General features: G+C 53.6%; 4 protein-coding genes across 7 annotated transcripts; 3 read left to right on the top strand and 1 right to left on the bottom strand.

Annotated features, from left to right (window-relative positions):
• The first annotated feature begins 7,034 nt into the window (after positions 1 to 7,034).
• On the top strand, positions 7,035 to 9,893 carry CENPB (centromere protein B). The gene is made up of 2 exons (XM_019828060.3): positions 7,035 to 7,174; positions 7,227 to 9,893. The coding sequence occupies exon 2, from the start codon at positions 7,244 to 7,246 to the stop codon at positions 9,062 to 9,064; it is 1,821 nt and encodes a 606-aa protein (XP_019683619.2). The 5' UTR covers positions 7,035 to 7,174; positions 7,227 to 7,243; the 3' UTR covers positions 9,065 to 9,893.
• Positions 9,894 to 10,040: 147 nt separating this feature from the next.
• SPEF1 (sperm flagellar 1) lies at positions 10,041 to 16,050 on the top strand. Of its 2 annotated transcripts, XM_019826780.2 has the most exons (8): positions 10,041 to 12,499; positions 13,758 to 13,869; positions 14,165 to 14,321; positions 14,514 to 14,553; positions 14,709 to 14,769; positions 14,974 to 15,097; positions 15,213 to 15,316; positions 15,575 to 16,050. In XM_019826780.2, exons 1-8 carry the CDS (start codon positions 12,391 to 12,393, stop codon positions 15,897 to 15,899), a joined length of 1,032 nt encoding a protein of 343 aa, XP_019682339.2. In that variant the 5' UTR covers positions 10,041 to 12,390; the 3' UTR covers positions 15,900 to 16,050. The 2 variants fall into 2 exon arrangements, with proteins under 2 accessions (XP_019682339.2, XP_003983732.2); XM_003983683.6 differs by having other exon boundaries at positions 15,213 to 15,716.
• Positions 16,051 to 24,102: 8,052 nt separating this feature from the next.
• Positions 24,103 to 37,309, top strand: CA3H20orf27 (chromosome A3 C20orf27 homolog). Of its 3 annotated transcripts, none has more exons than XM_003983684.6 (6): positions 24,103 to 24,255; positions 31,170 to 31,285; positions 32,756 to 32,898; positions 35,283 to 35,421; positions 36,307 to 36,429; positions 36,661 to 37,309. In XM_003983684.6, the coding sequence occupies exons 2-6, from the start codon at positions 31,267 to 31,269 to the stop codon at positions 36,759 to 36,761; spliced, it is 525 nt and encodes a 174-aa protein (XP_003983733.2). In that variant the 5' UTR covers positions 24,103 to 24,255; positions 31,170 to 31,266; the 3' UTR covers positions 36,762 to 37,309. The 3 variants fall into 3 exon arrangements, with proteins under 3 accessions (XP_003983733.2, XP_023107185.2, XP_023107186.2); XM_023251417.2 differs by having other exon boundaries at positions 24,120 to 24,255; positions 31,116 to 31,285; XM_023251418.2 differs by lacking the exon at positions 24,103 to 24,255 and adding an exon at positions 24,675 to 24,693.
• Positions 37,310 to 38,301: 992 nt separating this feature from the next.
• On the bottom strand, positions 38,302 to 57,357 carry HSPA12B (heat shock protein family A (Hsp70) member 12B). Its single transcript, XM_023251416.2, has 13 exons — positions 57,202 to 57,357; positions 52,042 to 52,101; positions 50,112 to 50,209; positions 49,021 to 49,145; positions 45,347 to 45,533; positions 44,896 to 45,000; positions 44,496 to 44,612; positions 42,402 to 42,576; positions 41,403 to 41,489; positions 40,859 to 40,963; positions 40,492 to 40,750; positions 39,923 to 40,026; positions 38,302 to 39,303 (listed from the first exon to the last, which is right to left on the bottom strand). Exons 2-13 carry the CDS (start codon positions 52,082 to 52,084, stop codon positions 38,666 to 38,668), a joined length of 2,043 nt encoding a protein of 680 aa, XP_023107184.1. The 5' UTR covers positions 52,085 to 52,101; positions 57,202 to 57,357; the 3' UTR covers positions 38,302 to 38,665.
• Between the last annotated feature and the right edge of the window lie 1,929 nt (positions 57,358 to 59,286).

Below are 59,286 nucleotides of genomic sequence, written 5' to 3'. Positions count from 1 at the left end.
GGCCGAAGGGAGGGCCTGGCGGTAGGAGGTTGGGTGGCTAGGGGACTTGCGCAAGAAGGGGATGCAAAGACCCCCAGTCCTACCTGAGAGTGGTGAGGAGGAGGGTGGGGGTTCATGACTTTTCCTTTTCCCAACATTTTGCCCAGCTTCTGTGATGTCAGGCGCTATACTTAGTGCTGGACAGGGCTGAGGTTTCAGGTTCATCCGCCCTGGATCAAGGGTCCAGCTCCCAATCTCTAGCCACTACTCACAGTCCAGGCTGTGGCTGTCCCCAGGATGGGGGACTGGGGGAGGAGACAGTCTGTGAGGCCTCCCACTTCAAAGACCAGAAATAAAAATGAAGGGTTGCGTTTTCAAAATCAACCCAGCTGGTGTTATCCCCCCCCCAACACACACACACACACACACACGAATGTGCTTACAGGCTTCTACAGGGTGTGGGGAAGGTGTGTCTGTGTGTGGTCAACAAAAGGTGGGGGAGCGTGACACTCTTGAATCCTTTGAAATCTCACAGTCAGAGGTCACCTCTGGGCCAGTGAGGAGAGCCCAAGACCACAGAGGGGTCATTCCAGAGCATTCCTCCCATCAGCTCTGTGTATCTTCCCACATCTCCTTTTGCCAGTTAGATCACAGATTACGTGCCCAATTAAAAAAAAAAAGATAGTCAATAAAAATAAGCTAAAATAGATATTTGCAATCATTTTGTATGAGAAACAACTCCCCACATCCAGCCAGGTCCTGGTTACAATGACAGTTCTGGGCTTCAGAAAGCTCCACTTCCCATGAAAGGAACACCATGCCTCTAAACTGTACATATCAAGCTGTGGGCTCGCTTAAGGGGGTCTGGTGTGACCCCAGTACCTTGGCAGAAAAGAAGGAAAAATTATCACGTTTGCAAAATCCTTCTGCTTCTAAGCCTGTTCCCACACGGCATTTTTTTTAAATTTATTTTTTAAATTTATTTATTTTATTTTTTTTCAATATATGAAATTTATTGTCAAATTGGTTTCCATACAACACCCAGTGCTCATCCCAAAAGGTGCCCTCCTCAATACCCATCACCCACCCTGCCCTCCCTCCCACCCCCCATCAACCCTCAGTTTGTTCTCAGTTTTTTTTTTAAATTTTTTTTAACATTTATTCATTTTTGAGACAGAGAGAGACAGAGCATGAACGGGGGAAGGTCAGAGAGAGAGGGAGACACAGAATCCAAAACAGGCTCCAGGCTCTGAGCTGTCAGCACAGAGCCCGAAGCGGGGCTCAAACTCACAGACCGCGAGATCATGACCTGAGCCAAAGTCGGACATCCAACCGACTGAGCCACCCAGGTGCCCCGTTCTCAGTTTTTAAGAGTCTCTTATGCTTTGGCTCTCTCCCACTCTAACCTCTTTTTTTTTTTTCCTTCCCCTCCCCCATGGGTTTCTGTTAAGTTTCTCAGGATCCACATAAGAGTAAAAACATATGGTATCTGTCTTTCTCTGTGTGGCTTATTTCACTTAGCATAACACTCTCCAGTTCCATCCACGTTGCTACAAAGGGCCATATTTCATTCTTTCTCATTGCCACATAGTACTCCATCCACATGGCATCTTTATGGGATTCATTTTTCTAGTGCCTTTTCCGTCATGGCTTGTGACATGTTAAATGGTTTTTTAAAATTGGAACATGTTACTGGGGTGCCTGGGTGGCTCAGTCAGTTGAGTGTCGGGCTCTTGACTTTGGCTCAGGCATGATCTCACCATTTGTGGGTTCAAGCCTCGTGTAGGGCTACATGCTAACAGCACAAAGCCTGCTTTGGATTCTCTCTCCCTTTGCCCCTCCCCTCCTCGTGAGCTCTCTCTCTCTCTCTCTCTCTCTCTCCCAAAAACAAATAAATAAACTTAAAAAAATTGGTTCATGGTACCAAAAATTTGAACAAGGGAGAAAATTCAAATGATACAAAACAGCAGTGAAAAGTCAATCTTCCATCCCACACAAACATTCAGAACAGATGCAGTCACTATCATAAACTTGTTGCATATTCTGGAGATAGTCTATGACAGTCCTAGGCAATAGAAACATAATGGCAGGCACAAATATGAGCCATATACATAATTTAAAATCTTCTAGTAACCACATTAAAAAATATAAAAGAAACAGTTGAAATTTTAATATTTTATTTAATCTAATATATTCAAAATGTTATCATTTAAACATATTATCAATATAATAATTGTTAATTAGATATTTTATTTGAAAGTTTATTTATTTTGAGAGAGAGAGAGAGAGCACATGAGTGGAGGAGGATTGAGAGAGAGAGAGAGAGAAAATCCCAAGCTGGCTTCCAGCAGGTAACCCCAATGCGGGGCTTGAACCCACGCACGAGCTGTGAGATTAGGTGCTGCTAATTAGATATTTTAGATACTTTTTTTTGGTACCAAGTCTCAAAGTCCAATGTGCATCTTACACTCACAGCCCATCTCAGCTTGTACTCACCACATTTCCAGTGCTCAATAATCACATGCTATTAGTGGCTACCATAGTGGGCAGTGTAGGTCTATATGTGTACAAGCATATGTCCATATTTTTACAGATATAACAAACAGTATGTGAAACATTGTTTTACCCCTTGCTTTCTTTTACTTGGAGGTGGATCCATATGAGTACCATAAAGGCATATATTTACTCAATTCCCTAATGCTGAACATTCAGGTTACTCATTTTTACATTGATGCGGCAGGCATACACAGAATGAATTCCTAAAAAGGAACCATTGCAAGATATGAGCTTTATTTATTGAAATCTCCTTTTCCCTTTCCCGAATGTCACTTCCTCAAGCTGACTGAGCTGCAGAACAGGGACCAAGTCATTTGCCTCTTCTCTCATCTCCAGGCACCTCATATGGGCCCACGGCCAAGGCTGGCCTCTGACCCCACATCCCACCTCTATGGATTTCTCTTAAAGAGATGATAAAAGTACACACAGATGTTTGTTCATTGAGTCATCGTTAGTAACAATGAAATGCAGAGAGCAAGCTGGGTGTTCTTACAGGGGAGCAGCTAATGAGGTGACTCCTCTATACTGTGTAATACCTGCAGCTTTTAAAGAGAATGGGCATGGGGGCAGGTAGGGATGCTTGGCATCCAGCAGGGGCCCAATAAGTAATTGTTGATATTTGAGTGATTACACAATGGGCTCTCAGAAGATGGTCTTTTCAAGAGAGGGTTCCTAGCGTAAAAGAAAGTTGAAACTCACTGATGAAAATAATTATTGACGTGAAAAGATGTTCACAATATGGGCTACAAAATATTATGCCAACTATGGTCCCACTAAAAACGATATGCACAGAAAAGTATCCCACAAGAATATTCTCTGAATAGTGGAATTAAATGTTTGTACCCTCAACATCTTCTGTATTTTAAAATATTTTCCAAAGAACAGGTACAATTTTCAAGTTAATTCAAAGACCTGAATCTGGTACTCAATCCGGTAGTTCCCCAGACAATTAAACATAAGAGTTACCTGGGGCGCCTGGGTGGCTCAGTCGGTTAAACGTCCGACTTCGGCTCAGGTCATGATCTCACGGTCCGTGAGTTCGAGCCCCGCGTCGGGCTCTGTGCTGACAGCTCAGAGCCTGGAGCCCGTTTCAGATTCTGTGTCTCCCTCTCTCTCTGACCCTCCCCTGTTCATGCTCTGTCTCTCTCTGTCTCAAAAATAAATAAACGTTAAAAAAAATTAAAAAAAAAAACATGAGTTACCATATGACCCAGCAACTCCACTCCCAGCTATATACCCGAGAAAAATGAAAACATGTTCACACAAAAGCTTGCAAACAAATGCTTACAGCAGCATTATTCGTAACTGCCAAAACAGAAATAATCCAAATGTTCATCAAATGATAAATGGATAAAAATGTCTTATATCCATACAATAGAGTATTATTCAGCTGTAAGAAAAGAATAAAGCACTAACAAATAGTTCATCATGGATGAATCTTGAAAATATGACTCTAAGTGAAAGAAGCCAGTCATAAAAGACATGTGTTATTGATTCCATTCATATGAGGTATCCAAGCAGGGGTTTCTTTCTAAGGTGATGAAAATGTTCTAAAACTGACTGTGGTGATAGTTGCATGTATCTATGAATTGTATATGCTAAATGAGTGAATTGTATGATACGTGAAATATATCTCAATAAAGCTGTTAAAATGAAAGGATGGGGGGAGCACCTGGGTGGCTCAGTCAGTTAAGTGTCTGACTCTTGATTTCAGCTCAGGCCATGATCTCACGGTTTGTGAGTTCGAGCCCTGAGTCAGGCTCTGCACTGACAGCAAAGTGTGCTGTCAGTGCAGAGCCTGCTTGGGATTCTCTCTCTCCCTGTTTCTCTGCTCCTCCCCTGCTCTCTCTCTCTCTCTCTCAAAATAAATAAATAAACTTCAAAAAATGAAAGGATGGGGCCACCTGGGTGGTTCAGTTAGTTAAGTGTCTGACTCTTGATTTTGGCTCAGGTCATGATCTCTCATTTCATGAGTTCAAGCCCCACGTTGGGCTCTGTGCTGACAGTGTGTAGCCTGCTTGCGACTCTCTCTCTCCCTCTCTCTCTGCCCCTCCCCTGCTCTCACATGCTCTTCCTCACTCTCTCTCAAAATTAAAAAAAAAAAAAATGAAAGTGTGAGTAGAATTATGGAAGATTAGGGGAGAAATGTATTTCTCTTGGGACTCTTGGCTCTAGAAACTCTAGAGATGTCCTCAATTATCTAGACAATCTCTGTCCTAGTAACTGTATACACCTCTATCAATAGGCCCATATTGTCTTCACCTTCCAGGCCCATCCTTGGTTCCCACAAAAAAATACCAGTATGGCCACTTCCAGGACAAAAAAGAAGTCACACACTTGTGTTGACAGCACAGCCATTTCCAGATATCTGGTCTACCTGCTGTCTGTAGCAGGGCATAGGGCCCATTTCCACTCCCTCTCAGCTGAGCAATTCCTATGTCGATCCATCTGGAGCCCTGGGATCCCCCCACCTCCCTCTGTAAGCCCCACCTTTCCAATTCCCCACCTTAGAGAAGTCTACAGTCCACCTTCTCTCATCTTGGCCTAGGCTGTCCAAAGCTACCCACTAGGCCTAATACCCATTCTACCTACCTAATCATTATTCCTCATGCCCCTCAGCAATCTTTCCATTCTCCTTTTAATTTTAAAGGTCCTGTTGTACTTGCTTATGGGAAAATTCAGCGAAGTAGAAAAAAAAAAAAAAAAGCCCACCCATTGTCCATTCACCCAAACACACATTGATTACAAGCCAAGATGGGCGAAGAGGCAGGAGGGACATATGTGTACATTGATGAAACCACCAAAATGTAGACACAGTTTCCTGAAAATGTGTGGCAAGGAGTCTCGGACACGTAGCCTTACACTCACCTTTGCACAGGGACCATATACCCATTATGGGCCAAGCACTGATCTGGCCCCTGTAGGGAAAAATCTCCCATGTTCTTCTAGACCTTGTGATTAGAAGAATATTTTTTATGTCTCAGGAGTGGAAAAGGCCTACGGTAAGACACAAAACCCAGAAACAATAAAGGAAAAAATTGACACAGCTGCTTACTTAAAGGTTACAAACTTCTCATATTTAAGATTCCCTAGACTAAGTTAGAGGATAAGTAGCAGACTGGAAGAAAATATTTGCAATATACTTAACAAAGATTTTGTGTTCAGAGCATATGAAGAGCTCCTGTAAGTCCACAAAAAGACAAATACAAGAGAAACATGGACAAAAAGTATGACTAGAAAATTCACATTCAAATGGCATTCAAAGAAATATACATGGTAACACAGCAGTGAGTTACACTTTCTTCCCTTGGCCTCCAGAACACCATACAGGTCTGGTGTTTCTCCAACCTCTTCAGCTGTTTTTCATGAATTTCTTGTTAGTCCTTTCTTGAACCCTTAACCTTGGAGAGCCCAGGGCACTGTCCTTGGTCCTCTTCTTTGTACACATCCACTTGTTTGTAGCCTCATCCAGATCATCCCAGGTCCTTAGCCCATCCCCCTGGGTCACAGCCTTCCTCTTTGACTACACACCTCAAGCTACTCTAATAGATTTTTTTTTAAACTACTGCAAAGCATTCATTGTTTTAAGAATATGTCATTTTTATTTGTTTGGCGCAGGAGGAGGTTTCAGGGATTCATGTGTATGTATGCTTTTATATATATAAACGACATTATTTCTGTAGCTGAAAACACATTTATGCCTGTATGCATGGAAAAGTCCAGAAGGTGACACACGGAGATGTTATCAGTGTTCATCTATGGATTTGGGGATTACTAGCAAATAGATTTAAAATTCTAATGCTGCTTGTAAAAATAATCTAAATGGGTAACAATAGGCCACACAGATTAGTGTTCACCCATAATTGGAACAACATACAACTATTAAAAAGCATGTTGGCAATACTTCATCAAGTGGCAAAATTCTCATCACTTGATGCCAGGTGAAACAGCAGGAGATGCCAGTTATACAGTGTATACATCTGATGCCAGTTTTATGCAATAAATTTTTAAAAAGAAAACTGCATGAACCTAGAGAAAAGACTGGAAGGAAACGTACCAAAATGTTACCTGCGCATTTCTCCAGGTGTTGGGGTGAAAGATGATTTTTAGTTTCCTGTATTTTTCAGATTCCGTAGATTTTGCTGTCACAAAACAAAAACCACAAAACACAGTTGTTATTCTTTATAAACAGCAGGTCGGTGCCCACTGGGCGCAGAGGCCGGGCACCGCGCCCCTGCCCGCGCGTTCGCCCGCGGGTCTCCGGACGCCCGAGCGCTAGCGGGTCCAGCAGGCCGCAGCGCCCCCCCGCGGTCGGTCCGGGGCGGCGGGGAGGGGGGTGGGCGCGGAGGGCGGGGAGGCGGCGCCGGGCGTCCCCGCGCTTCCCGCGAGATCCCGCTCCGCCCGCTCCGCCCCGCTCGCCGCGCTCCCTGCTCCCCGCGCCGCGGCACTTCCTGCCTTCCGCGCCCGCGCCGCCCGCCCTCGCCCGCGCCCGCCGCCTGCCGCCCGCCGCCCGGCGCCGCGCCCGCCGGCGCCCCCGAAGGTGCCCCCGGCCCGGCCGGGTCACCGCCCCGCCCGCCGCCCCGCGAGCCGCTTTGTCTCGGGCGGGGCGCGCGGGAGAGGCCGCCAGGTGCCCCCCGCCGCGGGCCCGGGCCCCCCGCCCCGGGGCGGCGGCGGTGGCGCCGGGCCCCGGGGCGGGGGGCGCGCCGGGATGGGCCCCAAGCGGCGGCAGCTGACGTTCCGGGAGAAGTCGCGGATCATCCAGGAGGTGGAGGAGAACCCGGACTTGCGCAAGGGCGAGATCGCGCGGCGCTTCAACATCCCGCCGTCCACGCTGAGCACCATCCTGAAGAACAAGCGCGCCATCCTGGCGTCGGAGCGCAAGTACGGTGTGGCCTCCACCTGCCGCAAGACCAACAAGCTGTCCCCCTACGACAAGCTCGAGGGGCTGCTCATCGCCTGGTTCCAGCAGATCCGCGCCGCTGGCCTACCCGTCAAGGGCATCATCCTCAAGGAGAAGGCGCTGCGTATAGCCGAGGAGCTGGGCATGGACGACTTCACCGCCTCCAACGGTTGGCTGGACCGCTTCCGCCGGCGCCACGGTGTGGTGTCCTGCAGCGGTGTGGCCCGCGCCCGGTCGCGCAGTGCTGCTCCCCGGCCCCCAGCGGCTCCCGCCAGCCCACCTGCGGTGCCCTCGGAGGGCAGCGGCGGGGGTTCGACGGGCTGGCGCGCTCGGGAGGAGCAGCCGCCGTCGGTGGCCGAGGGCTACGCCTCCCAGGACGTGTTCAGCGCCATTGAGACCAGTCTGTGGTACGACTTCCTGCCCGACCAGGCTGCGGGGCTGTGCGGCAGCGATGGACGGGCGCGCAGGGCCACCCAGCGCCTGAGCGTCCTGCTGTGCGCCAACGCAGACGGTAGCGAGAAGCTGCCCCCGCTTGTGGCCGGCAAGTCGGCCAAGCCCCGTGCAGGCCAAGCCGGCCTGCCTTGCGACTACACCGCCAACTCTAAGGGTGGTGTCACCACGCAGGCCCTGGCCAAGTACCTGAAGGCCCTGGACACTCGCATGGCTGCAGAGTCTCGCCGAGTCCTGCTACTGGCCGGCCGCCTGGCTGCCCAATCCCTGGATACCTCCGGCCTGCGGCATGTACAGCTGGCCTTCTTCCCGCCGGGCACCGTGCAGCCGCTGGAGCGGGGAGTGGTCCAACAGGTGAAGGGCCACTACCGCCAGGCTATGCTACTCAAGGCCATGGCCGCACTAGAGGGCCAGGATCGTTCAGGCCTGCAGCTAGGTTTGATGGAGGCCTTGCACTTCGTGGCTGCCGCCTGGCAGGCAGTGGAGCCTTCGGACATAGCTGCCTGCTTTCGTGAGGCTGGCTTCGGGGGTGGCCCAAATGCCACCATCACCACTGCCCTCAAGAGTGAGGGGGAGGAAGAGGAGGAGGAGGAAGAGGAGGAAGAAGAAGAGGAGGAAGAGGAAGAGGAGGGTGAAGGGGAGGAGGAGGAGGAGGAAGAAGAGGGTGAGGAGGAGGAAGGGGGGGAAGGAGAGGAGTTGGGGGAGGAAGAGGAGGTGGAAGAGGAGGGTGATGTTGATGACAGTGATGAAGAGGAGGAGGAAGAGGAGGAAGAGAGCTCCTCTGAGGGCTTGGAGGCTGAGGACTGGGCCCAGGGGGTAGTAGAAGCTGGTGGCAGCTTCGGGGGCTACAGTGCCCAGGAGGAGGCCCAGTGCCCTACTCTCCATTTCCTGGAGGGTGAAGAGGACTCTGAGTCTGACAGTGAGGAAGAGGAGGAAGATGAGGATGATGAGGAGGATGAAGATGATGAAGATGAGGAGGAAGATGGTGATGAGGTGCCTGTGCCCAGCTTTGGGGAGGCCATGGCTTACTTCGCTATGGTCAAGAGGTACCTGACTTCCTTCCCCATTGATGACCGTGTGCAGAGCCACATCCTTCATTTGGAACACGATCTGGTCCACGTGACCAGGAAGAACCATGCCCGGCAGGCAGGAGTTCGGGGTCTTGGACATCAGAGCTGAGCCACTGGGCCTAGCCATGCCCGACCCAGATGTGGCAGCACCAGCCCAGGGCAGAGGACTCTCTGGGCAGCCGCTGTGGATGGAGCCAGAATGGGGAGCTCCAGATCCTTTAGTGATGTTCCTCTGGCCCTGTGACAGGCCCAGCCACCTCGGTAGGGCCCAGGGCTGGGGTCAGCCTCACTGCCTGCTTATTGCCTCTTTCTCAGAGTCCTCTTTCCTCCCCATTTGCCCCTGGGCTTGGGGGACCAGGTGGGGAGGGTGGGGAGCTGTCCGGTGCTACCACACCGTGCCATCAGTGGACTAGGCCACAGTAGCAGCCAGGGTTGGGCCCTGGATGCTCCCGGCCGGAGAGTGCCTCTCCCCTCTGCCGTCCACACCAGGTGTTTGGTGGGGGGGACCCCAAAGCCATTCTGGGAAGGGCTCCAGAGGAAAGTCCAGCCTAGGCCGCCACAAGGCTGGCAGCCCCCCACCCTGCCCCTGGGCCGCCTTGAGAAGCACAGTCTAACTCACCGCAGGCTCCTGAGCCTGCCTCTGCCTGCTTCCCCATCTTCCCAATCCCTTTCTCTGGCCCAGTCCAGGTTACTGTGGCCCTTGGTTTTCTTTCCAAATTGGAGGTTCCCAAGAGGCCCTCCAGGGGAGTGATAATGGGCACTTCCCTTGTGGGTAGCTGCAGGCCCCATGCCTCTCCTCCCTCTCTGGCAGGGCCCTATCCTGGGCAGGGTGCCTGGGGCTGGGCCCAGAGTCCAGCCATCCAGCCGCTCCTTTCCCAGTCTGAATTCAATAAATCTGTCCACCCCCCTTTTGTGGGGGTGAACGTTTTAACAGCCAAGGGTGCATCCTTCATGGTCTGGGCTTGCGTCTATCTTGGGAACACGTCCTTTCCTGGCTCCCTTTGGTCCTTGCTCTGGTGGGACATGGAACCAAGCGTTGAGAGGGCGGCCACAGCCTACACCCTGACTGGGGTGAGGGACCACCTCCATATCTAAGTATTATCCAAGCTTGGGGAGGAAGGGGTCTTTAGTGTATCTCCTTGGGTTTGAGGAAGTCGGGCCTTATCCTGCTTTGGAGTTAGAAAGAAGCAGCTCAGGATCAGTTGGCTAGGAGGGAAGGGAGGGAGCCAGCAATCGCTGTTGGACCAAATTAAACTGGGAACTAGGCCTATCAAGCCCGTTAAAGTTGGTTCTTGTAGGAGTGGGGCCAGAAGGCAGAGCAAAAGGAGTGTTGGGGCAATTCCTGTGGTCCAGGTTGGAGTTCGGAGGTACATACAGGGCCTCCCTTGGTTTTCTTTTGATGCTTAAAGAGGGAGCCCTTTAGGCCTTTCAGTGATTAGCATTTCTGAGCCTGGTGGCTGGTTATCCTGGGGACAGTACAGGAGGAAGATAAAATTCCTGGGATACATTGCACCCCCAAGAGGCTGAGGAAGAATGGCAACTCACTTTGTGGTGCCCTCCAGGGGGCACCCAGTCCAAAGGTGAAGATTGGTGCCTCTGCTGATCTCTAACCCCTTTTCTCCTGTCAGGGCCCAGCCCCTCCCTCATTGAGGCCCTCAGGCCCCCTTGGTTCCAACTAGGGGAGGGCCTGGGCTTGGGGAGACCAGGCAGCTCTGGGCCCCAAACCGGTTTTCCCACCTTCACCAGGGCTGGCACATCACCACTGTGGTTCCCTCCCCACTACTTCCTTTCAGTTCTTCCTCTCTCCACCCTGGAATGTTGGGGGTGGGGGGATATCTAGGCCATCTTTTGTCCCTTGCCTGCCCTGGGTGTGGTACCTTCAGAAAGGCAAGACCAATATGTATGATTTTAAAACAAGAAGGTAGAGTGACGATTCCATACTTGGCCTTCCACACTCCTGGAACTCAGGGTTTCCCTGTAAGCCTTAAAGGCAATGAAACTAAGTGACGGCAAAAAGTAGTTGGGATTCCCCTTACCTCCATCTGAGCTATGGAGGAGGAAACTGGAAAGTCCTAAGGAAGCCCAGCCTACCCCCTGGCCTGCTCTGGAGTAAGATGGGAGCGGTAGGTTTCTCCCCAGGTGCCCCTGTTCAACCCAGTCCCTCATCTCAAATACCAACAAGGCAAATCATTTCCATTTGTCTTCTCTTCTGCTGGAACTGAGATCATCTCAATAATGATGGCACCAAGTGATGTTAATAGGGCCCTTGCTGTGTGCCAGGCGCTGTGCTAAGCACTTTAGATGCTCACAAAACCCCTATGAGGTAGGTGAAACCACGAGAAAACAGACACAGAGAGGTCCAGTAATGTGTCCAAAGCCACATTGCTAGTCTTCGGTGGAAGCAAACTTTCTTCCCTGGCTGACCCTAGGAGCCCCTTTACTGCTACTTTGTGTCCTTTCACTATGGCAGAACCCACATCCCTAACCCTTCTAAAAATAGTGCTCCTTTGAAATGAAACTGGCTACTGAAGTCCATTTTAACCCAAGGAAGAACAGCTCTTTGGAGGGAGATGAGGGATTATGGGAGTGTTTACAGGAGCTATTACAGCTTTTATACCTGTAGCCAATTCCCATATCCTCAGTCCCCATACAAATGCAGATCTGTAAGTACCCTTCTCATTTTCCTCCCTCTTACCCCACTGGGACAAATAGAACCATTCCCACTTCACAAAGGGGGAAAATAAGGTTAAGGAGTTAAATAACCTGCCCGAGGCACTGGCCTTGAGCCCTCATATTCTCCTTGGGAGTCTGGGTGACATTAAATGCCCTACCAGGACACTGCTGGGAAGGGCAGTAGTGGTGATGGCCTTAATAGCACAGAGCTTTGAGGAGGGACCCAGCAAGGAGGCACTGTCACACAGCCTATCACACAATCCAGATGGGAAGCAGCAGATGATTAATTACAGTGGACACCCAGATAAAGCTGAGGAACATTGGGATGCTGCCTTCACTTGGGACTGACAGCTGAAGGATCCAGAAGGGGAATCTCGGCCCTGAGGATGCTGGGGCAGGGATTCTGAGGGCCCAGTTGGGTTTGGCAGGTCCCAGGGTGGGCCAGTGGCTGATCAGGTGGAGTGGGCGCAGAGTGGGGGAGGACAAGGCCACCTAATCGCCTATTCAAAGCTGGGGCCTGAGAGTAGGTAGAGGGAGAAAACTACAATTCCCAGAAGCCCCTGTTCCCCTCCGAGTCAAGGAGAGTTGCCATGGTTTCAGAAAACAATATGGCTGCTCCCAGCTGGGAAGCGAGTTTCCCGGTTTGAGAGGCAGAGGCCGGTCTGGGCGCCTTCGGTGGCGAAAGAAGAGGCATCTGAGAGATCGTGCGGTTTGGCGCTGACGCTGCACGACTGGAACGGTCTTGCCTTGCTGGGGGTGCCAATGGCTGGCAGCGTGGACGAGGAGGCGTTGCACCAGCTGTACCTGTGGGTAGACAACATCCCCCTATCCCGGCCCAAGAGAAATCTCTCCAGGGACTTCAGTGATGGAGGTGTGCACCTTAGTGTGTGTGCACCCCTGTGTGTGTCCCATGTGTCCGTATTTGTCTACACATTCTGTATGTACGTGTGTAAGGGGTCTGTGTGCATGTGTCTCTTTGTGTTTCTGTGCGTGTGGGTATGTGTATGTTGGGGGGGGGGGGTCTGACTATCTCCTGGAACTTCAATTATACAAATGTGTGCGCGTGTGTGTTTATCTGTATCTGTGGGAATATGGCTGTGTGTGGGTCTATATGTATGTCCCCTTGTTCTATTCGTTAGGCATGTGTGGTTGTGGTGTCTGAGTGTGAGTCTGTGATGCCCTCCTGGGACTTTAATGACTAAGACGTGTGTCTGTGTATGTTTTTGTGCATCTCTTTGTATGTACTTGTTCATTACTATATTCTATACATCTGTCTTGTGGGATTCTGAGCTTGTGTATGTGCATATGTTTGTTGATACATTCTGTCCTGTATGCATGTAGGGGGTCTTGTGTGCCTATGTGTTTGTGATCCTGGGACTTTGCTGTTGGAGTGTGTGTGTGTGTGTGTGTGTGTCCATGTGAATGCCTAGGGTGGGGCCCCAGGCTCCTGATAGGCTCTCTTGGAGACTCCTTCTCTGAAGACCAGACACCTCAGTTTTCATATGCTTGAGTTAATGGGGATGGGATGCTGCTTCTCTGGGGTATGCTGGAGGCTGATCACTGATTTCTTTTTTTTATTTAAAAAAATTTTTTTCAACATTTATTTATTTTTGGGACAGAGAGAGACAGAGCATGAACGGGGGAGGGGCAGAGAGGGAGGGGAGGCTGATCACTGATTTCTTTTTTTTATTTAAAAAAATTTTTTTCAACATTTATTTATTTTTGGGACAGAGAGAGACAGAGCATGAACGGGGGAGGGGCAGAGAGGGAGGGAGACACAGAATCGGAAACAGGCTCCAGGCTCTGAGCCATCAGCCCAGAGCCCGACGCGGGGCTCGAACTCACAGACCACGAGATCGTGACCTGGCTGAAGTCGGACGCTTAACCGACTGCGCCACCCAGGCGCCCCTGATCACTCATTTCTAATCTTGCTTTCTTGAACTCCTTCCCTCTCCTCCACCACCCCTCCCTCCCTATCATCCGTTCCCTTTCCACACCTCCACCCATCCGCTTGGTCACACCATTCTGTAACCCCCGATTCTCTCATTACACGCACATCTTCTCCCTACTCCTTCTCCCTTACCTACTGCCTCCTCCCCCACTTTCCACATCTGCTTCCATTCCCTCAGTCCTGGTCGCAGAAGTCATCAAGTTTTACTTCCCCAAGATGGTGGAGATGCACAATTATGTCCCTGCCAACTCTCTTCAACAGAAGCTCAACAACTGGGGTCACCTAAACAGGTAGCAGAATACTTGGGTGCACTAGCGAAATCTCTAACCCCGTCCCCCCCTCCCCCCCCCCCCCCAGGATCCCAGGAAGCTTGGGACTCTGTTGGTGTCAGGGTAGGGAGGGACAACGCAGGCAGAACTGATAACAAAATCAAGGGTTTTTTGTTGTTGTTTTTGAGGAGACAAAGGAAACGTGACAACCAAGATTCTGGCTCATTCCCCCAGGGCTGCACCCCCTTCCTTCTCCCCCACGCCCCTCACTTCATTCCCCGAGGACCCAGTCCGCCATTCCTGTGTCTATTCCCAGGAAGGTGCTGAACAAGCTGAACTTCTCGGTACCAGAGGACGTGATGCGCAAGATCGCGCAATGCGCGCCAGGCGTGGTGGAGTTAGTGCTCATTCCGCTGAGGCAGCGCCTGGAGGAGCGCCAGAGGCGCAGGAAGCAGGGCGCGGGCTCCTTACAGGTGCCACCCCACTCAAGTTTCTCCCACTACTTGTGGGAGCTTCCCAGGCAGCGGGAAGACCGGCCTTGGCAAGAAGTGTGGGAGAAGGGTGTCTGGCAAAGGGAGCCTGGTCTTGGGGACCACGGAAGAGACATAGGGCTCCTTGGGGATGAGTGAATCCTACCTCACAGTAAACCCTGGGGGTTCTTTCAGGAGCTGGCTCCCCAGGATGGCACTGGCTACATGGATGTGGGTAAAGTGGCCTTTACTTTTCTTCTCTCCCAGGAGAAGATTTCCTCCTGTCCTTCCTTCCTATGGGGGAAGGGGGGCCGGGGTTGGGGGAAGCAAGGGAGAAGTCAGGAAAATAAGACTCCAGCACGGTTAACTCCTCCACTTGCCTGGTCTCAGGTTTGTCCCAGAAGGCCCGAGGGGAAGGTGCCCCGGACCCCCAAGGAGGAGGGCAGCTCAGGTAAGGAGGCTGGGAGTTCCTACCTCACCAGGCCTGGTGATCTCCCTACACAGGGCTGGCAGGTAAGGGTGGTGGCAGGTTGTTCCTGGGAAAGCAGGAAGTGGGGGTGTAGGGGACGGGGAGCAAAGGCCTGGCCGAGGGGCATTGGAAGGATGAAAATGGGGCCTGAGGTTCGGGCCTCCGCTAAGCTGCTTCCCACCCCAGGGGGGGCCGGCTGCCGGCGCCCCGACCTCCGGGATATAGTCAGGCACTGCAGGGCGACCCAAGCTTCGTCCTCCAGATCGCTGAAAAGGAGCAGGAGCTGTTGGCCTCTCAGGAGACCGTGCAGGTGAGGGTGACTGGGAAGGCGCGGGTGGTGGTGGGGCGGTGGGTGCTTAGGGCCTGCTGTGGTGGGGACAGAAGGCAGCGGGCCTCTGGCTTGACCTTTGTGCGGCGCGGCCCAGGTCCTGCAGATGAAGGTGAGGCGCTTAGAGCATTTGCTGCAGCTCAAGAACGTGCGCATCGACGATCTCTCCCGGCGGCTCCAGCAGGCAGAGCGTAAGCAGCGGTGAGCGGCGGCCGGGGCCGCGCGGGGACTCCCCAGTACCCGCCAGAGCCCGGACGCCGAGACCGACGCACCCACCCACGCACCCACCGACGGACTGACGGATCTACGGGCGCGCGGAGCCAGCAGCTCCAAAGAGTCTCATGGGGTGCCAGCGCTCCCCTCCCTTGGGGTGGGGGTGAGTTGGGGGGCAGTGAGGCAGGAGCCCTCAGAATGTAGCCCCCCGGACTGACCCACCTCCTTCCACTCCATCCGGGTCAGGAGAATGGACCGCTTTCCAGAACCCAGAAGCCACGTGCAGAGACCTGGCATGCTCCCCAAAGCCATGCCCGACACCAGGGGCCCCACCTTGGTGCTCCCTGCTATGGGCCTTAGGGGGCGGTGCCCCGACTCGGTGCACACCCCTAGAAACAGGTCCCCGCCCAGCCCTGAGGACAGCGGCGTCTCCGTCCGGGCTAGTTCTCTGCGCTCTGGACCTCGGGGGAAGCTGCCCGAGGCAGCTGAGGGAGAAGCTTCCCTCTCCGGCGCGCTCACCTGGGGCCCAACTCGAGGCTGGAGAGCACAGCAGCTGGAGAGGAAGGGGTGAGGAGTGGCTTCAGCCAGGAGTGGGGAAGACATGGGCTGTGCCTGTTCCAAACACTCTTCCCTCCCCTCCTAGGGGGGGCACCTTTGAGAATGTTTTGGAGATACAGGACCGCACTACCCCCATTAAAGAAGTTGTGCTATCTTTCCCGCGACTGCCTTCTCTGTCTAGATTTCTTGCCCTTCTTAAGCCTCACTGCCCGTCCCCCCTCCCCCCATTTTGAGTGAAAGAGCCTTGTAGGCCCAGAGTGGGTTTCACCTTTGGTCAGCTGGGCCCTGGGTGGCCGCTGCCTGGTAGGTTGACGATATCACAGGGTCAGGTCTTGTGCCCTAGAACAGCCTGACTTCTAACACTGGCCTTAGATTGACCCCCATACTCACCCTCACAGAATCTTCTAGCCCTGTCCAAACCCAACTCCAAACCCAGGCTTCAGATTCTCCCCAAATGTAGCCACACCCTCACCCTCAACGCTGCCCATGGACTGGCCCCTAAACCCTGTCCTCTGTGTGACTCCCAACCCTGCTCACAGACTTGATCCATAGTTCTATGGACTGAGGCCAAGCTTGATTCCCAACCCTGACCAAGATACTATGGCCATGATATGACCCTAACTCTGAAATATTACATTTTGAGACCCCACAATTCTATTCCTAGACATATTTCAGCATATACCCAGGGGAAACTTAAGCTCTTGTGTTCTGTATTCTGTAACACGGGTATAGCAATAGTCATAGCAACATTCTTTGTAATAGAAAAGAATTGAAAATAACTTGTATTAGTTTCTATCGCTGTGTAAGAAATCACCACAAACTTAAAACAGCACAAATTTATTATCTCATCTTTTCTGTGTGTCAAGAGTCCAGGTGTGGCCTAGCTGGGCCCTCTGCTTCAGAGTTTCTCATAAGGCTGCACTCAAAGTGGTGGCTAGGGCTGTGGTTTCACCTGAAGTCTTAACTGGGGAAGGATTCACTTCCAAGCTCACTTGGTTGTTGACAGAGTTCGGTTCCTTGTGGGCTGTAGGACCGAGGGTTTCAGTTTCTTGCTAGTTGTTGGCTGGTGCCCTCATTTTCTTGCCATTTGGTCACTTCCAGTATGCTAGCTCACTTCATCAAAGCCAGCGAGGGAGAGAGTTAACAGAGTCTTCTAGCAAGATGGCAATTACAATCCTATCTAATATAATCACAGAAGGGACACCCATCACATTTGCTGTATCCTATTTATTACAAGTCATGAGGTCCAGCCCACATTCAAGGGGAGAGGTGTGCATGGGTGTGAATACCAGGAGACAGGGATCATTGGGAGCCATTGTAGAAGCTGTCTGTCCACCACAAGGAGGAAAAAAGCAATGAAAGGATAAAATCTAGGATAGTGGTTACCTCTGAGAGGAAGCAGAAGGCAGAGACGCAAGAAGCATAGGAGTGAGTTATTTTTAATGTTTTAGTCCTTGGGCAGGTGGTGGGTTTACAGGTGTTCATAGTGGGCTATTTATGGACAAGCAGGGAGAGAGCATTATGAACTAAGGACTATGGGCAGCCCAATTCTGTTCACCTGAGCTCCTACAATAATAAATAAAAATACAATTGATGACTACTCCTGACCTTGGTCTGAGCCTCTTCCCTGCCTCTTCTCTGCACTCAACCTGGTCTTAGGTTAACACCGGCTTCAGCCTGACCTTCTACTTTCCCCAAATTAACCACCAGCCCTCACACATATTGACCCCAGCTCTAGCACTGTTATCTTGCCATGGTCTGCACTGATTCTCCAAAGTTCTGTTCTCTGAATCTGTCATCATGGACCACACCTGGAAACTCCTATGTGTGGAGCTGGTAGGAACCGTTTGTGGAGGGGCTTGGGGACCAGGAAGTTGGGTAGGGTATGGTTCTGCCTGACGGGAGGACAGTGGGCCCAGAGTACAGGTGTGGTGGCAGGGATCACCCTCTCAAGAGTCTGCTGGCTTCCTCCACGGCAGAGGCTAGGCCAAGTCCTGGAGGTTCCTCTTCCTTGAGTTCCTGCCCCAACCCTGGCTATTCCTAACACCTGGATGTGCCTGAATCTAAAATCATGTTCGAAACCCTACAAATTATATCCCCCAAACAATGGGGAATTTTATTGAATGTTTCTTGGGCATAAATATGAAAGTGGATTACATCACACATTGTAATTCTATAACTCTTCTCAACATCTCTGTTATTCTCCAAACTTCCCCTCTGACAGCCATTGCCATATTTTCCCCCTCTGATCCTCACACCCCTCTTCCCTTTCTGACCCACAGGAAATCTGATTTCTTCTGGTTCATTCATTTATTAATTCCTCAAATGTTTATTTAGTGCCTACTATGTACTAAATGCCAGGAACACAAATATAAAACACAATTTGTCTCCCCAAGTGTTTACAATCCTAGAAGAGGAGAAGGCATGCAAAAAGATACTTAAATTTTGTTGTTACTCAATGTTTTGAATAGATAAAACACACATAAAAAGTAAAAAGTCCACTCGGTGCCCACACACAGGCAATAGGGTTAATTTTGGTTTCTGTGCATTCTTCCAGAATGTCTTTTTGTGAATGCAAGCAAATATTCACCTTTATGGCTATTCTTCTCCCCCCCCCCTTTTCTTACCATAAAAGGGAAGCATACTACCCACTCTGTCCTGTATCTTGATTTTCCACTCCATACAATCTCTTACAGGTATGCAATGGTCAATGTTATATGCCAACTTTACTGGGCCACAGGGTGCCCAGATATTTGGTCAAACATTCTTGGTGTTTCTGTGAGGGTGTTTTCAGATGAGATTTGCATTTAAATTTAAAGGTAGGGGCACCTGGGTGACTCAGTTGGTTAAACGTCTGACTTTGGTTCAGGTCATGATCTCAAGATTGTGAGACTGAGCCCCATGTCGGGCTCTACACTGGGCATGGAGCCTGCTTAAGACGCTCTCTCCCTTTCCTTCTGCCCTCTGCTTTCCCTCTAAAATAAAATAAAATAAAATAAAATAAAATAAAATAAAGATAAAAATAAAAATAAATAAAGGTAGACTGAGTAAAGCAGATTGCTCTCCCTAATGTGCACGGACCTCATCCAATCAGTTGAAGGCCAGAATAGAATATAAAGGATGTCTCTTCCCTGAGTAAGAGAAACTTTCTTCTTTCTGATGGTCTTTGAACTGGGACTTTTTTTTTTTTTTCTTTCTGCCTTTGGACTCTAACTGAAATGTCAATTCTTCCTTTGTCTTGAGCCTGCCAGCCTTTGGATTTGACTCTCCTAGGTTCCAGTTTGCTGACTCATTCTGTAGATCTTGCAACTTGCTAGTTAGCTCTCTTATCACAAGAGCTTATTACTTATAATAAGTCTGTATCTGTATCACCTATATAACCTAAAGCCCTGTCTCTATATCGTCTCCCATTAGTTCTGTTTCTCTGGTGAACTTCAACTAATACAATATTTTTCCATACCGTTACATTGAAAACTTCCTGTTTTAAAAGCCATATAAAATTATATTGTGTGTACAACACTTAATTACTCAGTCCTCTGTTCATGGACATGTAAGTTGTTTCTGTTATTAAAAACAATAATGCAACAATGAATAACCTCCTGCATCCATATTTAGTATTTCATGCAAGTATAGCTGCATGGTTAATTCTACGTTAGGCCAAAGAATACGTACATTTGTAATCTTGATGGATATTGTGAAACTGGCCTTAGCAAGGGCATGGTTCAGAGCAGAGGCTGAAGACTGGTGGCCTGTTGCCCTGTGTTGGTTTGCACAGTGTCATGTTTTTACAAAACTGGTAATTTTTGTACTGATGAGGAGGTGAGGCAACTAGAACTCTCCTAGTACTCTGCTGATGGGCTATGAGTTCAACCATTTCAGAAAATCGTTTGGCAGTTTCCTATAAAATTAAACACCTGCCTATGCTATTGTGTCAGTTAGTGTTTAATCATAGAAACATAGAAACAAGAAACATAGTTGGCTTTGGGTCAACTGTTAAACAATTTCTGTAAGACTGTTGTTTTGTATCTGATGCTGGAGCTTAAAGTCCACAGGTCATGCCGTTGGGAAGGGAGGATGGATATAAAGTGGGGGGAGAGAAAGGACAAGCCGGAACCCATGAGAATAAGCTGAAAGCTTTGATTGCCAGCTCGAGCTCGTGTCAGTTCCCACTACCTCCAAACTTGATGATATGGGTGTCTTGCAGGAGAGGCTGGTGCCCTCTGTTATCTGACCCAGGAGTCAAAGAAACTGAAGGAGGATCCAGGGAAGGGTGAAGTAGTTGCAAGCCTGACTATGATCCCATGTCAATGACGTGAGCCAGCAGACAGGTAACAAAGTGTATGAGCTAGACAACTTCTGCCTAGACTTTGCAAGCCTGCCAATACAGCCACTGCTTTTCTTTTGCCCTCTGAACATCATGCCAAAATGCTCGCTGTTGGGGGTGCCTGGGTAGCTCAGTAGGTTGAGCATCTGACTCTTGATTTTGGCTCAGATCATGATTCCAGAGTCGTGGGATTGAGCCCTGCATTGGGCTCCGTGCTGAGTGTGGAGCCTGCTTAAGATTCTCCCTCCCCCCCTTCTCTGCCCCTCTCCCCAGATCACACTCACTCTAAAATAAAAAGTAAAGGGGCACCTGGGTGGCTCAGTCGGTTAAGCGTCCGACTTCGGCTCAGGTCATGATCTCACGGTCCATGGGTTCGAGCCCCGCGTTGGGCTCTGTGCTGACAGCTCAGAGCCTGGAGCCTGCTTCAGATTCTGTGTCTCCCTCTCTCTCTGACCCTCCCCTGTTCATGCTCTGTCTCTCTCTGTCTCAAAAATAAATACATTTAAAAAAATTTAAAATAAAATAAATTAAAAGGAAAAAGGGCGCCTGGGTAGCTCAGTCAGTTGGGCATCCAACTTCAGCTCAGGTCATGATCTCACAGTTTGTGGGTTTGAGCCCTGCATCGGGCTCCGTGCTGACAGCTCGGAGCCTGGAGCCCCTGCTTCGAGTTCTGCATCTCCTTCTATCTCTGACCCTCCCCTGCTCATGCTTTGCCTCTCAAAAATAAATAAACATTAATTTTTTTAAAATAAAATAAAAAATAAAAACATATTTTACAAATGACTGTTGTGGCCCACCCTAATTGGAAGGGAATTCTGGGAAATGTAGTTCACCACAGCTAAGTTGACACCTTATAAAGGCATCACAGCTATTCCCCAGCAATTTCATTCCTCAATATATACTCAAGAGCAATTGCATATATATGTTTACCGAGGTGGGTACTAGAATACACAATACAGTTTATACTATCTTTGTGCAAGGCTTCTTTTGCTTAATATTGCCTGTGAGAATCCTCCATGTTGTTACACATATTCAGTAGAGGCTGTTTTATGTCACTGCTGTATGATAGGCCATTGTATGAATACAGTGAAGTTCATTTATTCACTCTGTTGTTGATGGACACTTAGGTTGTCTCCAGTTTGAGGCCATTCCAAATGGTGCTGCCATGCGTATTTGTATACACGTCTTTTGGTATGTAACTAAGAATGGAACTGCTCGGTCAAAGGGTTGGCATTTTCAGCTTTAATACTGCCCAGCAGTTTTCTAACAAGTTACAATTGTTTAATTTTTATTAAAAAGAATAGAGTCCAGAATACCATATGTTTGGAGCTGGAATGGGTATTTTACATGAGTTCAGTCTGTTCTCCTAAACTGGAGTTGTTCTTTTTTTTTTTAATGTTTATGTATTTATTTTGGGGAGAGAGAGAGAGAGAGAGAGAGAGAGAGAGAGAGAGAGAAAGAGAGCATGAGCGAGGGAGGGACACAGAGAGAGCGAGACCGAGAATCCCAAGCCAGTTCTGCGCTGTCAGAGAACCGTGAGATCATGACCTGAATGGAAATCAAGAGTCAGATGCTTAACCGACTGAGCCACCCAGGTGCCCCTTTTATTTTTTATTTTAGAGAGAAAGAGAAAGTATGAGCCACCCAGGTGCCCCTGGAGTTGTTCTTAATGCCTTCCCATACTGCCCCAATCTCCAGGGTGCCTGTGGCTTCCCTCAAAGCTCTATTAAGGCCCTCTGCACAGGAAGTCCCAGGGCCTGGGTGCCACTCTGATATTAGCATCCCTCTTCTTGGTAAACAGACCCATTGGGCTGCAATGGAGCCTGTAGTATCCCAGGGCATGGGCAGCTCTGTATTGCAGATCCTTTCAATTGGCCAGTCAGCCAAACTGCCCAGCACCTAGGAGCGTGAAGAGTGTTTGGCAGGGACAAGAAACCACAGCTGTTTTTGTGTGGCGTACTCCCACCCTGAACTGTGAGAACCTGTAACTCCATAGCCTAGCACAGTGACTTGCTCATCATACACACTTAGTCAATATTTGCTTAAAGAAGTTGACAGGAAATGGCCCCAGGCAGTGCCCAGTTAGCAGCTAGTCTCTATTTGAAACAGCCCACACCAGGGATAGTTTGGAGAAGAAGTCGTCTTCAAAGACATAATAAAGGCAGGTCTTAACTTGGTCTTGAAGGGAGTGTGAGTTCTGTCCATGGAAGGAGAGTGGAAAGGGCATTCTAGGTGGAAAGGTAGCATAAGGAGGGTATCATGAAAGCAAATGTCTGCACAGTCCCAGAAGGTAAAATCAATGTGAGAAAACAGGGATTGGTGGGGACAAGACAGCAAGTTGATGTGCCAGTCTTTGGTGCCAGGCTAGAATGTGAGACCACGTTGTTAGGTCTTCTGATATTTTAAAAGGGGAATAAGAAGAGGAAGAGGAGGAAGAGGAAAAAGAAAGAGAGGAAGAGAAAGGAGGATAAAAGGAAGAAGCAGTAGAATTTTTAAACGCCTCGTGTGGGCTAAACAAAATATATCTGTAGTCTCCTTTAGGCCCACGGTCTGCCAACTTTAAACGCTGCAGAATCGAATAGACATGAGAATACAATTTAGCGGAGGGAGCATAGTGGGGCACATGGAACGGTGGGGCTGGGTAGTGAAAGATCATCTGGCAGAAGTGGATGGGCTGGGATCAGAACGTAGGAATCTCCCAATGCCCACGCTGGAGGGCAGTATCTCAAACGCCAGAGTGCGCATGAATCACCCAAAATGCTTCTAAAAAGTTTGTGAAATTCTGCTTGAGACAGTCCCAGAACACGGAGGTTTTGGAGGAGGGGAAGATGCGATGGAAACAATAGCTCAGTAAGATTAATTTGCCAACAGTGTGGAGGCCAGAGGCCATGGGATAGGTTAGGAGTCACGGGTATCCATCGGAAGACAGGAACCTTGACGGGTCCCCAAAGGCAGCGACCCAGGTCCTTCTAAAAGGAAGCCGACCCTAAGCCGCGCCATACCATCTCTCCCCCTAGTTACATTGGAAGGAGAGAACCTCGGGCTCTGGAAGGCTCCCCGCAGGCACTTTAGGGACCCTGTCAAGGCCAGCGAAATGTGGGAGGAGGACTGTTGTTCCAGGACCACCCGCAGAGCAGCTACTGGAATTCCTAAAGACCCTAGGACCACGCCTCTCGCTCCCAGTCTCCGTGCAGGTGCTCACATCCCACCCCGAGACGCTGAGCTACGCGCATCCCGCTGCCATGGCGACCGCCTCCATGGAGACCAGGAGCAGAGGCTGCGGTCCCCCGGGGCCCATCCCGCGTGCCTTCTTTGTTCTGATGCTTAATCGGGCCGGCCCGGCTCCCAGGACGCCTTTCGAGTCTGCGCGAGAGCGCTTCCTTTGAGGCGGAGGGATAGGGTGGAAGAGGAAGAGGCTGAAACCCCGAGGTCGCAAAGTGGGAAGGATGGAGGTTTCTCAGCTCCTGAACCGGAGGACCTAGCTATGCCCATATCGATTGCCGATGCGGGCTTGTAAGCCTAGGGAGAAAAGAGACCTACAGGCGCCCCACCTATCTCTGAGTCCTGCCTTATGGCTGCTCGAGGGGACAGAGCCCAGGAAAGCCCCCTTTCGAGTTGGGTCGTGCAAACTCCACCGTTGAAGTTGGGACGCGGGCGGGGCCTATTCGAGACGCTCCTCCTTCCCTCTCCCCTTTCCGCCCCATGCTGGCCCCTAGCCACGTCTGGCTGCCTGGATCCTTTCATCGCGAGAACTCGCCGGTAGGTGTAGGCTCGCCTGGCGCAGCAGAGGGCCCCCTGCACGTGATGCAGTGGCGCAACGCCCGTTGGCGGTTCTCTGGCGTCCTCTTATTGGTCGGAAGAGTCCTCGCCCCACCCCCTCGGTCGGCCAATGGGCGGAGGCGGGGGCGTGCCGGTGAAGCGGGCGGCGGCGGCGGCGCGGGGTTCCCTCCTCGTGCCCGGCGTTGAGTCCCCGCTGCCGCCGCGACCGCCACCGCTGCCACCGCGGTCGACCGTGCCCGACTGGCCCCGGGGTGCGCCCTGCACGGTGAGAATGCTCCTCCTCCTGCCACCTCCCAGTTCCGCCCCACTCGGCGAGATCTCCTCCCGGCAGAGCGCCGTCCTAGGCAGTTGGTGACTAGGACCCCACCGGGCTGGGGCGACGGTTCCGCTGTCGGTCCGCACCGGGGTGCTCTCTGGCATCTGAGCTGGGGAAATGTCAGTCCGGAGGCCGCGGGTGACCGTTAGGTGGTGGAGACGGGATGTTTTCCGCGGCGCGTTGTCGGGGGCACGTGTGACACAGCGAGGGTGGGGGCGTAATGGGGTCAGCACCGTCAGCACACACGTATCCCTCCCCCGCTATTGTCACTGCCTCGCTGTGTGACCTTGGACCAGTAGCCTCTGAACCCCTTGTTCTCGACATCTTCAGGGAGGAGGGCGGTGATGTCGGGCAGTGCGGACTCCTGAGACTCCTGCGTCAGCAGAGGTGAGGGTGGGGAGGGCAGAGGATTATCTATGAGGGACAGAGCTGCCACCTAGAAGCCTGCGAGGGGTGTGATGGAGGGGGGACGTCTAACTGCATCTCTTCCCCCAGAAGATGAGAAAGGGGCGGTGATGGGGCGCCACACCCACGGGGATGGAGGCCCTGAGAGGATACAGGGTCTTACACCCGGGCCGCTGATGCCTTTGGGGGCTTGGCCATATCCTTCCTATCATCACAGCAGGAGCGGTTTTATTTAAGTTCTGGACCAGGAGCTCTGCTGGACTGAGAAGAGAATCTTTAGGTTGCCTTTTTTCTTGAATCTTGGTATTGGGAAGTGGGAGTAGGGCATTTCTCTCCCCTGGGAGCTAAAGAAGGTCAGGGGCAAGTGTCGCTCCCTGGACCAGGCCTGGCCTCTACTTCTTGGGGTCTTCAGGTGACAGGCTCAGGGCAAGGCCTCGGTGGGGCAGGCAATCTGGAGTTTAGAGGGGTCTAAGAACCCTCTAGCTGGGGCATGGGGGACGAGTTTGGGGAGACACAAGTGTGTGGGATGGTAGGGGTCTCTTCCCCACTTCACCCCTGCTTGTGAGAGAGAGACACTATATTTAACCCTGCACTTTTGCCTGGTGGAGAGAGAGGAAATGGAGTCACATCCAGACTGAGTTGATGTAAAACTGCCACCACCAAACCTGGCACCCAGCCTTGCCTTTCCAGGCTTTGTTGTAGGCATGCAATTCCCTCACTGTGTGCCCAGTCCTATGTCAGGTTCTGGAATCAGCAGGTCAGTGTCCTCTCAATGGGCACTCTGTTTACAAGTTTGAGCTTTAATGAGAGGCTGGACAGTGCTCCTGCTGGACTGCGTCCTTAAGCCAGGATTTAGCTGTGGGCTAGGGTGGGGTGGGAGTGGGGGAGGCGGGGAGGTAGAACGTCGTGGAGTTCCTGGCTCAGAAAGTCCTTGCACAGGTTGAGGGTGGGGATGGAGGAATGAATGAGAAAGAGACCCCAAGAGTTTGGGGCCGTGCCCCCAGCCGCAAAGCGGAGGACTAGCTGGGGCTTGCCCTGTGATGCCTGGGATCTGAGGGCTGCTTCTGAGGCCGAGAAGTGGTATCAGGGGTGCAGCTGTGGGATGGAGGGCAAGCATGGCATGTTCTGGAGCTCCAATTTGCCATGGGTACTGTCTTGGTGCTCTTTTCAGTCTGGAGCCTTGGGCCCTATCTTGGGACAGCCTGGAGTAGCAGCTAGCACCCTGTGGGACAGGAGCCTAGGGGGCTGAGAACTCCGGGTTTCTGGGTAACTGTCCATTTGTCCTTCTGTTTGCTCACTTGCGTGTCCCTGGACAATCTCATGCCAGAGGTTCCACCGGGCCTGGCTGAGCCCTGCCCTAGATAGGGTAACCTAGAAGCAGCCTTTCTCTTTAAAGCTGAGAGGGACCTCAGCTCTCTGTCTCCCAAAGAGACTGTTCCTCCAGTTTCCCTGAGAGTAACTAAGAACCAGACAAGACCTGTAAGGCCCTTGTTCCAGCTTTCCATCCCTCCCCATCCTGTGACTGTCCATGGTATCACCACCGGTGACCTGTTGACAGTTTATCTAATCTGGGGAGGGGGTCTTGTTTTTGTTGTTGGGGTTGGGACATTTCTCAGAATATACATTCATCACATCTTCCTCTGGTTGAAGGGGGCAGCAGTCTGCAAGTCTGCTCTCTGGCAATCACTGGGGACCTGGCTGGCTTGGGAATGGGGGAGGAGAGAGGCAGGAGAAGGGAAGGGGGGGAGGCCCCTCACCCCTTGAGCTGCTTTCTGAGAAAGCTGAAGTCCCTGGGGCCCACCCAGAGGGCCATTCCAGGATTAGCGTCAAGAGCCTCTCTACCACTGCTACCCTGAAATTGCTGTTGCTTTAGAAACCGGGCCTTTGGGATTTGCTTTTGCAAAGATGCGGGTGGAATGGGCAGCTCTGTCAAGAGGTTCAAGTACCAGCTGCACCAAACTCTCGGAGGAAGAGGTCACTGCTTATTCCTGTGTTACAGATGAGGAAACTGAGGCATAGAGACTGAAAGTAACTTCCCATGCTGCCTGAATGTGAACCAGCACTGCTGGGCCCTGGAGCCCATGCTCCTGACCACGTCCCCACTGTCTCTGTGGGGCTGTGCAGCTTGGGCCACACTCAGGGCTTGGCTAGCACGGGAAGAGGCCTGGGGTTACGAGGGGGCCTAGCAGTTCCTGTGGACACAGCTGCAGCAGGGGGAAGCTAGATACCTTCTCCTCCTGCTTCTGCTGTGGAATTGTGTTTGGATGAGAGTCTGGCTCCCACGGGACAGAGACTGACAGGGCTCTCTGCTGAGAAAGGAGGCTTGCTTTTTCTAGCCTCCTCTGGCCCCTTAAGTCACTTGCCTTCCATCTCTGTGTTCTCACTGCCCAAGCGCTACAGGCATGCTTGAATGCCTGCTCTGTACTGAGCTCTGGGCAGTGCAGAGGGCATTCCATCTCAAGGGGAGCAACTGATTGTGGCAAGGCTAGAATAATGCCCAGCGGGAGGCCACACTCCGTGAGATGGGGGGAGGGGAGTGCCCTCTGGGGCAAGGGTTGGCTAAGAGAGCAGGGTGAGTTCCTCTTTCTGAGAGCTTCCGGTTTAGAGTCACTGGCCTTGACATGTCACATCTACCAAGAGGGTCCAGCCAAGGCCTATGCTTGGGTTCCCCTTAGTTTGGTCATTCATTCATTTAACGAATATAAACTGGATACAGCTGCTCCCTGCCAGGTGCTGGGCTGGGTACTGGGGACAAAGAGTTTGGCAAAAACACAGTCCTTGCCCTGGTAAGGTGGGGAACATAAAATAATGAACATAAAATGAGGATTGTGCTACCCTAACAAAGTCCTCTGGGGCTGAGACCGAGGCTAAGGTTTGGATGGGGGCAGGGGATTGTTCCAGGCAGGAGGGAGGGCCTGGACGGAGGCAGGCAGGCCATAGCAGTGGGTTATTGGGAAAGACAGGGAGGGGTTCCTGCATGTAGTGGGTCAGAGTGTTTGTGGAAGGAGTCTCCAGGAGCCTTTCCTCACCAGCCACTGGTTAAGAGTTTCACCCGGGCCTGCAGGAAGGGTCTTGGGAGATGGGGGGACCTTGCGGGCATTGAGTTGTTGTTCGCCTGTGGCTGCAGAGGTGTGGCTGGAGCAGCCTCTGCAGAAGGTAGGAAGCGGGCCTGGTACCTTCGTGCTTGGTCATTTTTCACATTTTTTACATAGTTCTGAGTCTACAGCTTCAGCAGATGGCTGGAGTAGGTGGGTTGGGGGGCAGGCCTCTCTTTAAGGACCAGGCTCTCTGGGGATGAGTTGAGCATTCCAGGGCTAAGGGGCTGCCTTTCTGGGACTGACCCCAGAGTGGCACTGACCAGAGATAAGTGGGGGCATAGTTCCCTTCCCTGTTCCCTGGGCCTGGGAGCTAGCTGAGGTAGGGGCCGGGGGAGGGCCTGGGAAGGGCCTAGGACCTTGGGACCCAAGCCTTGCCCTTCGCTGTACCTCTGTAGGCTGCCTCACATCTGTGGGAGGCTGGTACCTGAGCTGTTTATGATGCTCATGAGGCCCTCGGGGCTGGGTGGGCTTCTCTTGCACTGGGAAGTGGGAAAGGAGTTGAGGCCTGCTACCGGGGCAGCTTGGTACCTAGGGGACCTCAAGGTCATGTCCTCTGCAAGCCCAGCCCCCAACTAGGAGGCCACCCTGTGGTTTCTCTTCATTCCCCGGATTAGCCAAGGTCATTCATGGGTTGCTCATCTCTAAATACTTCAGTGTGTATCTGTGAAAAATAAGGACATACATCTCTACATGACACAAGTCCATTATCTCAACGAGATCAGCTAATATTTCTTAATGCCACCTCAGATCTAGCCCCATTCACATTTTCCAGTTATCCCCCAAATGTCCTTTCTTTATAGGTAGTTAGAACCCCCTACCCCATTTATTTTTCTTCTTGCAGCTGATGTGGTGGAAAAATCCAGGTCACTTGTCCCATAGAGTATCCTTCTTGGTCTCTTTGTGTGTTAATTTAGAACAGCAGTTGGCAAACTTTTTCTGTAAAGGGCCAGATAGTAAATATTTTAGACTTTGCAGGCCATGTGGTCTCTGTTGCAACTACTCAAAGTAGTTTTGCTTTAGTGCAGAAGCAGTTTTGGACAACATGTAAACAAAGGCGTACAGTTGTATTCAAATAAAACTTCACAAAAACCAGGCAGCAGCCTCAGGCTATAGTTTACCCATCCCCTATTTAGAACAGCTGCCCCTCCTATATTTTTCTTTTTTATTCTTTTGTTTTTTAATTTTTTTTTTATGTTTATTTTTGAGAGACAGAGACAGAGACAGAGCCTGAGTTGGGGAGGGAAGGGCAGGGAGAGAGGGAGACACAGAATCAGAAGCAGGCTCCAGGCTCTGAGCTGTCAGCACAGAGCCCCATGTGGGGCTCAAACTCACAAACTGCGAGACCATGACCTCAGCCGAAGTCAAAGTCATCGAAGTCAGATGCTTAACCGGCTGAGCCACTCAGGTGCCCCTCTTTTCTTTTTTTTTTTTTTAAGTATATTTATTTTGAGAGAGAGAGAGAGAGCGTGCGCGCAAGCACCACGGAGGGGCAGAGAGGGGGAGAGATAGTCATGTCAGTGCAGAGCCCCATGTGGGGCTTGAACTCATAAACCGTGAGATCATGACCTGAGCCGAAATAAAGAGTCGGACACTCAAATGACTGAGCCACCCAGGTGCTCCTCTCCTTTATTTTTCTTGCACTTTGGGGGGAAAAAACCAAAATGACCCATCAGTTGTCTTGTAGAATATTCTGACTTCTGGGTTTGCTTCTTTGCTTTTTCATGGAGTTATCTAATGTGTGCACTAACCTCTGCATTTTCTTTTTTTTTTAAATTTTTTTTTTAACGTTTATTTATTTCCGGGACAGAGAGAGACAGAACATGAACAAGGGAGGGTCAGAGAGAGAGGGAGACACAGAATCCGAAGCAGGCTCCAGGCTCTGAGCCATCAGCACAGAGCCCGACGCGGGGTTCGAACTCACGGACCGCGAGATCGTGACCTGAGCCGAAGTCGGACGCTTAACCGACTGAGCCACCCAGGCGCCCCTAACCTCTGCATTTTCAATAAGCAAGAAGTTAGAGCTCGGGGCTTCTTTAGATCTAGGTTAGACATTTCAGGCAGGACCCCCTTGTCAGTGATGCTGGGACTTCATGGCGTCTCACATCAGGAAGCCTCTGTGTGTCAGGTTGTCCCATTGTGAGTGAGGGGAGCTTGACAGCATATGACTGGCTGACACTACATCCCTCCATGCAAACTCGTGTCATTCTTCTTAAGAACCCCAGGCCATCCGTAGGTGGCACTGGGGCATCTGTGAGCATCTACTTCTGCCAACCTTTGCCCTCCTTGTTAAGGATCCCCTGCCTCCCTGCCTCCAGCCTTTGTCTCTTTGGCACTTGCTTGGCATTTGGCCATTCCTTTGTTACTTAATAGTGAGGATTCTTCTGTAAAGAAGAGCCTTCCTTTAACCACCGGGACAATTTAGTTACATGAAAGGCCGAGGGACAGGCTGAATTATTTCTCTTTATTGCCAGTTTTCCGAGTAAAGAGGGCCTTGCTACTGTCAGTGAACGAGGGTTCGGGTGTGTTTATTTTGCGTTCTTCTTTTTTTGTAATCTCTGTGAATGCTCCAGTTTTATGTATTCCATCTGTTTCCATCAGTTGCCCTCATTATTCTTTTTGATGCTTAGATGGTCCCAGCTCAGCCCATCAGAGGCCAGGCTGCTCACACAGGCTTCCTGGGGGTGCCTCCCGCTGCCCCTGCCCTGAGGCTGCCCTTGGGGAGCTGAGCTAGGAGGCTGGCCCAGAGAATGAGGCCAGAGGCCGAATGGTGGGTTGCAATGGGGCAATTCCTTCACGGGGCATCTGTTCAGCATATGGCACTGACCTGTCACCGGGAGGGAATCTCCAAGGACCCATCTTAGGTGGGCCCCCATTCTCACTCTCTTTCAAGCATCTTGTTGACTCTGACCTAGACCCAGCTGCACTGGGTGTGTAATCTGAATAATGTGGCATCTGGCTACAGGAGGGTCTAGCCCTTGGGGTCACCAGCATGAGAACTAGCCTCTAAAAAGTGCCAGTGGTATCCTTTTCCTTTTCAGGCTGTCCCTCCTGCCAGCCTCAGGTGGGTTGGGTACCAGAGTCCCGTACCGATGCTTTGGCACTGAGAAGCCACGGCTCAGCACATGCTGGTGGGGCTCTGGGTCAGTAGGGCATCAGGCAGGGGTGAGGGCTCTTGGGGAATGTGAGGAGTGGGGGAGCAGAAGCCCCCCCCCCATGCTAGAGGGTACAGGCACCCCTTGGGCTGTTGAGAACAGCAGGGTGTTGGGTTTTAGTGTCTTCCCTAAAGAGATCTCTGCTTTCCCCTAGCCGTAGGGCCATGGGTGGCCCTGACCCCTGCCCTCCCCACTCCCCATCCTTCAGGCTCCTGCTGGCGTCCCTGAGCATGGGAGGCTGCTGCGCTTGAGCGGCGGTGTCTGGCTGGAGCTGCGCGTCTTTCTCCGTGGCAGGGAGGGCATCCATGGCTGCAGCCAACAAGGGTGAGTGCCTCCCTAGCTTGGCAGATTTGCACAGATCTCCCAGGGGACCCTGGTGGGAGGGGTATTGTTGCTTGTGGGGCCTGCATTGGCTGTGTGTGTGTGTGTGTGTGTGTGTGTGTGTGTGTGTGTGTGTGAGAGAGAGAGAGAGAGAGAGAGAATTACATTTCATCAGTGTAATTATACCAGTGTTTTTGTTGGGTCCCGGTGCTCATGCAAGCACTAGCAGGGAACCTGAGGACGCTTGCTGGCTCCTTGGTGTGCTGGTTTATGGAAGTATGTGCCCTCATGTCCCTATGTTTCAGCCCCGCTATTCCACTGTGGGGGCTGGTGGGGGGCATTAGGACCTGGGGGTGAGCACTGAGGCTGATAAGGTAGGTAGGGCCACAGGAGGCTGCAGAAGGGAATTTTGGTTTCATTCACGGTCCAGAAGGGCTCACAGAGGGTTTTAGGCAAGGGAGGCCAGGTAAAATTTGAGGGTCAGTTCTGGGGGCCTCAGCGGGGAATGTGGAAGTGCCAGGCTGCCCCTCCCCACTCCCCGGGCCTCCAGTGAGTGTTCAAGAACCCAGGCCAGGTCCGACCCAGCCCCTCCCACCAAAAGGACTCTGGGCAGGGCTCCTGGGAGTCTGTGGCTGTGAGCCAGAGAGGATTGAGGCCCTTCTCATGGCAAGATGGGTCTCCCCCAGCCCAGGCCCTCAGCCCAGCTCCAATTGCTCTTTCCATCTCAACTCCCTGCCTCCTGGCCTTGGAGAACCAGACACAGCTAGGGATAGCTGAGGGCCCTGTGTGTTTTGCGGGGTGGGGTGGGGTGGGGTCATGAAGTAGAGGAGGGAAGGGTGTTTCTGGGAGGGGTCTGAGAGGCTCCCCTGGGTTCTTCCATCTTCCTTGCTGGTGATCAGTGATGGAGTTAAGAGGTAACTGCAGCCTCTTCTAGGTGGGCTCAGTGTGGTTTTTGGCCCCCTTTGCTTTCTCCCACCCCCAGAAAGGTCCCAAAGAGGCTGTTTGTGTCCCTGCCCACCTCCTCTCGAGTTAGGGTTCATCAGGAGGGGCCTTGGCACTGACAGACCTGGAAGAGAAGATTCCAGAGATGGGAGCTTGGCACTGTGAAGGAGAGCACGGCGTAGGGTACCCAAGGCCTGGGGCTAAGAGTCTGGAGGACTCTTCTGGTCTCTGTCATCAGCCTCATCTCCTCTAAGTAAGAGATTGTACTAGCCAATCCCTGACTCTCTCTGTCACACCAGTTCTCAGGGTGCTTATATTTTGTGGGAGGACTGGGCAGGTGGGCAGCTTTAACCCTCATAACCTCTAGTGTTCAGTAGGACGTGGCCTAGCCCTGAAAGGAGTCCAGGCAATGTGTGCTAGATGATGTCAAGGGTAGTTGCCAGGGGGTCGGCCAGGGGGTGACAAGGGGGAATAGTTTCCTGGAGGTAAAGGAAGCCGGCAGCCCCTGGAGCCCTCCCACTCTCTTCCTAGGCAACAAGCCCAGAGTCCGGAGTATCCGCTTTGCGGCAGGCCATGATGCAGAAGGTTCCCAGAGCCATGTACACTTTGATGAGAAGCTGCATGACTCCGTGGTCATGGTCACCCAGGAGAGCGACAGCAGCTTTCTGGTCAAGGTATGTGCACACCTCCCCCGCCATCTTCCGCCTTACTCCCTCTACATCCTCCATGGCCCTGCCTGGCTTCCTGGACCTGTCTGTTCCATTTCCTCTAAGCTGGCTGCAAAGGCACATCTTTGTCCCTTCCTGGGCCTTGGTTTCCCTATCTGTAAAGTGGGAGGGAGGTGGTGAGATTGCAGCGGTGAAATGAGTACCTTTAGCATGGTACTCGAACAAGAGGAACCGAACCCTTATTAGTGTCACCCCAACGACAGCAATGGAAGGTGGTATCAGGGCTCGAGGTGCCGCAGGGCTTGGGTTCAGGACCAGGCCCGCTCATCTGTCTCTGTGACCCTGGGCAGGTCACCTCAGTTTCCTCTTCTCTGAGATGAAGGCAGTTCACACCTCGGAGAGTTAGTGCAAGAATGAGATGAAAGAACGCAGGTGTGAGGGGAATTTTGCTGGCAACAAGGTGTGACGTTATTTCCCTTCTTGCCAGACCTCTGGCTGATTTAGGCTCTTTGCGGTATGAGTGTCTACTGAGCACCGCCATGCTTTCTGGGTGGAGCGTCCACCTCTCTCAGCGTCACACCTCACACACCCTCTGGTGTGACTTCCCCGACCGCTGGGGCACTGTCAGATCCCACATGCACTTGAAGGTGCAGGGAGAAGTGTCTGGAGGGGATGGATTGTGGGGAAACGGAGTGTGGCCTTCAGGTTGGCAATAAGCCGGGGCTCTGAAGCTGGACAGGAGTGTCCTGGCAAGGGGAGGGCATCTGGTGCACTGAGACCTCCCTGAGGAGGGGCCCAGATTCATCATTTTCTGCCCAAACGTAACATCCGTGCTCTTTTCCTTTAGCTGATAACTTCCTCAAGGGAATAAACAGGATGAAACAAAACTTTAGGGAATAGCTCCCTTTCCCGCCACCTCCCCATTGCAAAATCCATTGACGTCTATTAGAGAAAATTTGGAAGCTAGAGAAAACTATAAAGAAATTTAAAAGCACACACAATCATAGTATCTAGACACAATGACAGTTAATTTTTGATGTGTGTCATTTCAGCTTTTTTGGCTCTACAAAAACAAAAAGCTAGTATCACAGCAGTGTTTCGCTTGCTTGTGTTGTGAACCATTTCCTATGTCAGTAAATAATTTTCCACAAGATTTTACAACTGTCTGGTATTCCATTAAATGTATCATCATTGATTTAGCTGGTTCACTATTCCTGGTGTTACGAATGTTTCTATTTTTTATTGTTATAAATAGGGCAGCAAGGAGTGTTTTTTGCACATCTCTGAGATTTCCCCTGGAAAATTCTGCAGTTGGTGCGGCTGGGCCACAGGGTCACCATTGGCAGGATAGCCAGAAATCGTTCTTGAGGACTGTGTCCTCCACCTGCAAAGTGCAGGAGCCACATGGGCTAAGCTTTGCATACCGTGATGTCTGCCTGTCCCATCGAAAGGCCAAATGCTTCACGCAGCCAGTCCTAACAAGCCCCAGGAACAGAGCTGTGCAGCCTTTGAAACTGAGCATGCCAGTCTGTGTTCACATAAGTTGTGGGTACATTACGCACCCCTGTGCCTCCTGGACTGCCCTCTGGCCAGCCTACCTGCTCAGCTGCCACCCCAGCTTGTGGCCCTTCACATGACTGGACTTATCCAAGGTTGGCATCTGTCCCAGGGGGCACTGGTTGCCAGTCACCGTGTATGAACAACAGAAATGGCTTGTGGGGCTTTGGGCACACTGAGCATTTGAGTGGGCAGGCAGGCGTCCACGTTCAGGTGCCAGCAGAGTTCAGTAGCTGGTGCCCATGGGCCAGCTTTACACTGACACAGCTGGTCTAGTGTCTGTTTTTCTAATTCTATCCCGTCCCTCATCCTGTGCAATGTGTGTGCTGCCCACTGTCTCCACAGGAGTGGCTAAAGGACCTGTGTCCCTGACCCCAGCCTATTGGCTCTGGGCAGGTGCTGGCAGTGGCAGGGGCAGGTGAACGGCCTGCGTCGTGGGACTTTGAGCTAGCTTCCCCTGTGGGCAATGGCTGGTGCCTTGATATGTGCCACACGTGGCAGGAGTGGCCAAGAGGCCTAGGGAGACCTTTACCCTGGCCATACTGCCTGGCTTCCATTTCCTTATCTATAAAGTGGGCCAACGTTTGCTGTGGGGCCCACACAACAGGTGCTGAGCAACCAGCTGAGGGGATGAGGTCCTCAGGCGAAGTGCCTGGAGCCACTGGACTTGGTGTGTGGACAAGCTGGAGTGGTGGAGGGAGTTAGACCCCCTCTGGGATTCCTATAGCAGCCGGTGCAGGGGCGCACAGGATCCCAGGTGGCAGGAGCTGGGTGGGCCCTGGGGTAGGCTGAGAGTGACTAGGTGCCTCCCCCTCCCCACCTTCTTGCTACAGGTTGGCTTCCTGAAGATCTTGCACAGGTATGAGATTACCTTCACTCTGCCCCCGGTGCACAGGCTGAGCAAGGACGTCCGAGAAGCACCTGTCCCTAGCCTACACCTCAAGCTCCTCAGCGTCATGCCCATCCCGGAAGGTGTGTGCCCTGCTCAGGGTGCTGGAGGCCTACCCTCCTCCAGCAGGGCCTGGATGTAACCAGAGTGAGAGCATGGGGTGCTTCCCCCTGTCCTAGGGTAGATGGGCAGTTCAGCAGTTGGGCGACATGACACCTCTTTAAGAGCTTGCAGTGTGGTGTCTCAGCAGCTCCCATGCCCCAGGCCTTGCTCCCTGGGCAGGGGTCCGTGGGCTCACCCTGCTGGCCAGTGCCTGTGTATCACCTGATAGTACCCTCAGTGAGGTGGTGGAGCCAATGAGCAACTGGCTCTGGGCCTCCAGCTCTCCCTCCTGTCTGCCCTTCAAGAAAAATCTGCCAGAGCCCCAGGGACCCTGGGCAGCTATCTCCTAGCACCCGGCAGTCACAGGCTTTGGAGTTGGGACTGCTTCTGCCTTCCTTGTAGCTTCAGGCCCTCTCCTGCCACCTGGAGGCTAGGGTGTCAGTTTCATAGTCACTCACACCCCAGTTTCAGTTTCATGTCCCCCTATTTCCTCCTCATGACTTTGCCCTTAAGTGGATTCAGTGAGCTCCCACAGGCCTTTACCTCTTGCCACCCCATCTGCGAAGGGCTTGCCCATCCCCCTTTCCCTATCAACCCCTCTCTCCCTGCCTGCCCTTTTGGGGAACCAGTGGACCCTCCTCCTGGAAGCCCGAGTTTGACCCTTGGAGCCATAACAGGGTTGTCCACAGGCTGGAAACACATAGACCTCATTGAAGAGGAGGAAGTTTCCAGGGCCTGTGTGCCCAGCCCTGGGGGGACAAGTCCTGGGCCATCCTTACTCCTTTGGAGGAGGTGGCCAGTCTTGGTGCCAGTGAGTGCTGGGGGACAGGGGCGGGAGGCCACAGAGATGCTGATCATCTGGGCAGGTTACAGCGTCAAGTGTGAATACTCGGCACACAAAGAGGGAGTCCTCAAGGAGGAGATGCTGCTAGCCTGTGAAGGTGGCACCGGCACCTATGTGCGAGTGACAGTGCAAGCGCGAGTCATGGGTGAGCGTGCGAGCTTTGGGTCTGGCTAGAGGGGGGAGGTGCCAGCTTGACTGCAAGGGATTTCTGCCCTCCCCATCTGAAAGAGGGGTCCTTGCTCTGGCCTGGGGTTCCCGGGTACCTTCCCCCCACCCCCATCCCAGCAGAGCCCAGAGGGAAGGTGGAGGGGAGTCTCCTAGAGTGGGTGGGGCGAGGGAACCAGCCTGGTATCCTGATTTGTCACCTGCCTTGCAGACCGACACCATGGCACACCCATGCTGCTTGATGGGGTCAAGTGCGTGGGTGCCGAGCTAGAATACGACTCAGAGCACAGCGACTGGCACGGCTTTGACTGAGGCCTGCGGCCCTGCGCGCCTCAGAGCCCCACAGCCTTAAACCCCACCTCATCTCCCCGAACGCTGTATCATGGTGTGGCTTCCTCACCCCTCCCCGGGGTGGGTGTGGGGTGTCCAGGGGCCTCTCACCTCTGCCTTCATTGTGCCACCTCCCTGCCTCTCGTGTGTCCTCCTCTCCCACTTCCTCCTCTCTGTGTGCCTCAGTCTCCTGCCGGAAGAAATGGGTTGAGCCCCCAAGGAGGCTATCTGAGGAGGGGAGGGGGGGCCTGGGGTGGGTTCTACCCACCCCCCACCCCTAAGTCACAGGGGCTCCAGCCAGGGCTTGGGAGAGGAGGGAACTGGCTCTGTGACGTCGTCGTCACTCCCATTACTGCTGCTGCTGTCTGGCTTTTGCCCTCCCCTGCCCCCTCCCTCTTTCCTACTGCTGTCCACACTGAGTAGGAGGGAGGTGCAGTCCCCAAGCCCTAACCCCCAGATCTGTGTTACTTGGTTTTTAAAGGACCGGTTGGGATAAAACCCTAAAGAAATAAAAGTTTCAGTGGACATCAGACGCCAGCTAATGTTTGTTTTCCATCGCTCTGAGAATGCCCAATCCTATGCAGATGAGTTAAGGAACAGCTCTGGTTGTGTTCATTCTTTTAGGAGGCAAGGGCACTTCATGGTATTATAGCACCTAGCCCCCAACGAAGTATGCATGAGTGGTATTTTAGGCCTGGGAATAGTTGACATAAGTTTGGCTGGGGTGAGGTCTTATGCCTAAGCCAGAGAGAGGTCTTAGGGGGAAGTTCTGTTTGGGATATTTGACAGAGAGACAGCAGCACCCCCTTCTGGTCATTTCCCAGCTCTGCACAAAGCTGAAAGCACTCTCCCTTTTTTGAACCCAGGCCCCCTCCACTACTCCTCCATTGGGGTCCTCTCCTGTGAGGTACCAGCAGGCTCTGGCTTCACCTGAAGCATAAATGCTTTATTGTCGCCTTTAGGGTTCTCAGGCAGGTGGGTCAGCTGCATGTCATGGGTGGGCAGGAAATGTCCCAATGGCACATTGAGTTGATGGCAGAGCCAAGATCAGCTCTTAGTGCCTCTTCTGTCCACCCTGCAGCTCCCCAAGTCCCACTGCGCTTGGGTAGCTGGGATAGGGTGCAAGTGGGTCATTCATAGGCTGCCCTAGGGGCCTTCTCAGATGAGTCATTTGTCCTGAAGGAAGCCCCCGGCCCCCACATGTTCCCCCACATCCTCTCATAAGTGCCTTCAGCCTGTATCCTCCTCATTAGCCTGCTGAGAAAGTTTTAAAATTAACAGTCACACTTGGATGGTCGGTGCCACGCCTGGGGAGGTCCTATACTCCTGTGACTCTCGTGCCAGTCCCCAGCCATTTTTCTGTGGCATGGGGCTGCTCTGCCCAGCTCCCTGTGTAGGCTGAGCCCATCAATCCACGCACGCGGCCCTTCAGGCCAAAGCTCTGCACATCCTCCTTCCTCCTGCTGCCCCTCCTGCAGCGGCCCTGCTCCGCCTCTCCCGGCTGCCTTCACAACTCCCCCCCCCCCCCCCCCCCCCCAGTTCAGGCCAGGGCTCAGTCTTCTGGTGCATTCTGCCTTCGGGGTGACGTGTTCCCTGTGGGCGCACCGGCTTACAAACCTCTTCTGATTCCTTGACCTCAGCCCTTGGCAGGGCTCTGCAGCCTTCCAGTCAGCGGACCTGGGCCCAATTCCAAAGCCAGAGTCTGTCCCCACCCATCCTGCGACCTCATCTCCCCAGGCGGGAGGGTGGGGGAAGAGGCGCGACTTCAGAACTAGAGGGTGGGGAAGAGGCGCGACTTCAGAGCTAGCAGCCCATCCACTAGAACCGACCCCACGACCACAAGAGGGCGGGGCCTGGCACTGGGGAACTGGTCCTCGCGCACGCCCTCAGTTGGAAAGAAAGTCGATGGCGGCGCGCACGGAGCGATTGGTGCTGACATCGACGGCGGTGACCTTAATCTCGGTGTCGCCAAACTGCATGGCGGCGCGGATCTCGCGGCGGCCGGAGGACGCACCGTCGTAGGGCTCTAGCTCCAGGCTGAGCGCGCCGCACTTGCGCACGCCGGGGTCTGTGATGAAGCGCGCGTCCTCGGCCGCGCAGCAGTACAGGTTGATGAGCACGCGCCGCTGGCCCGGGCGCGCCGGGCAATAGCTGCGCCGCACCTCCTCACCCAGGGCCACCGACTGCTCGGCGGCCACGAAGCGCTCGAAGACGTCGGTGCACCAGCGGCGGCCGTCGCGGACCAGCAGTTTCTCGGGCGGGTGGCGCCCAGCCACGAATCGGTTGAGCACGCCTACGCCGTAGGTGAGCGGCGAGCGGCGCACCCGCACCACGCCCGGCGCTTGCCCGAACAGCACCGCGCCCTTGAGGATGGTGAGGCCCACGTCGTGCGGGACCACCACGCGCAGGCCGCGGGCGCCCAGCGCCGCCTGCACCGCGTGCTGCAGCACAGCCGACTCGGCAAAGCCGCCCACCAGGAACAGCAGCTTCACGCCCTGCACCTCGGGCCGTGCCAGCAGCGCCTCTGCGGGAGGGGGCGGGAGGAGAGGATGGAAAGGGAGGTGACAAAGAGCACCAGCCTCTGAGGCCGCCGCGGTGCGGCCTCGGGCACCTCCCCTCCACCATCCTGCATCCTGCTGGCAACTAGAAGCTAGCCATCTCACCCTAAAACGGTAGACGGGTTCTGAGGAAGAAAAACCGAGTTTTCACTGAGTGCTCCAGGCAGCCTTCACGGGCTCTGCTTCCCTGACACTCTACCCCCCCTTTCCTCCGCCTCCATGTCCTGGAGGGCAAAGAGATAAGGATACGCATTTACAGTGCCTGCTGCCCACTGTGGGCGCATCTCTAGTACTTCACCTCTTTAAGTCCCTATGATAACAGTTTTGGGAACCCCGTGCTATCACTCCGTTTTATGAATGAGGAAACTGAGGCACCAGAGGGTCTTTCACTTGGAGAGGCTGTACACATCATCCCTCCTAGCTCTTAATACCCACCACACTGTGTCTTCCGGTTGTCCCAGATGATTCTGGGTCTCATTCCGGTGTTTGGATGTGTGGAGGGTCCGGGCACTAATAAGGAGGGGTCATTCCTGCGTTCGAGTGTGAATGTGGGGGTTAGTGGAGGACCCAAGCTTCGGTACTCACCTATGTGCTGGATGATCCCACTGACCGTGGGCTGAAAGAGCTCGTTCATGGCCTCACAAGTCATCCTGAGCATCCCCTGTGAGGACCACTTCACGAAGTTCACGCTGTTGGTGAAGGGGGCACAGGCTCATGGGCTGGGGTCTGGAGCTCTACCCCTGCTCCAGGCCTGTGTGCACTGGGCACTGACTGCATGTTGTGTCCTTCCACCCCACTCCCTCAGGAGCTTTTTAGCCGTCTGCCTGCTCCAGTTCCAGGCATGAAGTCCCAGGAGAGGAACCTCCAGGCAGAGGAGCGAAGGCGCCCTGGCCCGCATGGTGTGTGTGGCTGTGGGGGTGCAGGGAGGCGCAAAATGTCGTCCCTTTCCCTGGGGGCTCAAGATTCGCTTGTCACGGATCGGGCCTGAGGATTCTAGCTGGGGTGCTTAGGCCCCTCCCCTGACTCCAGCTGGTAAGACATGTACACAGGGCAGATTGGGCAGACCTCCCCCTGTCCTCTGGGGCCCACATCCTCCCTTGCAGGGGCGTCCGGCATCCGCAAACCCTGCTTGAGTCCTTGGTCCCCGGGCCCACCTGCTCCGGCGCAGGGCTGTCTCCACGTTGTGGCCTCGCTGCTTGCGGTAGAAGTCAATGAAGGAGAAAGGCAGCGAGATGTTGAGTGCCCCTGCACGGTGTGGGCCTGCCGTGCGTTTGCGGGCCTCAAAGGCGATGGTCAGATCCACCCAGGCTGCCGGGCGTTGCCTTTTGAAGGTGGCGATGAAGTCTTCTCCAAAGATGCGGCCCAGCAGCTGCTCAAAAGCCAGGTCCACGCCCACCGCGCCATAGGGGCCGCCTGAGATCCGGCAGGGAGTGAAGGGGGAGTCAGCGCAGACTCAGCCGCCAGGGGGCATTGGCGGGGCCTGGGCGCGCTGGGCACCAAGGGTGCTGGCTGGCTACTCACCAGATGCCTTGTAGAGTTCCTTTAGCGTGCCATGCGGCTGCTCCAGCTGGTGCACGGTCAGGTCCACCGTGCCTCCCCCGCAGTCTGCCACCACGTAGCGGTCTCCTGCGGCGGCGAGCGTGAGCACACACTCCTGGCTTGCTTTGCACCCTCAGCTCTGCGCCCCTTCCAGGTTCACCCAGCCCCCAGCCCTGCCCCAGTCGCTAGCCTTGCCTGCGGGGAGGATGGGGGTGGGGTGGCTGTAAGGGACTTCAGGTGCTTGAACCTTGCGCCAATGGGTTACGGGCTCAAGGTTTTGGAGGAAAATGTTTCCAGGGCTCTGCAACTCCATCCGCGGAGAATCTCCAGAAGTGGGAGTTAGGGGCGCGGCTGAGTGGGGTGGGGGTGCAGGTGACCATGAGACTGACAGGTTAGGTGCAGCTAATGGAGGAGGAGGGTCTGCGTTTCTAAGGTCTGAACCCCACTTCGCAAATGTTCCCATGCCCCCAATCAGTATATGGTGACCCGCAGGGCTCAAGAAACACCCGTCCACCCCCACCCCCACCTGCTTGCATCTCTGCCCACAGCTCTCCGACGCCGGACTCCACCAGGAACGTGCGGCTGTGGCGGGACCGGCGCAGCTGCTCGCGGGCTGGGGGTTGAGGGACAGCAGGACAGTGGGGTTAGAAGGAGGTGCCTCAGCTACCACACTCGACCCCATCCTCCCACCAGCACCCTCCATGCGCATCTGGAGCAGCCAGTTCTTCTGAAACTCCTGCTCTACTCCTAAGTAGACCTCAAAGGTCTGGACCTCAAAGGATCCAGAAAACCCGATGCGGTAATCTCAGGTGCTGTGACCAACAGCTGAGGGGAAGGAAGTATTTCTGGCCTCAGGACATTCCCTTAACGTAGGTGGGCTGGGGCCACTGCAAAATAGGGGTTAGGAGAGCTTGGAGGAGCTGTGTGTGTGTGTGTGGGGGGGGAACTTGGGGGGTCCAGGGGAGCCTGGGACTTGGGATTTCTCCTAGTCATGGGAGGTGGCATCTGGGAGAGTGACTAAGACTGACCATAGCTGTCTCAGTGCACGGTCCTGGCACTGGAGTTTGAGCTTGGTAGCAGCAGCTCAGGGCTGTTGTGGGGGAGGAAGAAGACAGCTGATGTGCCAGGATGGGAGAAGCTGCTGATTCAGTGGCTGTTTAAGAGAAAACTGAAGACCACCTTTGGCTCAGAGTAGGGGCTGATTTCTTCCTTTCTCACCTGAGCACTTCCCCTCAGGGCAGGTTGTGTCCCCTACCCTCAGATTCAGGACTGGGATGGAGTCCTGCCCTGCTCAGACAGTGCTCCCCCAGGACAAGGTGAAATCTCTGTCCTCAGATTGGGCTCCCCCAGGTCAGGACTGCACCTCCTTCCTCAGACTGAATTCCACCAGAGACGTGGCTGGGGGAGGGGGGGGGGGAGGTGTCCTCTTCGTGTGGGACATGGCTGAGTGTCTGGCCTCAGTGACCCTCTGACCCTCCCAGGGCAAATGTAATACCACCAGTCAGTGCCCCTGAGTGCGGCTCACCCTGCCGGAAGCTGGAATCGATGGAGCGGCGCTCACCCAGGCGTCCACTGCCTGGAGCCCGGCTGCTTAGGTCCACGAGCTGGTGTAGACGCAGCTTGCGGCAATAGACAGAGGCAGCCTCTGGCTCCAGGGCGATGAGTAGTTGGTCTGCATCCTCCCTCGACACCAGGCCAGCCTGGGAATAGGTGGTGGGCGGGGCCAAGGACCTCCATGGGCCAAGTGTCATACCTAAGATGGCACCTCAGGGCAGGCAACCAGGGCCTTTGGGGCTCCCACCTCCTCCCCATCACACTTCACCCATGCTAGGCCTCCCAGGCCCCTCCAAGCTGCACAAATTTGGAGCTGCCTCACGGCTACCCTGTGACCAGGCTGGGGAGGGCCATGGCCATGGCCAAAATACCATGGGGTTGCCCAGCATGAAGAGACCCTAGACAGTGAAAACCGAGAGCATCTGGGACGTGCCCCTCTAAGCTGCCCAGGCTGTGGCAAGGTCCCCTTCACAGGTACAGGGCTGGCCAGCTGAGCACTGGCTGAGTCTGTAAGCCCAGACTCTAGCACAGTGTGTATGGGGTGTAATGGTCAGACCACCAATCAGAGGAGGTGGTATGGGGGGGGGGTCACCTTTGGCTCACTGAGCCCTTTTCCTTCACCAGGCTGGTGTCAGATAATAGCCACAGGCCTTCCCAGTCCCAGGAGAACTCTGTTCCCCAGAGAATCAGATATAGGCATCAAGAGACTCTCAACAGTGAAATTCCAGGCGCCAGGAGGGGCCAGTTGTGAGGAGAAAAACACTTGGGATCTGTTACTTCCTATATTGGGACAGGGGATCCCTGTGGGAAGTACTTTATGGTTTTGTGGGGTTCCCTGGATTCTGACCAGGTGGGGGTTGGGGACGGGTGGGTATCGAGACTTCCTGCCCAGGGCCAGCCCTTCCTGAGCTGGCAGCCAGGAACAGTGTGGGAGGAAGCAGAGTGGATAAACCAGCAGGGGGCACTGGGGTGGGGGGTGTTTATTCTGGCTGGGCACAGCCTTGCTTTCATCCTGGTCTCTGTGGGGTGGGGGAATGCCCACCACCTCAGGGTTAGCTCCTTCCAGTGACAAGTGTACGCACCTGCAGACCTGGCACCTGGGGCATGCCTGGTCCACAGGAGCATGGGGGGTTGAGGGTTCTGGTATCTTCCAGGGGGTGCACAAGCAAACCTTTTGAAGGTCCTTGGGTGTCCCCCAAGGCCCCAGGGGGAGGACCAAGCAATGAGTTTTGCTCTGAGAGGCTGTGCTCCCCTCTTTCCCCACCCCATCTTACTGGAGGTGGGGGAACCTGAGTTGTGCACTCAGGTCCCCCCAGTCTCCAGACCTTTGGGCATCTCTTATGGTAGGAAGCCAGGAAGCATTGACCCAAATCACCTCCCTTCATAGTTTCGTAGTCCTGTCTCCCCTACTGCAGAGCTTACAGTGGCTGGGGCATGGTGGTGGAGCCCCTGAAAATACTGGAGCTGGCTGTCCAGCTACTGTGTGTTGGCTGCTACTGGCTCCCAGCTGCCCCCTTCTCTAGAGAACTGCCCTCAGCTGAATGGAAACCACCTCACTTGGAAAGGTTTCCCCCTCACCTCCAGCAACCAACAACAGACTGATATGGATATATAAAAAGTGGGCCCCCTTGCCTTCCTGTGGTCAACTGCTGGGTACAGTTCTCCCTCCAGTGCTCTTCATGGGATTGGGCTGAGGCTAGACTCCAGTTGAGACCACATTCCTGCTCGGCTCTTTCTCTTGGCCCATTTCCCTCACTCCTCTTTCTCCCAAGAGCGCTTCTCCAATACACCACATGCATAGGACCCATCTTGGGCTCTGCTAGGAAACCCGACTTAAGACGCTGGCTAAGCTGGCCTGGGCCGAGCCTCTCGTCGCTCTGCTCTCTGTTCCTGCAGGCTCACACCCTCTCCTGGTGGTGACAACCTTCCAAAATGCCCAACAGGGGAAGGCCAGAGGTCTTTGTACACAGTGACCAGTCCCCAGGGTGGTGGGTGAATGAGAGTCTGGGGCCGTCCCTAGAGCCCTCCAGAGCTATGCCCACTGGTCCACCTTGCACATCCTCACCAGGTAGGCAGCCTCACGCATGAACTGCTTGGCAGGCTGTTTCCAGATGGCAGGCACCGTCAACACCCAGCGCACGGTGTCCTTCTCTGGCAGCGATGGGCACTGCTCCCTCAGCTCCTGGAGCAGGAGGGGGCAATGAGAGGTAGGCTGGCTTGGGTTGCGGGGGTGGGAGGTGTCTTCAGCCTTCTATGGGAGCTGGAGGGACTAATCAGGCCTCAGGAAGAACTTCCCAGCTGAGTTGGAAGAATTCCTAACACCTCCTCCCCCAACACCCCCATGCAGGCTCTATCAGATAGGAAGGCAGGGGCTGGTGAAAATGACCTCTGACCTCTAACGGATGGGCTGACAGGAATAGATGGACCTGGCGGGGGCAGTGGGCAGGGATGGGGCCACAGCACACCTGAAGGGCATGCTCCTTGAAGAAGCGTAGGGCATGGGCGAACACCTCCAGGGCAGGCATTTTCTTTCCGTTTACGGCCTCTAGCTGGGTCTTCAGGGTGAGATCCTGGCAGGAACATAGGCGATTCTGCAGGAGGCCATAGCTCTACCCCCATTTCCTGACAAACTCTCTCTGAAAATCACGCCATTTCCCGGTGCTTCCCCTCCGAAGTGTGGGCTCAGCTGGGCTCTCCTGCTAATCCAGGAGGACACCAGTTCTGTCCCCAGCCCTCTCTTTAGCCCCGCCCTCCTCTAATCCCGGCCTCACCCCTTAGCCCCTCCTCCACTTTGCCTCCCAAGCCCCCTCAGCCTCTCCTCACCTTTTACCTTTACTCACCCTCCTAGAGCCCTGCCCTTTCCCCTCCTGCCCCCGCCTTCCTGGCTGGAGTGTCCCGAGCCAGAATGTGCCTTACAGTGGCGCTGTGGATCTTCATCTTGAACTTCTCGAAATAGAGCCAGTCCCGCGCCTCCTCAGGGTCCAGATCGTGGTAGTAATCGCGGGCAGTGTAGCCAAAGCTGTGAAAGGCACCCTCCGGGGTCAACAGCAGGCAGGTGGGGGTCTTCTGGTGGGCCACTCCTGGGTCCCCGCCCTCCCATTTCCTGTGGGGGCACAGGACTGTCAGTGTTGTCAGCGAAACCCTCCCTTCCTGAGGTTGGGTACCGGCTCTGGAATCAGCTGTGTGACCTTGGGCAGGCCATCTAGCCTTCCAGAGCAGCAGTCTTCCTACATGTAATATGGAGATAATAATAGTACCTACCTCTTAGAGTTCTTGTGAAGACAGTGCTTGGCATCCACTCAAATCTCCATAAAATGCTGCTCATGGGATCCTTTCTATCCATGGGGCCACAGGACCTATCAACATTCTCAGCTCCTGCTTCCTTCCATGAGGTACACCATTGGCCTCCGCCTCCCTCCTTAAGCAGCAGCAGGCCATCATCCACCTGCCTTCGTCTGGCCTCCTGACGTATCTCTTGAGGACTCTAGCAGAGGCTTTCTCCCAGCCAGATGGTGTGCCCACCTCTAGGCTGTCTTCCACCGCCAAGCTTCTTCAAAGCATTTGTGATCATTCCTATCTGACCCACTTCAACAGCTACACCCCAGTTGACTGCACCTCCAGCAGGATCCCCAAACCTGAATGAGATTCCAAGCCTCCCTATCTGCAGGCACCATGTGGATCTCCACCCAGAACTCCTGGTCTAGTTCACTGGTCTGACAACTTGTTTCTCCCCTTCCTCTAACTTCTCTGATGTCCTGAACCCTCTAGGCCAAGCTTGTCCCCTGCAGCCTTTAGGGGAGAGAACTAGGAATCCAGGCAGAAGGCACAGCATGTGGAGAGGTGTGAAAGCGCAGGGATAACCAGCTACAGGCTGGCTCAAAATGCAGAAGGAGAAAATAAAGGAATGTTAAGGTCAGCTAGGGAAGAGCATCAAATGCCACATCTGAATTCTTTTGGTGGGCTTTAAGTAGAAGAATGAAGAATCATGACCACATTTGCTTTTAGAAAAGTCACCGGTTGATCTTTGTGGTAGCAGCAGCAGTGACCACCATTCAGTCGCTGGTATGTAGCTTTTTGTTCGCACCCAGGAGCTTCACACTCAGGAGCTACACACCCTCGAGGTGGCTAGCCAGGAGACAGTTGCCCAGATCAAGGCTCACATAGACTTGTTGGAGGGCCATGCTCCAAGGAGATCAAATCGTGCTCCTGACAGGCACACCCCTAGAAGATGAAGCTATCAGGGCCTGTGTGGGGTGGAGGCTCTGACCACTCTGGGGGAACCATCCACGTGCTTGGAGGTAAAGTCCATGGTTCTCTGGGCCATGCTGGGAAAGTAAGGGGGCAGACTCCCAAAGTGGCCAAACAGGAGAAAAAGAAGACAGGCCAGGCCAAGCAGTGGATGCAGTAAAACTGGTGCTTTGTTAATGTTGTGCCCACCATTGTCAAAAGAAGGGGCCCAATGCCAACTCTTAAGTCCTTTGAAATCCTGGCTTTCTCTAATAAAGCTACTTAGTGAGTCAAAAACGAAATAAAGAAAAGAAAAGAAAAAAGAAAAGAAAAGAAGAGAAGAGAAGAGAAGAGAAAAAGAAAAAAGAAAGGTCACTGGTCCCCAGATGGAGGGGAGGAAAAATGGAGAAGGAAAACCAGAGACGAGGATTTTGCAACCATCCAGGTGAGAGTGGGTGGGGCTGAACTTAGGGGTTGTGGCTGTGGAGAGAAGTGGCTGGGTGTTCCAGAGATACTAGAGAGGTAGAAGTGATAGGGCTTGGTGACTGGTAGGGTGGGGAGGGTTTGGGAAGAAGCCAAGATGTCCCCCAATTACTTCCTGTGACTGTCTCGTCCACAGGACTGAGACACTGTCCTTTCTTGTGTCCTCTGCCCCAACATAGGGTCAGCATGGTCTCAACTGTGTGCACTGACAAACATGCCAGCTGGGATGTCCTGCAGCCCCTTGAAGGCTGTAAGTGCCCAGAGCCATTGTGGCCTAAATGTGGATGTGGGTGGAGCAGAGAAAGGGGAAGGGCAGTTCATGCTCATGCAGGTCAAGTTCCTTGTATCTTTGGGGAAGTAACCCTTATGTTTGTTTCTCCATCCACCCCGCCATCTACCCTTCTGGGCCCTGGGGAAGCCCCTTTGCTCCCTCATCCCAATCTGGGTTGGAGCTTTGGGGTCTTCTAGAAGGGCCTTCCACCTACTGGCTGCAGCTTCCCTAAGACATAAAGGATCAGGGTCTTGAGGCCTGGAGGGGAGTATCAAATGTGTTGTTCAAACAAAACTCAACTATATCAGGATGTATTTTTTTTGAACATCTCTTTCATAACAGCTGTGTAACTTGTCAACTCAGCCCTCTGGTCCTTCATGTCCCTGTCCTTCACCTGAGGTGTTGAACCTAGGAATCTGCCTGTAGGAGTCTACTGCGCAGAAATCCCAGCACAGGTTTTCAAGGAAGGACATTCATTGCAGCACTTTGTGTAATAGTGAAAAATTAGAGGACAAGAAACCTCCTAAAACTATCAGTAGAAAAGTGGACAAATTATGTCTGTACTCCGCAGCTGTTAAAAGAAATTGTGGCTTCAGCAGGAGCCTATATAAGAACAGGCCTGTCAACCAAGATGCATGCCCAGAGCCCAAGGGAGCCAGGCGGCTGCCTTGTTTTTGTTTGGCTGGTTCATTTTTCTTTTTCCTTTTTTAAGAAAAAATAAAGCAGGTGGATTTGAAAAAAAAAAAAAAAAAGAAGAAAGAAATTGTGGCTTTATGTGTTGACACAAAACATCTACAAAATAATGTTGAAAGCTTAAAGTAAGGCAAGTTGTATGATATCCCATTTTTATTTTAAATTCTTTCTTTAGTGTTTATTTATTTTTGAAAGAGAGACAGAGTGTGAGTGGCGGAGGGGCAGAGAGAGAGGGAGACACAGAATCCGAAGCAGGCTCCAGGCTCTGAGCTGTCAGCACAGAGCCCAACCTGGAGCTCGAACTCGTGGACCACGAGATCGTGACCTGAGCCAAAGTTGGCTGCTTAACCGACTGAGCCACCAGACACCCCTCCCACTTTTATTTCACAGACACATATATGTGCATATATGCCTGTGTGCATTTGTGTACAAGCCCAGAAAGGCATTTGTGTATTTAACTGTAACATTTTTTTAAATTAAAAACGAAGCCCGGGGCTCCTGGGTGGCTCAGTTGGTTAAACATCAGATTCTTGATTTCGGCTCAGGTCATGATCTCACAGTTCATAGGTTGAGACTCATGCTGGGCTCTGTGCTGACAGCATGGAGCCTGCATGGGATTCTGTCTTCCTCTCTCTCTCTCCCTCCCTTGCTTGCACTCCTCTCTCTCAAAATAAATAAGTAAACTTAAAAAAAAAAACGAAACCCAAAATTTCTATTGGGTGTTTCTCTGATTGAGGATGGGGCCCAGGCCTAGGACCCATCCTCTAACTTTCTGCCCCCACAGGAAGCCCCAAGCTAGGGATGGAGGGAGCTCTGGAGAGACCCCATGTCTCTTCAGTGACAGTCTTTCTGAGACCAGGCTCATCCCAGGGAGTGAGGACCCCCCGCCCCAATCTCCCAGCTCAGCCACCCTCACCTCATCATGTGGATGGCTTCAGGATCACTGGCAAAGCTGAAGGCATAGCCACTGGAGGTGGTACCAAAGTCAATGGCCACCACCACAGAGAAGGGAGCATGCTGTGGGGCTCGGGCCTCGGGCTTCTGTGAGGACAAGATCCAGGGTCAGGCAGCAGCCCAAGGGCCCGACTGACTGCCTGCCGAAGCCCCTCCTCTCCCCTGGCTGTGGTCCAGACTGGCCCCGGCTCCAGCCACCTGCCCCAAATCCCCTCCCCTCCTAGCCTCCAGGCTAAGCCCTGGAACTGCAACTGCTCAGAAGCCCAAGGTCTCTCAGGTCACCCTCTGCAGCTTGTGGCGTAAGCTCTTGCCTTCCTCTTTCGGTTCTCTGTCCACCTTCTGCCTGGCTGGCCTGAGCCCCACCCCCATCTCATAGGACCGCACAGCCCCGGCCCAGCTGAGAGCAATCTCGCTCTTCTGGGCAGCTTCGGTAACACACAGACCTGTGTATATTTGACCCCCTAGATCTTTGTGTCCACAGTGACACGACCAGATTCTGTCAGTTTTGTGGCAGAGAAGAGAGGCCTGTGCACGTGCCCAAAGCAGTTCTGCCTACTCCCAGGCCAGGCCTGGGCTCCCTAAGAACAAGGGGGTCTCCAGGCTGCATCACTAGGTGAGGCCATCCTGGGTGGGGTGACCCAGGGAGTTTGGGAGAAGGTTATATCCTGGATACTTCAAGCTAGTAGTTTCCAAACTAACGCTTAGCAATATGTGTCTTCTCTTCCCCAGATATACCACTACATGTCAGAAGTCTCCTTGCCCGAGGCAGGCTATGGTCTATGGGTGTCACCCCAGAGTGGTGCTGCCTGGCTGTTAGTTACATTGGGCTCACCTTAGTAGACTGTTACCCCTACAGTCCAAGGTCACTAAGGCTAACTCTTCTGGGGGGGGGGACATGACTGGAGAATGCAAGGGCAAGATCCATGCAGCACCCCCAGCCCAACCCAGGCCCTGCTAGGGCTCTGCTAGACACCAGGCCTTGCTTTCTGGAGTGTGACCTGCCTCCATACCACCCAGGCCACCCACCACCAGGATCCCTATTCCCGGGCTTACTGGAGACTGCGAGGGTGTGAGGGGGGCAATGCCACAGCTTTCCTGGGTCCTTGGGGAGCCGGGCGGGCTGGGCACGGGGGACCGCTCGGGGCTAGAGCCTGCAAAGAGAGGGTAAGTTACTCTGGCACACCATCAGGTTAGGAGCCGGTGGCTGGGCACTGGGAGGTTCTCCATCAGTCCTTGCTGGGCTGAGGCAAGGGGCACCCTGCCGCGGAAGGGGAAATAGCTGGGGAGGGAAGGAAGGACAAGACTGAGGCAGGCAGGGGAGGACTGAGGGCCTGTTACCGATTTGAGGTGACCCATCCCTGGAGGGTGACCCATGCCTCACCTGAGGACTCCTTGTCTCCCCCAGCATCCCTAAGACACAGCAGGGGCACAGCAGGTGAGGGGAGAGATAGAGAAGAATTATGGGGACTGGGGGAGACTGAGTCTAGAGACAGAAGGGCAGGAGGGATGGGTGAGTGGGCTCCTGGGGCAGGGTGAGGGTGGAGGGCAGAGAAACCAGAAGAGGTGGGGAACTGCAGACAGAACTGAGCAGCAGGAGGGGCTGTTCCCCTCCCCACTAGAGTTTGGCCACATGGTTCTAATCAGGACCCGAGGGAGTCACCCTCCCTCTCCCCCTCCCTCCACCAAGGGCCAAGGATAGGCCCAGCTGGCTGTGTGGTGAGGATCAAGAAGGGGAATGGTGCTTCCCCCAGCCCAGCTCTGAGCTGAGGCATGTCCACAACACTGGGAAGTTGGATTTTGAGCCTCCCTTCCCTACAACACACGGAAACCTGGAGCCAGCATCTGGGGGCAGGAGGTCCCACTGAAACCCTCTCTCAGGCCCAGCACTGAGCTGGACCTTTGCTGGGAGGAAACAGCAGCTCCAGAAGGCAGCCCAAAGCCTGGCTTGGAGGATCAGGCAGTTTAGGGGCCTGCCTGGCTGGAAATCCCCTAGGTGTGGGCTGGTGGCTCATCACCACCCCACTGGGCATTGCTAAGGCCCCTACCAGCAGTGCTGGGCTGCCCTGAGATTCATGTGTGGGGACAGGGAGGCTGGTCCAGGAGGCTGATGGGGTCTTGCATGAAGACCCGTGGACACGTCAACTGGTCTGGCTTGCTTTAGGCCAGGTCCTGTATTCCTTCAGTAGCTACCCTGCTGTGTGCCCTGATAGGTCCCAGCTCTTGCTGGCCTTGGGATACCCTGGGAACATGTACATGAGGGGGATTCTAGGAAGTGCCTGGACAGGGCCAGAGTCTGTCTTGAGGTGCTGGAGGGGCAGGGTTATGGTGGTCAGTGTCCCAGGGCTCCTTTTTCTAAGCGGCCAGTACGGGCCTGGGCCCTGCCACCAGCTCCAGCTTGAGGGGCCAAGTTGCTGTGGCTTGGGCCTGGGAAGGGAGGCAGGAAGGAAGGCCCAGCCCACCAGGTCTTTGTTAATGGACTTCCTGAGGAGTGGCCCTCCTGACTTCTGGCCTCCCACCCCTGCAGAGAGCCCAGAGCCTGCTCCCAGATCAGGCCAGAGGCAGATGAAGGTGTACACGCGCAGAATTCTGTGCATGCAGACCACCTGCCAATATATACACTCTCATACAAGGCCTTGCACACAGACTTACCCTCAGGCAGACAGACACAGACACACAGAGACACACAGACACAGACACACACAGACACACACACTCACACTCATACCAGGTCCCGTGTACACAGACCCTGCCCAAGACATGCAAACGCATTCAGTCCTGTGCACACAGACCCGCTGTGCACACACTCATAGACACACACTCACATACACAGTCCGGTAAGCACCAACTCTTCCTGCACAAACACACTGTCTCAAGAACCTCGTCTGGGAGAGTTGCCCATGTGCAGGCTAGGGGTGAGTCTCAGTGTCAGGATGAGAGGGGTGGTGGGTCAGGGCACAGGCTGGGGGAGGGAGGAGAGTCTTACCAATGTACAGCCCTTGCAGGCCCATCTCTGGGACAGCCAGCATCTCTGCAGGCCCTGTGACTGTCAACAGGAACAGACAAACAGAATGGCATTTATTTGTTCCTTTGTTCCCTTATTGAAAGCTTATTTATTTTAGTTATTTACTTTTGGCTAGAGTCCTTTGAAGCGAATCCCAGACATCACGTTGTTTCACCTATAAATTCTTCAATACGTCGCTCCAACAGATAAAGACTCCACAAACGTCGTTGCAACATCCTCATCATGTGTGACAATATTAACAGCAATTCCTTAGGCTCGGCTAACGTTCAGTCCCACAGTGCCAGCTCGTCTCCAAAATGTCTTAACATTTGCTTTGTTGGAATCAGGATGCTCCTAAATGTTTTCGAGTGCCCACTCTGTGCCAGGTGTTAGCAGACATTAGCGACCCAGAGAGACACTGTTCCCGCCCTGGAGGCCTACAGCCTGGTGGGGAAACTGATTACAGTAGGATAATCACCAAAATGAATTTGAGATTACAAATGATGCTGTCAAGGTCACAGCTGGATACAAACCAAGCAGAAAGGCTTGGTAAGGCTAGAGAGAGAGGCTGGGCTGGGCTGGGCTGATCCTCTAGGCAGACCCTCCAGGACCCTATATTAGATTTGGTTTTATATGATGGGGAACAGCAAATCTTGAAAGGTTTGAAGTAGCTGAGCAGAATTGGGGGCATGGCTAAATCTGCATTTTAAAAAGTCCCTTGGCTGTATGGAGAGTGTAGACTGCAGCAGGCAGTTTGGAAGCAGAAGCCCTATGGGGGCACCAGGCGACAGATGATGGTGGTAGCTATGTGTCTTGAGACAGAAGTCGAGTTCTGAAGTTAGAGAGACCAACAGCGCTGATAGAAGATGGCTGGATTGGATATTGGGGGTTAGGACGAAGATGTCAAGGGTGACATTGTCCGATTCGAGCTAGGGGATGGACAGTGAGATGGAGAATACCGGAGAAGGGCAGGCTGGCAGGGGAAAGGGGCAGAGTTCTGGGTGCAGTATTGAAACTTCCCAGAGAACAGACCAAGGAGCCAGATGGTGTATGATGCAGAGGTCAGAGAGAAAGCTGAGGGGGAGATGCACATTTGGGAGTCATGTCAAGGGAGGCCTGGCAGGGAGTAGTGGGGGAAGAGTAGGGAGAACCAGCACGGAAAGGCTGGCTGGAGGAAGGTGTGCTGCTGGAGAAGACTGGATGCTTGCTATGGTCTCATGAAGATCTCAGATCTAAGAGAAGTATGCGAAGCTAGATGCCTTTAGAGGTTATTAGAGGAGCCTTGCAACACCTGTTCTAATGGCCCAAGGCCATCATTTCGGCAGAATGAAAGAGATGGGGTAGAAGTCAAGTGAGCCCAGGCAAGGAGCGAGCAGAGGGTAAGAGAATGCAGTGAGCACTTCCAAGAAGCATGGCTGAGGTCAGGGGCTGGTGTGAGGGCAGTAGCTGGAGGAACAGAAAGCCTGAGGACGGTAAGATGTGCTTTCATTTTCTTTTCTAAGATGGGAGCAACTGTGTCTGGGGGCCAGGCTAGAGGCAGCAGCACCGGAGCCCCCTGGGACCTGTTAGAAATGCACAACCTCAGGCCCCGCTCAAGACCTGTTGAGTCAGAACTTGCATTTTAACAAGATCTGTGCACATGAAAGTTTGAGAAGGGCTGCTTAACGTGTTCCTGGGCCGATCTTCAGATAACCTGTGCTAAAGTCCTCAGCTGTGGGCCTGGCAGCCCCCCTAAACAAAGGTGGGGCTGCTCAGAGCCCCCTCCCTCTCTGTAGCCAGTGGCCTGATCAGGAAGTTTTGCTAACAGAATGCAGGTGAGCGCGGAGCTGGGCACCATCACACGCGTGCACACATATGCACAGCACGCACCCTTGCTCACACAGTTTACACAGCCCAGCCCCATTGTGGACGGACACTCAGACATGTCCAGGATACTCCTGCATGGCCAGCACCATAGACATTTCCAGATACATGCAATCCTGCTGTCAGCAGAGGCGCACAGTTGGATGCCCAGGAGTGAGCATCATGGGAAAGACAGGGGCGGCTTTGGGGCACTCAGAACAGCAGAGTGATGCTAAGAAACAGGAAGGCAAATAGTGCGCATGGGTGTGGGCCTTGAGAGCCAGGACAGGGGCTGAGTGCAGGGAGAGGGAGTGGTGTGCTGGAGGTGAGCCTCCCCAGCCATGAGAGCTGATTCTGCATCTCTCTCCAACTCTGCATTCACGGACATCACATGGGTTAACTTGAAATTAGCCATGGTACAAGTATTTACACCAAGGAAATTGGCAAACACCATAGATTGGGTTTTTCTCCCTCTGAGAGAGTTGACGGTATTGACCACAGCACACCCTGTGGATTGAGGCCACAGGGGGGAAGCTGACAGCCCTGTCTGTGCATTGTTTCGATTCTTGAGCAAAAAAAACTTATTGAGCATTTGTTTGCATCAGGCTCTGTGCTAAGTGGTTGAATGAATGAATGGATTTTCTGGATGAAGGCTCTATTGTATTTAGAGGAGAATCAATCTAGAACTACCAGGAAAAGAAGACTCAGGAGTCATCCCTCTAAGCTGGATTCCATGTCCAAACTGTGTGCCTACAGTCCTCCCAGCTATCTGAAGCTGGTCCAGTTATCTCCTGTCTCTGAGCATGTGGACATGGATTGTGCCTACACTGGGGTCTCAGGGCCAGCAAGGGTTGACGATTGCACCTGGCCAGAGTGCATCATGTCGCCTTTCTGTGCTTCAGTGTCTTTCCTGTAAAATGGGGTATGCAGAGGGCTTGTTAAGACCTACAAGTCCAGATAAGGAAGGTGATTGATAAGGGCAGGAACTTGGACAGATGTGAGCAGTTCTTCTTCTTTTTTTAATGTTTATTTATTTTTGAGAGAGAGAGTGGGGGACAGGCAGAGAAAGAGGGAGACACAGAATCTGAAGCAGGCTCCAGACTCTGAGCTGTCAGCACAGATTCTGATGTGGGGCTTGAACTCACAAACAGTGAGATCATGACCTGAGCCAAAGTCGGATGCTCAACAGACAGCCACCCAGGAGCCCCATATGTGAGCAGTTATTCTTATCCTTCATGATGTGGATTCTGAATTTTCTCTTGTTAGAAGTTTTTGGTCTTATTGAGACTTTTATTCTAATCATTCTGAATTCTTTGGTGGGGGGGAGGACCTGAATCAATCTGTGTTAAAGAAGGGGGATCCTGCCAATTCCTTGAGAGTTGGAGGTAGAAGGGGCTGGTGGCCCCATATGTCTTTGGGACATCCCCCATCATGCATATGCACCCAGACACACTTAAGGACAGTATTGGTTTCTCAAAGCTACGACTGGGACAGAATCCACAGCTGGAAAGGGGGCAAAGTAGATCCTCACCGCAGGGGCCGACTAATTTCAGACTGGGGATGCTTATGGGTTTGAACATAACCGGGTGGGGCAGCTTGATTTACACAGAAAGTAATGTCATTTCCTGGCTACAAGCACAGGCTAAACTCTGGCCCCAGCTTGACCCCTACCTTACCCACAGACAGACCCTTAACCGTCCCATGGAGTGACCCCTAGCCCTTGGATTCATATTGATCTCTAATCTTCAGCTTCACACTGACCCCTGGCCCTGACTTCTACCCAATAGGTATGACCTATCAGTCACTGGGGACCATGACAGGGTGTGGCTGAGTAGAGACTCGAAACGGGAGACTCCCATTCCAGAGTGCTTCCTGGACTCACAAAAGCCTAGAACTGGCCTGATAGAGAGAATTTTCCAGAGATCTCTTCCTGGGGAGGGGACATTAAGGCTGGGTACTTATGCCCCCAAAGTGTACTCAGGGTGTGTGGTGTTGCTGGATTTCAGGGCTCCACACATACCTGTCCTCTGCCTATGAGGACAAAGAGCCCACCCTGATCTTTACAGTTCCCCTCCATCCCCTGCAGGCAGGGACTGCCTGGACCCTGCCTCTCCCATCCACTGTTTTCTGCTCAACATCCTGCCAGCCCTTTAATGGGATGGGATTCTGTCAGCAGGCAGAGAGGCCACAGGCATTTCTCCCAAGCCACAGGTTGGGCCAACCAGGGCCAAGGGACAGATCAGAAATGGCACCCAAAGAGCTGCTCCAGTCTGTCTCTAGAGAGGAGCCCTCTGGGAGAGGGACCAGTAGGAGGCTGTGGGGTAGGGAGGTTGCCTCCTCCAGTGCTGAGGCAGGGGGTGCCATAAATGGTCTCCCATGGCCCCTCCCTGTCCTCAACTTTTCTTTCCATACATCCTGCCCCACCCCCTTTGGGTCCTCACCATGGGGGCTTCCAGTTCACAAACAACCTCTGTTCCACAGAGTCCAAGGCTTAAAGCTCCTCCCATCCTCTGCCCACGAGGCCCCCATCACCTCCCTTACCTTCTGGGGCTCTAAAGCTGCACTTGCTCTCACATCGAGGCCATATTTTAGAGCTCCCTCCCTCCCAGTCTCTCTCCCCACAACACAAGCCTGCTTTACAGACTGGCTCCATTGCCCCTACAGGGAGCCCAGACCCCACCCCACCTGCTCCCGCCCCTCCCCCCCTGGGCCCTCCGCCCCCCAGCTGGCCTGTGGAGAGAATCCAGAGGTCCCTGGTCAGGAGGCCATCACAGTCTGGAACTGTGGCATCCTGGTCACTGCCACTCTCCAGCTTCCCAGACCATAGGCCCTAAGACCCTCCTCTCCCACCAGGTGACCTCCCTCCCCCAAACACACACACACACACACACACACACACACACACACACACTCAACCCCCAGGTCTCCACGTCTGACCTAGGCATTGTGTTCTCCACAAACTGGCTTACCGGAGCAGACCCCAGCCCCACTCCAGTCCCCCAGCCCCACCCCCCACCGCGGCACAGGGGTCTCCCCAGCCCCCCACACTCCGCAGTGCGTGTGTGGGGTCCCGGAGCCTGGATGTGAATACAAGGTCGCCGCTCCAACTGCTTTTCTGAACCCGCAGCCCCAATGGAGAGAACGTCTTGCAGGATCTGTCCCCAGCCCGCCCCCCCACCCCAGGGTTAGGAAGTGTTTTTTTTGGGGGGGGGGTCGGTTCTCAGCCTACAGCCCGGGACAGACAGGACCGCACAGCTCGCCGCCTTTCTCCTCTCTGGGAGACCCCCGCCCAGAACTCACCTCCACCCTCCCGACAGCTCGACCTGGGTTCGGCCGCCTCGATCCCGGGTCCGCAGCCCCTGGTCGTACCCGCCGCGGCAGCCACAGCCCTCGACGTGCGCCCAGCCCGCGCCTCAGGCTCGCCCCGCGCCGCCCACCCCGCCCGCGGCCCCCTCCCCCAGGCCGGATGGTCGCGCGCTCCCGGCCCAGATGTGCGAGGCCGGGGCGGGGCCTGGCTGCGCGGGCCTCTCGGAGGGGCCCAGCCCGGCCCCGCGTCCCAGCCCCTCCTAGCGCCCCTCCTGCGCCCCGTCGCTGCGCCTCCCCCCTCCGCCCCGCCGGCAGCCTGGGGGGTGGGAGGGGGCGAAGTGTGAGAAGGGGAGGTGGAGGGAGGGAAGAGGAATTCCAGACGCCTCGTTGTCCTCCTGCGGCCGAGGGGCTCCCCCTCCTCGCCCCTACAGGCCCACCTCAGGGGCTCAGTTTAGGCCAGCCCAACTCCAGAGCCTCGCTGCTGGTGAGGGAGGGCCCTGGCCCAGACTCCTTACAGTCCCCAGTCCATCCCGCTTTCTATCCCCCTCCCATCCCTAGCCAGGTCTCCAAGGGTCAGAGAGAAAAGGCTGAATCGAAGGTGAGGTCAGCCCCTCGGGCCCCAGCCTGGGGCCCAGCTCTGTCCTTGAGGCCTGGGGTGTTGAGGAAGGGTTCTCATTGCTGGCAAAGGGATTACTGGGAACTCACCCTGTCTCTTCGAAGAGCACCCAGCCCCTTTCCTGTGAGGGCTCACAGCCTTCTTCCTATCCAAATCAGGCCCTCTGGGGGGTGCTGGGACATGGCTCCAAACAGGGGTTTGGAGACCCCTTTCTGCTAGGCCCTTCCAAAGCAGCCCTCTTACCTTGCCCATCACCACCTCCTGGTACTGGCAGGGCCTGGGCTGGGCCCCTTTCCTTCTACCCAGTGTGCCCCCGCAAGGACTCAGGCTGGGGCACAGGTGGGAAGGGGGCCAAGGTCTGCTTCTCAGCCAAGTCTCTCTGCACCAGGAGGGCTGGCTTCCTGTCTGGTCTCCAACCCCGTCCCCAAACAAGGGCCGCACAGCTCTTTGGGCGTCATAGCTGCCTCACCACCCCAAACCTTTGCAGAGGCCATTTTTCCCTCCCTAGAATACTGTCCCTCCTCCTCACTGCCCATCTAAAAGTTCCCCAGCTGAGTATCACCTCTCCTAGGCTTGTGGCCCTTATTATCAGGGCCACTGCCCTAGACTGCCCTGCGACAAGGTGGGAATAGGGGATGAGCTGCACCAGACAGCTTTTGGGTATCAGTACGTAGGCAGTAAGCCAGCAAGGTATCCAATCAGCAGCCTCCGCTGACTGTTCCCACGAGTGTGTGCATCCGTTTGTGTGTGTGTGTGTGTGTGTGTGTGTGTGCCAATGACTGTGTATGTGTATGTCTATGTTCATGTGTTAGGGTGGTTTTAGGGATAGTTTTTTAGGTAGTTTTTAGTTTAGTTTTTATTTAAAAAAATTTTTTTTTAATGTTTTATTTATTTTTGAGACAGAGACAGAGCATGAACGGGGGAGGGGCAGAGAGAGAGGGAGACACAGAATCTGAAGCAGGCTCCAGGGTCTGAGCTGTCAGCACAGAGCCCGACGCGGGGCTCGAACCCACGGACTATGAGATCATGACCTGAGCCGAAGTCGGACGCTTAACCGACTGAGCCACCCAGGCGCCCCAGTTTAGATAGTTTTTAAGTAGTTTTGTGTGTGACTGTGTCTTTGTCTCTGTGTCTCTTATATACATGTGTCACTGGGTCTTGTGCCTTCGTGTGTGTGTGCGTGTGTGTGTGTGTATTTGTGTGTGTGACATGTGTGTGATGGGGGCTGTCAGGCCTTCATATCATGCCAGAGGCCGAGCAAAGCCTGGGGTGGGGGTGGGGGGGTTGAAGGGGCTGCAGGTGAGTGTATGAAGGCAAAGGGTCTGGCTCCTCAGGCACAACCTGTCTCTTGTTTTTCTTTTTCTTTTCCACTGCAGTTTTATTCCATCCCCCACCCCCAGCTCTACATGTTGGCTCATCTCCGAGGGCCACAGCAGCAGGCTCTGAGCAGGAGTGAAGACTCA

The sequence above is a fragment of the Felis catus genome, chromosome A3 (assembly GCF_018350175.1).
Source record: "Felis catus isolate Fca126 chromosome A3, F.catus_Fca126_mat1.0, whole genome shotgun sequence".
Classification (NCBI taxonomy): domain Eukaryota; kingdom Metazoa; phylum Chordata; class Mammalia; order Carnivora; family Felidae; genus Felis; species Felis catus.
Note: the sequence above shows the minus strand (reverse complement) of the source record. Positions and strands in the feature narration are given on the sequence as shown.

What these genes read in the sequence shown, in the direction of transcription:
- SPEF1 (XM_019826780.2), top strand. Translation starts at nt 12,391, where the DNA reads ATGGCTGGCAGCGTGGACGAGGAGGCGTTGCACCAGCTGTACCTGTGG. An exon ending in AACTGGGGTCACCTAAACAG is followed by an intron (nt 13,870 to 14,164) that starts GTAGCAGAATAC and finishes GTCTATTCCCAG; the next exon opens with GAAGGTGCTGAACAAGCTGA. An exon ending in CAGGCAGAGCGTAAGCAGCG is followed by an intron (nt 15,317 to 15,574) that starts GTGAGCGGCGGC and finishes CATCCGGGTCAG; the next exon opens with GAGAATGGACCGCTTTCCAG.
- CENPB (XM_019828060.3), top strand. Translation starts at nt 7,244, where the DNA reads ATGGGCCCCAAGCGGCGGCAGCTGACGTTCCGGGAGAAGTCGCGGATC.
- HSPA12B (XM_023251416.2), bottom strand. Translation starts at nt 52,084, where the DNA reads ATGCTGGCTGTCCCAGAGATGGGCCTGCAAGGGCTGTACATTG. An exon ending in CCTGCAAGGGCTGTACATTG is followed by an intron (nt 50,210 to 52,041) that starts GTAAGACTCTCC and finishes CTCTCTTTGCAG; the next exon opens with GCTCTAGCCCCGAGCGGTCC. An exon ending in TCACACCCTCGCAGTCTCCA is followed by an intron (nt 49,146 to 50,111) that starts GTAAGCCCGGGA and finishes TTGTCCTCACAG; the next exon opens with AAGCCCGAGGCCCGAGCCCC.
- CA3H20orf27 (XM_003983684.6), top strand. An exon ending in CGTCATGCCCATCCCGGAAG is followed by an intron (nt 35,422 to 36,306) that starts GTGTGTGCCCTG and finishes TCATCTGGGCAG; the next exon opens with GTTACAGCGTCAAGTGTGAA. An exon ending in AGTGCAAGCGCGAGTCATGG is followed by an intron (nt 36,430 to 36,660) that starts GTGAGCGTGCGA and finishes CCTGCCTTGCAG; the next exon opens with ACCGACACCATGGCACACCC.